Below are 72,089 nucleotides of genomic sequence, written 5' to 3' on the forward strand. Positions count from 1 at the left end.
ATATGGAACCAAAAAAGGCCCCAAATAGCCACAGCCATCTTGAGAAAGAAGAACAAAATTGGAGGGATCACAATACCAGATATCAAACTATATTACAAAGCCACTGTAATCGAAACAGCCTGGTACTGACGCAAAAACAAACATATAGATCAATAGAACAGAACAGAGAACCCAGAAATTGACCCAAGTCATTATGCTCAATTAATGTTTGACAAAGGAGTCAAGAGCATACAATGGAGCAAAGACACTCTCTTCAATAAATGGTGTTGGGAAAATTGGACAGGAACATGCAACAAAATGAAACTAGACCACCAACTTACACCATACAAGAGAATAAACTTGAAATGGATAAAAGACTTAAATGTAAGTCATGAAACCATAAAAATCCTAGAAGAAACCATAGGCAGCAAAATCACAGACATCTCTAGTAGCAATATGCTTGCTGGTACATCTCCTAGGGGAAGAGAAACAAAGGAGAAAATAAACAAATGGGACTGCATCAAAATAAAAAGCTTCAACACAGCAAAAGAAACCATCAATAAAACGAAAAGGGAGCCCACTGTATGGGAGAACATATTTGCCAATGATACATCTGATAAAGGGTTAATATCCAAAATATATGAGGAACCTATAGGGCTTAACAAAAAGAAGACAAAATAGTCCAATTAAAAAATGTGCAAAGGACCTGAATAGACACTTCTCCAAAGAGGACATACAGATGGCCAAGAGACATATGAAAAAATGCTCAAAGTCACTAATCATCGGAGAGATGCAAATTAAAACCACAATGAGGTATCCCCTCACACCTGTTAGAACCGCTGCCATTGACAAATCAACAAATGACAAGTACTGGCGAGGGTGTGGGGAAAGGGGAGCCCTGGTACACTGCTGGTGGGAATGCAAACTGGTGCCACCACTATGGAAAACAGTATGGAGGGTCCTCAAAAATTAAAAATGAAACTGCCATTTGACCCAGTGATCCCACTTCTAGGAATATATCATAAGAAACCCTAAACACTAATCACAAAGAACTTATGCACCCCGATGTTCATAGCAGCACAATCTACAATAGCTAAGGTCTGGAAACAGCCCAAGTGCCCATCAGTAGATGAGTGGATAAAAAGCTGTGGGATATTCACACCATGGAATACTATGCAGCTGTAAACAAGAAGGATCTCTTACCCTTTGGGTCAGCAAGGATGGACCTGGAGAGGATTATGCTGAGTGAAATAAGCCATTCAGATAGCAACAAATATCAATCACATGATCTCACTCATTTGTGGAATCTAATGAACAAAATAAACTGATGAATAAAATAGATACAGAGACATAGAGGCCTGGAACAGACTGACAAATCTCAGAGAGAAGGTGGGGCTGGGGGAGTGAGTGGAAAGAGATTAAACAAAGAACTTGTATGCATATATTTATAACGCATGGACACAGACAATAGTGTGGAGAAGGCCTGGGGAGGGGGGCAGTGGATGCAGGGTGGAGGGAATCAATGGGGGAAAAAGGGAGATATTTGTAATACTTTCAACAATAAAGATAAATTTCAAAAAAAGAAAACTGAGACAACAGTAATAAAAATGATTTTAAACAAAATATATTTAAGATCGTCAGTGATACAATGCTTTTGAGTAAAAATTACCTTAAATAACTTAAACAAAAGCCAGAATCACAAGAGCTACAGCTATGGTTAAAATTAAAAGGGAATAAACTCCACCATACAGAAGAGGACAGCAATAAGGACCTTGCTTCTTTTGAGCTTGTAATCAGGTGAAGAATTTAAATAAATATACTTGACAAGTCTATAGCCACAAGCCAGCCTTTACATATAACAAGTCATCCGCAACTATGTGAACCCATGGTCAATCCTCAGCTCATCAGTGTCACTTGGGCTCTTTCCACGATTCAGTTGTACCATCTTCAAGACTTGTTCTCACATGGCCTCAAGATGGCAGTCAAATTCCACATATCACCGCCATATACGAAGGAGGCATGCATACATATATGTATGTGTGTGTGTTTGTACACACATACATGTACACATAAACAAGTAGGCAGGAAACTCCTAGAAGTCCTCAAGAAGACTTTTCCTTAGCCAAATCTGGGTACCACGACCACATGTGTACCAATCATGGGCAAAAGAGGCTGCTGTCACTATGACTGTGTACTAACGAAAAGTCATCCTTTGGGTTTGGACACTCCTTTCACGAACACATTGCTCACAAGACCTGAACAAAATATGATTCCTTTTCCAAATGCTTCTCAAACTGAGGGTCAGGGAACATAGTCAACAGCATCGTGCGGGAGCTTGTTAAAAAGGCCAGTTCTCAGTCCCAACCAGACCGACTGAGTCAGAAACCCTGGAGGTGGGCCCCTGAACACCGAGTTTTACAAGGTTCAGATGCACACTAAAATGTGAAGACCACTACTTTACCATGTAAAAGCAGATACTGAGTTTTGGATAGGCAAGTAATAGTTTATAGTTGTTTTTTAATTAAAGATGGTACTTTTCTCCATAGGCCATAATAAAATGAAAGTGAAGACAGTTAAAACAGAGCTGTCATTTTATTACATCAGTGACGACAAAAACACAAGGACACATAGTAGGGAGTAGGGCTTCAATGGATTTGAGAAAATGGAAAGCAGCAGCAGCAGATGTGGTAAATGGTCTGGAAAACCATTTAAAATCACAACCTACGGCATTCAAAGAAGGATGTAAGAAAAAAGATACCCAATTCACCGCCACGATCCCCACGGAGGTGAGGGCCTAGTGACGCCAGAAAAAGAGGGTATGAAATTTCTCGTTTTATTTCAAAGATTACCAGTAAATATAAAGAGTGCATGGAGGTCTACACTCAAGAGCTATCACCCACTCTTGTTCACTACCTGAGTGGAGAAAATGTGGCAATGCCGTGTATTACACTAAGCAAGGGGCCAGAGGCTTCTTGTGTAAAACTGAACAGAAAAGTCTCAGGATTTAAAAACACAATATTCATTGAGGGAATAGAGGTTGGAAAATAATTTAAAAAGGAAGCTACCGGATCTCTACAGTTTTCCTACCTCTTCTGCAGCAGAAGATCAACAGTCAGGAAGCAAAAGGCCAAGCAGAAGCTCCTGCAAGCCCTGGAGACCTTGGGCTTCTATTTTGCTGCATAGAAATGTCGTGAACTAAAATGTTTGTGTTCCCCAAATTTTACATGTTAAAGCCTTAAGCCCCAATGTGATGGTATTTGAAGAGGGGCCTTCGGGCGGTATTCAGATTTAGATGAGGTCATGAGGGTGGGGCATTGTGATGATCTTTGAATCCCTGTAAGAAGTGGAAGAGAGACAAGAGTTAGTTCTCTCTGCCAAGTGAGGACACAGTGAGAAGGCTGCTGTCGGCAAGCCTGGAAGAGGGCCCTCGCCAGGAGACAGAGCTGCTGACACCTTGAGCTTGAACTTCCCGGTCTCCAGAACAGTAGGAAATAATGTGTTGTTTAATCCACCCAGTCTGTGAGTTTTGTTATAGCAGCACAAGATAAAGAAAACTGATGTTAAAACCAAAAATAAATTTCAGGGTCCATCAAGAAGAAAAAGCTAATAGAACATCCCCACTAAAATCTGGACTCATAAAAAGTTATCACCTCATAAAATGAGAAAGAAGTAAACACCATTCAGAAAAAAATTGCTCCTATTGATGTGTTGCTGGATGAGAGCACCTATCTATCTTTCTATGTATATGTACTTGTAATATAAGTTTCCCCTGCTATCCACCCGGGAGGAGAGAGTTCCTACGAAACCTTCCATAAGGCGAAATGGCATAAAGCAAACAAATGATTGCCTTAGGACACAACTCAGTAAGTGTGCACAAAACAAATGAGGTGCTCACAGACGCCATTCAAAGCTATGGCAGCTTCATGCTGAGGTGCTGAGTGTGTTTCTGGGGAAGAAACTTGGTGTCACTCTTGCTGCTCCAGGTGCACTTTGCTGCAAAACAAATTCTAAATTCTAACTTTTTGCCTTTTTTATGTAAAAACAAAAATCTTCTTTGGATTTCTTTTGGTTATCAAAACAGGTACTAATGTAGGTCTTTTGTAAAAGTGAAGTGGTAAAAGAAAACTTTCAAAAAGTACATCTTACCACTGCACCTTAGAAAAAAGTTGGGATACCCGTATATGTGTGTATATGACATATGTGTAAATGACACATATGTATACATGACATATATATGTATATATAAATTAGCTAAGCATTAATTTCAGACAAAACAGACAATGTAGGGAAAACACTAGAAAGAGAAACCCTTCATCATAATAAATGTTCAATTCACCAGAAAGATACAACTTTGAAGTTTTGCCTAATCATATAACCTCAAAATACATGAAGGGGAAAAAAATCTCAGCAAGAAGAAATAAATAAATCCATAATTACAGCTGAGGTTTTAATATTCTTCTGAATAAATGATAGAATAAGCAAACAAAATAACTATGCAAATAACAAATTGAGCCAATAGGAAAACGACACTGTACCCACATTTAAAGACTACACCTATTTTTCAAGTAATTGTAACTGATAATATGGAGTTGGAGAGATGCGGAAAATAACCATTCTCATACTTTATTGGCAGAAGAATAGAATGTTTTCTATAGTTTGTACAAAAAGATACGTGCAAGGACAATCACTACAGCATAATTTATAATAGCAAAAAACTGAAGATAAAGTACACCTAGGTTATTAGATCAATGATACAGTTCTGTATTAAAGGCCTAGAGATTTACAAGATGCATCATCACAAAATAGTTTGTATAAAATAATCCTACTTACCAAAAAAAAGACACTATATAGATGCGTATATACATATACATATTGTTAAAATTTAAAAAAAAAAAAAAAAAGTGGAGACCAGCCTTGAATTTTCCCTGAGCAGACAAAACCAGGTTAGTCGTACAAATAAAACTTAATTTAGTTTTGCAAGCCTAACTTCACGTAGGTCGTTTCTCACTTACGCCTCTGGAAATCATCAGCAAACCTTGACCTGTTTCCCAGTCTTGCTGTGAGGCCAGCACGGGGAACCACCGTGTAACGCACCACGCGACAGAGAAACAGCCCAGCCTTCGCGCCGGCGGCTGCTCGTCAGCAGGGCCCAGCCGCATCCCGCGCTGTTCCTAGCGCTCCCAGTTTGCAAACCGTCGTTTTCGCTCCCAGTTTGCAAACCGTCGTTTTCGCTCCCAGTTTGCAAACCGTCGTTTTGGTGTCTGCACAATAAACTTTTAGTAATTACTACTTCAGTGCATCGTTGGTTTTACTTGTTACTTTTGAACTTTTGACAATAACATTTACCGAGTATTTATTCCGTGGCAGGCGCCATTCTAAAAACTTTACATATTTCATCTGCCTTAATCCCCCTAAAAATCCTGATGTGGATACTGTTGCTCCCGCACTGCACCTGCCCAGAGGCCGTCGGGGCTGCACAGGGTCACCGGGCCCCCATGTCCCCCTTTGCCGCCTCGGCTCCCTCCGCCGCGCTCTCCCTCCCGCCCAGCCCTCCAGGCCCACTGCCCTCTCCCGGTGACCCCCAAACCCCTCTGAACCCCATGGCGAACGCGGGAATGGGGAGGAAGGGGTCCCTTTCACTCTTTCTCCACGTGAGGCTTTATTATTTGGAAGATCCTGTGTTACTTTTGTAAATAAAAGAGTTTTAAAGAAAAGTCATTGAACAGTTTAACAAGGTGTATAGAGAGGCAAACATTCTACGCCTCTGGCCCTTCCGTCTGCAGCAAGTTAACCGTCACTCAGCCGAAAGGAGGCGGGACGGGGCGCGCGCGAGCCCGGGGCCCGGGAGGAGCCGGCGCCGCGCTCAGCGCCCAGCCGCGCGCCCCGGGGGCCAGGGGGAGGGGGGAAGGGGGTAGGGGGCGGGGGGCGGGGCCGGCGTGGGGGCGGGGCCGCGGCTCCGCGACCGCCGGGCACCGCCTCCCGGCTCCCGGCGCTCAGTCCCGCGGGTGCGGACGACCGCGCGGCGCCGCCGGGGCCGCGGAGCCCAGAGCGCAAGCGGCAGGGCCGGCGGGGACCCCGCGGCCCCGGGCGGGACCCGAGGCCCCACCCACACCCGGGTCCCGGGGGGAGGGGCGGGCGGGGCATTGTGTCTGCGTCGCGGGGGTCCCAACGGCCGCGGGGAGCCGCCCGGCGGAGGAGCCAGGGCGCAGCCCCGGGCTGGACGGGTGCCCCAGGCCACGGGCGGCGGGACGGGGCTCCCCGCCTGAGCACGGCCGGGGCGCCTCGAGTCGGGGCGAGAGGCTGGGCCCGGGGACCTGCCCGCCCCTGGGGTGAGGGGACGAGGGAACAGTAAATACTAGGGGGTGTGGGGGGACCGTGCCGGCGCCCGGCGACTCCGGCGCTGGCCAGACAGACGCTTAGTGTCGCGTGTCAGGGGAGTCGGGGTCCCCTTCCCCTTGACCTTTGGTAGCAGCAGCAGCTCCTCTCGCTGCCACCCCGGGGTGTATGACAGTCGGGGGAGTGTGAAAGCTGAGCTAACTCAGGGCTGTTTGTAAACCCGGGGCGCCGCCCTGGGTGGAAAGGGGCGCGTGGAGGAGCCGGGTCCTGGGGACCGAGCCCCCGCAGGCCCGCGGGGCTGTCCCCGGACTAAAGGAGTGACGTGGCGGTGCCCCGGCCTGGGGCCAGCCGCCGGCCGGGCAGGCTGCGGGCCTCGGGGCGCAGCTGGGGCACCGCCTGGGCCCCGCCCGCCGCGCGCTCTCCCCGCTGGGCGCCCGCGGACCCGTCGGCTCGGGAAGGAGACGAGCCCGCAGCCTCGGCCCTGCGCGCGGGGAGCTCCGTGGAGAACGCGCGCCCCCCACTCTCCAGATACGCTTCCTCCGCTCTGGGGCCCGTCCTCCTCGGCGCCCCATCTAAGCTAGCGCCCCACAGCTGTCTCACAGCCGTTAGACGTGTTGCAGCACTTAGGGCGTGTCGTGCTGTGTTTACTTTTGCTGGTTTTCCATCTCCCCGCGTGGTCCTAGCGCACGGGGTGGGCCTCGCATGCTGATCGTTTGGAAGCGAAGAGGAGGGACGTAGCTGCTTCTTGAGAAACCGGGATTGAGTTCAGCATATGGAGAGAATAGCTGACGTCCACTTACCACTATGATGACACAGTAAGGAGAGTTAGTAAAGGGCAGTCAAGGCAGGAGAGGGGTAGGACTAATTAATATTAGGGTGTGGGTCCAGGATAAAACGCACAGGGAACGGATGTTTTTTGTCATCTGTTAATTGTAATTAACAAGCATATGGGTGTTAGTGTTAAAGTGGAGAGAGAGGAAAAGTAGTCTTTCCCTCTACAGGAAAGGGTAGGACAGGATCAAGGCACTGGAAGGCAGAAGTACTGAGCACAATGTTTTGTTGGGCTGTTTGTTTGTTTTCTGTAAAAATAAGCAACCCAAAGTTTCCATTGGCTTGTCAGGGGCTACTGCTCCTACAACACCTGAGAGTAGGTTTTCTAGCTAAAATCATGGATGGCCGCACAGAACAGGGGTGGGGTCTACACAAATGTACTGCTCATGCTGGACAGAACACACCCACAGGCCTCGGAGTTTCAGAGAGTTTTGCAGTCGTGCGACCTGATTGCTAACCTTTCTCCTCATGCCGGAGCCCAGCCCTGCGGCTAGGTGCTAGATCACCTAGATCATCTCCGTAGGTTGTGTAAGTTGTGAAGGCTCTAGTTTCTAACTTAGTTACCATCGGGGTCTTATACTCACAGTGTTTCTTCATGGCGTTTTGCCTCATTGAGCCCTCTCCTCCCAGGTTTTTAGAAATTATTCACCATCCTGGGCTGACCAACAACTTCTAAAGTCCTACTAAAAAACATAGCAATGAGAATGGGTTAGCCAAAAGGCTTTAAATGCCAGATATGTATAGATAAGAAGAATAAAGAGAACTATACCATGTGTGGGACTATATAGTTTCAGAGTATCTTGTTTCAGCAGTCATATTTGACCTATACATTTGTAGATAATCTATTAATAGCAGATCTTCTTTTTCAGAACTCTAAATCATGGATGATCAAAGTAAGTAATTTGCTTTGTTTAGTTTCCCCCCATTTGGTAATTCTGTTAACAAGTTATCATATGCTTTATTTAGTTTCTGAAAGGATGTAATTTGCTTTGTATTTGTTTGTGTTCCACAATCCAGTGCCTAGTTCAGTATTTCAGGAGATATACACAAATATCCACTAGAGCTACTTTTCCCTTTAAAAAAAAAAAAATCTAAGGGAAACCTAAGAAATGCCAGCCTTTTTGGGAAATATGTAATTTATATCACATTTCATCCAGATTGGTTTTTCCTCTTCTAGTGCATTTTATATACATAAAGATTATTCAAATCATACTAATTAACAGATAATAAAGTTAATGTGTTATTTCACTGTAATAAAATTCTCAGATCTCCTGATATATTTCATAATATAATTAAGTATATAGATTTAAATAAATACTAATCATTATGCTCTCGATTTTTTCCTATCAAGAAAATTCTAAATAAGATGGATATTAATCAGCATGTAATATAAGATCTCTGTTTTAAAAATTAACATTCTAAAGAGAAAAACAATACAGAGTAGGAAAACAATACAGATTAGGAAAAAATATCAAGAACAAAATCCTGAGAACGGTGTTAAAGAACTGATGCTAACCTAACAAGATGTACTTACACAGTTACAGTAATCAAGACAGTGTGGTATTGGTGACAGAATAGATGAGAAAATCAATGTAATACAGAGAGCCCAAAACGAGACATCATAAATATTGCCTATTGGTATTTGACAAAGGAACAAAGGCAATACAATGGAGCAAAGATAGTCTTTACAACAAATGGTGCTGGAACAGCTAGAAATCCACATGCAAAAAAATGAATCTAGATACAGACTTTACACCCTTAGAATAATTAAGCCTAAATTAATTACAGATCTAAATGTAAACTGTGAAACTAAAACTCTTAGAGATGACATAGCAGAAAGTCTAAATCAGCAGCTTTTAACCTTTTATCACCACCAGGTCCTGGGGGCTCCAGGCCTTCCCTTTGAGTGCCTCTTAAACCTGGCTCTACTGTTCGGGTGGGCAGGCCTTTTCCTCTGATCTGAAAGGCCCTGAGTTTGTTACTTTGCCAGAGCTTCTCTGAAGTGCTCTTACTGTGCCACCAGCCTACTCACCTCCTTTCATCCCTGGGCCCTCAGGGAAGCTGTCCCAACTCCATCCCTTTCCCTCTTCTATCCAAACATCTTCCTATGGCAAATGTAGTCATAGCGCCGGTCCCTCCTTCAAATGACTTATCTACGATTCTACCCATCAGTTAATCACAGTGGTAGTGTATCTCCTTACAGTAAGGGTGAATATCAAGTTCTCTTTCCCACTAGGCAATGAAGGCAGGGGTTTTTATCTGGACTTCTCATTTTCAATCCCAGTGTCCCAGTGCTCAGCACTCCTAAAACGTCTTCAGATATGAATCAGATCAGGAAACTGACTCCCTCTTCTGCTCGAAATCCTCTACTGCCTGTGAGTCACACTTGGAGTAGAATCCAAACTCCTTATTAAGGGCTTCCCTAGATGAACCGCTCCTTTCTTTACTGACAGCCATTTCTAGTCTTTCTCTCCCTGAGGATGGTCCTCTCTCAGACATGCCAAGTGCACCCCTAAGTGGGCATTTTTCAATTTAGTTTCCTTCCTCCTACAACATTTCTCACTGGATCGTCACACAAAGCTTTTCCCTTCTCATCTTTTAGTTCTCAACTTAAACTTTATCTATTTAAAAGTAACTAGTTGATACCTTTCCCTCTCCCCATGTATTTTCTCCACCAGTTCAATCTGAAATTTTATTTTTAAAATTTATTTTCTGAATCCCAGAAATTGCCTGTAAGCCCCATGAGAGCAGGCTGCCTTGTGGATAGCTGTATCCTGTGATTCTAGAACGGCCAGATTATAGACCATCTGTAAATATTTGTTCATTGTAGAAGAAATGAATTATAAAAGCTGTAGTATTTAAAAGACATCAGTGTCAGTGCCCTGGCTGGGTGTCTCTGCTGGTTGTAGCCTTGTCCCATACACCAAAAGGTTGTAGGTTCGATTCCAGTCAGGGCACCTCCCTGGGTTGCAAGCTGATCTCATGTCAGCGCGTGTCTGGGAAGCATCTGGTCAATATTTTTCTCACATCAATATTTCTTTCTCTCTCAAATCAATAAACCTATCCTTGAGTAAGGATAAAAAAATACAACCTTTTTTTTTTTTTTTTTTTTTAAAAAAAAGAAAGACATCAGTATAAGGTTTAAGCTCTCTTCTTATTTGTACTTTTTAATAGTGTATGCATTTTTCATCAGTGTTCCATTAAGGGTTTTTACAAATTGCATATTCTAAGTTAATTTTTGCATAGCCTTTACTTATAAAATATTGTGGAGCACAGTACTTTAAAATTATATTCCATTGCTATGGAATTAGCACTCTGTGCACTCTACAGATAAGTTTATGAGGCTTCATTGTAGTCAAAATTCACATGGAATATGTACACTTGTGAAATTCACATGGAATATAAAGTACATGCTTGTGAAACTCACGTGGAATATGGAGTACACACTTGTGAAATTCACGTGGAATATGGAGTACACATGGTATACACTGTGCTTACTAAGTACTTAATACAGTTTTGCCCTTGATAAGGTTTTGCCTACCTTGGTTCTCAAATTGTATTTCCAGAGAGCTGAGGGTGCTAAATTGTGAAATGTAAATTTGTAATCTTGATATCACAGTGGATTTGTATCATTTAGAGGGTCTCAGGAATGGACTACCCCATGGTTTAAAACTTCCTGCAAATGTTAACTCAGACAAGCATCTGGACAGTACTAGATGGAATGACATACCTTTGCCTCTATACCAGGGTTTCTAAATAGTGGCACTATAATATCTTCTTCAAGATTATGTTTTGGGCATTTTAGGATATTTAGCAGCATTTCTGGTCAGTATCACTTTCCCCTTCCATTGTGACAATGAAAAACATCTCCAAATTTTGCCAAATATCCCTTGAGGGGGCACAGCTGACCCCAATTTTATACATATAGGAGATGCATTTGTTAGAATTCCAAAATACCATTTTTTTGTAGGGTGTTTTGGTCCTGGAAACACTGGCTCAATGTCTCTATCATGGGCCCTCTTCCCAAAGCCAAGTCTCTTTTCCATTAAGGAATTCCAGAATATTTATGTAGGTGATTCTAGATCATTGTTGATTTTCTTTCTTTCCCTTAGGTTTCTAACATTTATATATAATTCTTTACAGTAGTGGTAAGGCTGTAGGCTGACGTGATTCACATTCCACCACCCTCAGAATAGGAGTGTGTATGAAACCACAAGCACTTAATAGAAAATTTGCTGAAAGACAAAAACACAAACCTTAAGCTTTGTCAAAACAGTATTCTTGAGCTAAAATTTCAGTGTGTAGATAACTGGGGCAATTCTGAATGTATTGATGTTTCTACTTTTCTGCCCAAATACAATCTATTTTACTTGTTCAAATTTCAGGATGTCCAGAATATAGTGGCCAACCTGGCCTCCAGGATGCCTGTCCTGGCCTCAAGACTGACTACAAAGTCCTACCATCTGGCTATTCAGGTACTGGTTCAGTGAGATTCCCTGTCCAACACCAGCCAGTGCATAAACAGCCAGGTGGACCTGCAAGGGTACCATGGGTGCCAGCATCACCTCTTCCATCAGACTGTCCACCAGGATTGGAATGTTTAAATCAGGTGATTTCACATACATAAAACTCATTAAAAGAAAACTGTGCTTCCAGTTTACATAATAAGAGTAACAAATTACTAATTCACAAAAGTCTGAAATGATAAAACAACATTTTTTCCTAACAGATTACTCTAATTCTTCTAGGTCAGGCTTACTTTTAAAGCAAACTACAAATGGCTTAAGAAATTGTGTTTTCTATGATCTTCAATATAATCCGTGATTACAGCCAATAGCAAACATTCATTAAGCACCATTTTCCAGGCTTTCTTTCTAAGTATAATACAAGTATTAACTCTTTTCATCCTTTTAGAAATTCTGTAATATATAAGTGCTATAATTATTAGCATTTTACAGAAGAGGAAACTGAGGTCCAGAAAAGTTACATAAAATGCTCAACATCAGAATGCCAAGGAAGCATGAATGGCTTTTTACTTCTGGTACCTTGATTCTGTATCCTGGGCTCCTTAATCCCAACACTAAATAATTTCCTAGGAATAGGAAATAACAAATAAAGCTTAGTGTTGAGTTTCAGTAAAAGAGTTAGAGCCTTAGCCGGCGTGGCTCAGTGGTGAGAGTGTTGGCCTATGGACTGAAGGGCCTCAGGTTCAATTCTAGTCAAGGGTGCGTACCTTGGTTGCAGGCTCCCTGGCCCTGGTAGGAGCGCAGGTGGTAGGCAACCAGTTGATGTGTCTCACATCAGTGTTTCGCTCTCTCTCTTCCTTCCACTCTCTCTGAAAAGCAATGGAAAAAATATCCTCTGGTGAGAATTTAAAAAAAAAGAAAGGAATTAGAATTTTTCGTGTAATATGACTCACTTTTATTGTAATTAATAAACTTACATTTTTATAATGTTTTTGTTCTTCAGAAAACCAATGTTATAGATACTACTGTCAACTGATAGTTGTTAGTGCCAGCTCAGTGCCTACAGGAATCCCCTCTCTAGGGCACAGTGAAGGAGGAAACGCTAACCAGTGCAAACAACTCATTTGAGATGCAGCAGGGCTGTGGGACAGCTCAGTGGTGTTACAGTTAATCACCAACAGCGGGGCTGTGGGTGAGGCGGCCTCAGGCGGCCCGGGAGCCGGCCCTCTCCAGCCAGGTGGCTGTGCTCTGCCCAGGCCACGCTGGGCCGCTGTGCTCCACCTGCTCTGCTCCGCTCCTCCCCAGCCTGCTGCGGTCTCGTCTGGTCAGCCACCTTTGGTGTTGCAGCTCCAGCCAGGGAAACTGTGTTCAGTGTTTGGTGGAAAGGGAGATTATGCCCCCTGAGCCGGGGGAGCTGACTTACCCAGGAGTTAGTCCCTGCCCCTGCTTGCTGACTGAGCTGTCCTCATGTAAATGAGAACTTTGAATCCTCACAGTTTGATTGGCTCTAAAAGCTGTTCTGTTCCAATTGGGCAGAATGCAGCCGCTCTGATTGGTCAGTAAAGATAGTGATAGGACCATAGCTGCACAGTTCTGAATGGACAGGGGAAGTCTCATCCTACTGGCTGAAGTCAGATTCCAGGAACTCTCTTGGACAGGCTGGCTCAAGTGGCAGGAACACAGTGCAAGCAGGCAACTCTGCAGGAGGCAGGAAGCCCAGTGCAGGCTTCTCCCTGAGGTGTAGTTTGCGTAAGATGCCCCTATTTAAAAACAGCTATTAGGCTCTTTTTAAAAATTTGAGCACAGTTAGCCACCAGGATTCATTCTTGATAGGTATCTTTTTTCTCAGGGTCAAGACCACTAATAAAAAAATAAAACCCTGAACTTTAATGTACTGCAAGATAGTTTATCTCAGCAATGTGAGATTTTATATTTGTTTGGTATTAAGAATCTCATAGATAAAGTAGAAATTCAAGTTCTAATGTGTTCAATTTATAAATAAATAAATATTCCTATAATAGGCAATCACTTTTCAATAAGTGAATTTTCTCTTTCATACTCTCTTTACTAATTTAATTTCCCATAATGCACTTGAGCAGCATATTTTATAAGAATGTTAGTAGTTCACATATTCAAGAAACACCTAGGTAGATTTTTTAAAATTAGGGACTCACAAAATATGTAGGGCAAGTTAATGCTTACTACAAATAATGATATCAAGTATACTTAGAAAATAATCTTGAGATTTATAGAAAAAATTCCTTAAATGGATGATAAGGTCTTACTAGTTCCTACACATCTTCTACAAGGAATGATGTTTTCTCATATTTATAAGTATTCCTGTCAGAGTCATTTGCCCGGCTTAATAGTGAGCACACCCAAGATATTTTTTAAATTATAAATTATTTTACTTTATTTTTATACTTTAAATTAATACAAACTATTATTAAATATTGAGACTATTGACAAATATTGATAGTTACATCATTTCTAAAAATATAAAAATGATTCTTAATTTGGTTAACTTAAAAAATATAATGTATACTTACAGCTTAACATTTTTTAATATATTAGGTAAATGAGGTATTGGTTCATCAGCAAATTGATCTTCTGGAAGGTATGTATTCTATTATCATTTTTCTATAAAGAAAAGATTTATGCAGATAAAGGCACATAAACTACCACAAATATAATATTTTTGCTGATATATTGGTTAAGCCTCATTATTTACAAATTTCTCTCCTCCTAACAGTAAAATGATAAAGATTATCATCAGCTCATTTCTTGAAATTAGAGTCAAGTGGTTAAATTATATTTCTTTGGGCACCTGTCCTCATGATACTGAACCTAATTCAGAAGGAGAACAATGAAACCTTATTTTTGTTCTCCCTTCACTCTAGAAATCACTTGTGATTCTATTACTTTACCTTACTTGTATCGCTTCAGCTCTTTTCTCCCCAATTTGTGATAACCTTGAGATTGACACAGAGCCGTATGCAATAGTTTATGTTACCTTAGTACTGTGCATTAAAAGTTACATTAGTATATTTCTAAAGCAAGTAAACTTTTAAAATTTGGATGGATGCCCTGGCTGGTTTAGCTCAGTGGTTGGAGCCTCGGCCAGCAGACAGAAGGGTCCCTGGTTTGATTCCAGCCAAGGGCAGGTACCTCATTTGCAGGCTCTATCCCTGCCCCTGGATGGGGCGAGTTTGGGAGGTAACCAATCCATGTGTCTCTCTCACATCGATGTTTCACTCCCTCTCTCTCTCCTTCCCACTCTCTCTGAAAAAGCAATGGGAAAAATATCCTTGGGTGAGGGTTAAATAAATAAATAAATAAATTTGGATGAGTATGTTATGGAAAATCATATTCCTGCCTACAGTTTCTCTTTGAAGTTGAGATGAACCCTGTAAAACCTTTGTTCCATGGACTGTGAATTACCAGCTTAGATTAAGCAATGCTACAGTGTTGGATTGTGCTGACCAGCAGACCCAGTGGCCTGGCTTCCTAGAAAAGCACTCCTGATCATTCTACATGACACCTTTGACTCTACAAGATGCTTCCCGTGCTCCCCAAATGCAAAAATAAAATTAGGAAGCCACTAGATGTTTCAGGACCACTGACTGTGGGAAAAGAACCTGGGTAGTTTCATTAACTATAGTGACTTCCTTCTAGATAGAAGTTTTGAGAAAACTGCTAAGTTTTAGAATATATCTGTTGAATCAATCTTTATCTTTCTGCAAAGTGCCTTTTTATTTGTAGATTAAAACATGAATTGTACTAGAAGAGTAATGGATTTGATTAAAATATACAATTGCCACCTGTTATATTTAAATTACAGTGGTACCTCAGTTTTTGAACATCTCCATTATTAAATATTTCCGTTTACAAATACCATAAACCCAGAAGTAAATGCTTCAGTTTTCAAACATGCCTGGGAAGTCAAACATGCCATATGGATTCCACTAAGTGCAAGATCCTGAGGCCTAGCTGTTGGCTGTTGAGTCCTGAGCACCCACGCAACATGGAGGTGAAATTTGGGCTTATTTGGTGACTGTGTGCAATCAGTCTGTGCTCATCTCAGGAGCACTCTTGCAACCAATTTGTTTTTGTGACTGTGTGCAATCAATCTGTGTTCATGTCATCTCAGGAGCCCTCTGCCCATCACCCCTTGTAGTGAGAAATGGATAAAAGCTGCAAAACCAAGAGAATAATTAACAGAACGACAGTAGAGGTGAAGGAAGTTATTTCCAAACATGAAAGTGAGGTCCGTGTATGTGATCTGGCAACACAGTTTGGTATGACCAAATCTACAGTTTGTACCATCTTAAAAAATAAAGATGCCAATAAAGGAGCCAATGTTGCAAGATGTGTTAAACACAAGACAAAGAACACAGACAATTGAAGAAGTGGCATAATTGCTTTTCATATGGATAAATGAAAAACAGTTGGCCAGTGACAGCATTTCTGAGAGCATGATTTGTGAAAAAGCTTTACATTTGCATGCTGACCTTATCAAAAACACCCCTGGAATAAGTACTGAGAGTGATATTTTCAAGGCAAGTAGAGGGTGATTTGAAAAATTTAAGAGGAGGAGTGACATGCACAGTATGGTAAGACATGGTGAAGCTGCCAGTGCCAACAAAGAAGATGCTGACCAATTTGTTTTGGAATTTAAAGATTATGTAGAGGCAGAGGGTTTCCTTCCCCAACAAGTTTTCAACTGTGATAAGACAGCCTGCTTTTGGAAGAAAATGCCAAAGAAGACCTACATAACAAAGGAGGAGAAATCACTACCAGGACACAAGCCAATGAAAGACAGGCTAACCCTTTTATTTTGTGGGAATGCAAGTGGGATTTTAAGTTGAAGCCTTTGCTAGTCTACCATTCTGAGAACCCCAGCGTATTTAAGAAAAACAATGTCATAAAAAGCACACTGCATGTGATGTGGAGGGCAAACAGCAAAGCTTGGGTAACCAGGCAATTTTTTTATTGAGTGGGTTCATGAAGTGTTCGGGCCAAGTGTAAAAAAATGCCTTCAAGACAGAACTCTTCCAATGAAGTGCCTGCTTGTTATGGATACTGCTCCACCTCACCCTCCAAGCTTGGAGGATGAGTTGATGGAAGAGTTCAGTTTTATCAATGTAAAGTTTTTGCCCCCCAGCATGACTCCACTCATCCAGCCCATGGACCAGCAGGTGATATCTTATTTTAAGAAGCTTTACACCAAAGCACTGTTCCAAGTTGCTTTGAGGTGACCTCAGACACAGAGCTAACCCTCAGAGAGCTCTGGAAGAATCATTTCAATATCCTACATGTCATAGACAAAGCATGGAGGGATGTGTCTCACAGAACAGTGAAGCCAGAATGGAAGAAATTGTGGCCAGAAACTGTCCCTGAACATGCATTTGAGGGTGTTGAAGAGGATGCTCCTGTTGCTGAGGATACTGTGTCTCTGGAACAGTCCACGGGCTTGGAGGTGAGTAGTGATGATGTGGAGGGGTCAGTGGGGACCACAAGCCTGAACTCACCACAGAAGAACTTCCAGATGTTCTGATGGAGCAGCAACAGGTGGCAACTGAGGAACTGTCTTTGGAGGAGGAGGAGGGGAGAAGGGAAAGTCTTTCTACTGCAGTGATCAAAGACGTGTGCAAAATGGGTTGAAGTGTAAATTTTTCTTGAAAAATACATTAATAAAGGTACTGTAAGTCATGCCATTAACACTTTCAATGATAATGCTATGTCTCACTTTAGACAAATTTTAGAACATAGGAGAAAGCAAATGTCAATTGAAAACTTTTTAGTGAGGAAAAGACCCAGTGAGTCTGAACCAGGTGTCAGTGGTATAAAAAATCAAGGGAAGGAATGGCAGGAGAGGAGTCACCTACAGTGATTCTGGAAGAGGGCTACAGAACACCTGAACAAGTCACCTATTGTGATTATTGAAGGGGACCCCCCCACCCAAACCATGACTATCATCATTGCAGGTAAGAAAAATTATGTTTTCATTTATATCATCTACAGTACTGTTTTTACATTATGTTTATTTATTATTGCTTTTATAGTACAGTATAGTGTGTTTATTGCTTTCATTGTATATCATTTTATGGATCTGTGCTATCATTAGATAATAAAATTCATGTTAAGTTGCTGTTTTAGGGGTTGATTTTAAAGGTCTGGAACAGATTAATCCATTTTGCATTACTTTCTATGGGAAACCATGCCTCGGTTTTCGAATGTTTCATAACTCAAACAGTGTTCTGGAATGGATTACATTAAAAAACTGTGGTACCACTATACTTATAATGGTCCAGTTCAAGATGGTGATGGCAGCAGGCTCCTAAACTCATCTCCTCCCATGGACACACTGAATCTCCAGCTACATATAGAGCAGTGTCCTCTGAAAGAAATCCAGAAACTAGCTGAGTGACTCCTACACACTGGGCAAATGAGAGAAAACTCATATTGAAAGAGAAAGGAAAAGCTGTAACACTATATTATCATGAACTTCACCCCTGGCACAACGACGCACAACCAGGAAGGAATGTGGACCTCCCAGCTTCTCCCTCAGGAGCATAGGGATTGAACATCACATGTGGAGCCCCAGCTTTTAAGATTTCTACATGCACAATGGGCTGCCAAAATATATAGCTTTGAAAGTCAAGGGAGATTATGTCCATGTCCCACAATGCTATAACAAACTCAGACAGTCAATAAAGGTGTCATGTGACCATGGCTAAACCCCAGGGTTCAGCACAGAGACAACAGACTGACACAAGCCAATCTTTCTGTGAAAATAGCATATTTACTTTTTTAAAAACAAAAAACAGCAACATATTTTTTAATTTGGGGTGCAGGCTTCTAATTTAACACATCTAGGGGCCAACTGCAGTAATCTCCATAGACCAGAGAGGCCAATGGAAGCTACCTTCCTGCTTTCTTTCTGTCCCACCACAGTTCACAGATATCCCCAAAAAGGAGCTTGTGTACATATTTAGCATCCTCAGCTTTTGTGGCTGCCACCCAGGAGACACATCCATTGATTGCCTGGCTCTGATAGCAGGGCTTGTGTTCTTGGCTTCAAAGAGAAAGTAGCACACAAAGAAACAGTGCTTAACTGTCCATCCTACCAGAGATCAGTTCAAATGAAAAAGAGACAAACACCCATCTCCCAGTCTTCCCCTTTAAAAAAGTTGTTACCTGAAAGTCTGTCTTCCAATCAGCCTGCATCTAGTCAATGACTGAGACCCTACCCTTCGGGAAACTAAAAGGTCTTGGCATACTCTAAACTACTGGAAGCCACTAAGAATAAGAAGACTGCTGGATAATCCCAAAGGTCTGAGAGACAACTAAGAGCTAGGGCACAGCTGAATGGTTGGTTTTACTTGCTACAAAACCTGCTTCTTTAAGACTGGGAGAGGTAGCTTTTTTATCTAATTTATGGAAACCAACACTAGGAGTCAAGGAACATGAAAAAGAATTATATTCCAAACAAACAAACAAAAAAGATAAAAACTCAGAAAAGACCTTAGTGAAACAGAGATAAGTGATTTACCTGATAAAGAGTTCCAAAGTAGGTCATAGAGATGTTCACTGAAGTCAGGAGAACAATTCATGAACAAGTGAAAGTTTAAACAAGGGGCAGAATGTATAAGAAAGTATAAAACACAAATAGATAGCTGAAGGATATAGGAACTGAACCAAAATGTCAATAGAGGGACTCAACATCAGAAAAAAATGAAGCAGAAAAACAGATCAGAAAATCTTAAGACAGGGCAGTGGAATTTATCCAATCATAGGAACATAAAGAAAAAAGAATGAAAAAGAGTGATGATAGCATAAGGATCTTATGGGATAGCATCAAGTGGGCCCTGTTGGTTAGTAAACTGGCCCCTTACTCAGGGCAAAGAGGAGCCAAAGAGGCAGGTGACAACAGATTGGTAGGTGGCAGGTTTAATAAGCAAGGGAACTTACTTATGAGAATTGTCTTGGTTGCCACAAGATGAGTAGATCTCATTTTCTGATAGAATCTGAAAAATTTATATAGAGGCCTTAACTCAGTTCAGTTATATATACCATCCAAATGGGCTCAATATCGATTCTCTCAATGTTATGTCCTTGAAACAGGCCCCACCAAGGGAATGGTAGGCAGAGGACAAGGGAGGGGTGAGGAACTCGGATTGCCTGGGCCCACCTTGTGAGTCAGCCAGCAGTCTGACTTTTTATTACCTCCACCAACAGACCAATATTTGCATTATAGAGATCAGAGAAAGAGAAGAGAGAGATAGTGAGGCCAAACACTTCTCTGAAGGATAATGGCTGAAAACTTCCATAGCACAGAGGACACAGACATCTAGGTCAAAACTCAGAGATTTCAGTGAGATGAATTCAGAGACACACGAAGACACAGTATCATTAAATTACCAAAAGCTGAAGACAAGGAAAGAATCTAAAAAGCAGCAAGAGAAAAACAATTTGTTATCTTCAAGGGAGACCCCCATATAACCAGGAGCATATTTTTCAACAGAAACTTTGCAGTCCAGAAGGAAGAGGGAAGATATTATTCAGGGTTCTGAGAGAAAAATACAGCCAACCAAGAATACTCCACAAGGCAAAGTTGTCTTTCATAAGTGAGAGATAAAGGGTTTTCTAAACAAGCAAAAGCTGAAGAAGTTCATCACCACTAGTCCTGTCTTACAAGAAATGAAAGAACTGTAATTAGTAACACGAAAACACATGACAGTATCAATCCAACTGGCAAAGGTAAATAAATAAATTGGGAATCATCTAAAGTTACCATGTTGGTAAGTTAATCACTTCTAAATGTAGTATTAAGGTTAAAAAAAATAATGTAGTAAAAAATAACTACAACCACAATGATTTGTTAATAGATACACAAGGTTAAAAGGTGTAAATTGTGGCATCAAAACATAAAACGTGTTTGAGGGGAAAGAAAAACATAGATCTCTAGAATGCATTCAAACTTGTTTTCAACTTAAAATAGACTGTTATGAATATGTTTTATGTAAGACTCATGGTAACCAAAAAGCAAAAACATATAGTAGATGAACAACAACAACAACAAAATGTAAGTATGCCATTACAGACAATTACTGAAGCACAAATGAAGAGAAAAAGCAAAGAAAGAAACAAAAAATTACAAAAGAGCCAAGAAACAAAATGAAAGTAGTAAGTCCTTACCTATTAATAATTACTTTACATTTAAATACTAAATTATGCCCCCAAAATAAACCTAGAGCAGCTAAATGGATAAAAAACAAGATCAAATTGTATGCTGCCCAGAAGAGACTCTCTTCAGCTTTAACAGTACCTCCAACTGAAAGTAGAGGTATGAAAAGAGATATTTTAAGCAAATGGAAACCAAAGAAAGTTGGGTAGCTATATTTATATTTATATCAGACAATATAGAATTTAAGACAACGATCATACTAAGAGACAAAGAAGGTCATTATATAAAGATGAAAGGATCAACCAAACAAGGATAGAATATTTGCAAATATTTGTGTATCCAACATAGGAGCTCCTAAATATATAAAACAAATATTGACAGACCAAAAGAAAGATAGAGATAAATATTCAATAATAGTAAGGGACTTCAATACCCTATTTTCATCAATGGATAGATCCTCTGGACAGAAAAGCAAGAAGGAAACATTGACTTATATGACACTTTACATCAGATGAACTTAAAAAACAGTTACAGAACATTCTATCCTAAAGAAACACAATACACATCCTTCTCAAACACATGGAACATTCTCCAAGAAACATCATGTATTATGAAATAAAATAGATGGTAATAAATTACTAATAAGGACATTGAATTAGAAATCAAAAACCTCTCAGCAAACAAAAGTCCAGGACCAGATAGCTTCACTTGTAAATTCTGCCAAACACTTAAATAAATGCTCATTTTTCTCAAAATAGTCTAAAAATAAAAGGAAAAGAACACTTCCAGTCTCATTTTATGAGGTCAGCATTACTATGATACCAAAACTAAATAAAGACACTCCAAGAAAATAAAATTACAGTACAATATCCCTGAAAAGCATAAGTGCAAAAATCCTCAACAAATAAGAGCAATGGATTCCAACAATAGATTCAAAGAATCATACACTATGATTTAGTGGGATTTATTCCAGTGATGAAGGATGTTTCAACATCTGCAAATCAATTCATGATCAAGAACATGAAAGATAATAATCATAAGATTTCAACAGATGCAAAAAAGTATTTGACAAAACTCAACATCTGTTCATAAAAAAACAAAAAACAAAACAACAAAAAAACTATCACCAAACTGGGTATAGAGGCAATGTACCTCAACATAAGAAAAACTTGTCATATATTAACAAGCCCACAGTCAACATCAACATCATAATGATGAAAAACTAAAATTTTTTTCTTTATGATCAGGAATAGCACAAGTATGCCACACTAGCCACTTTTATTCAACATGTCACTGAAGTCCAAGTCAAAGCAATTATGCAAGAAAAATAAAAGGCATTTAAATCAGAAAGATAAATGTAAAAATGTAGTTGGAAATGGCATGATATATAGAAAGCCTAAAGACTCCTCCAATAAACTATTAGAACTAATAAATTCAGTATACAGTCAAACCTCAGTTCTCGAACATCTCCCATATCAAACAATTCACTTCTCAATCCAACAACCTATTCATGCTTTTATCTGGATGCTCAGTGACACATCTCTTAGGCAACAAACAAAAGAGAGAATGAGCAAGTATGAGTCAGTTTACCACTAAACCTCATGTTGTTAACATCTCAGGAAATTGTGCCGTGAATATTTTTGTGGGTATTTATTTTTGCTTTTGCTGCTGCTTATTATTATTAAATTTTTCATTTCCTTTTAAATTTTTATTTACATTTCATGTTCCTTTTGGTTATAGTGTTTATAGATTCAACAGTACATTAGATACGTACTGTATATAAGTAAAGTTAAAACAGGGAATCATTTGAGGACCTGGAATAGATTAGTTCAATTTACATTATTTCTAATGGAAAGAAATGATATGGTTTTCAAACCTTCCAGAATGAATTAACTTTGAGAACCAAGGTTCCACTGTAGTTACAATATACAAAATTAATATACAGAAATCAATTGTGTTTTTATACACTGCTGATGAACTATCATAAAGAGAAGTTAAGAAAACAATCCTGCCCTGGCTGGGTGACTCAGTTGGTTGAAGCATCATTCCATACACCAAGAGGTTTTGGGTTCAATTCCCTGTCAGGGCACATATCTAAGTTTCAGGTTTGATCCTCAATCAGGGCACCTGGGGGAGGCAACCAATCAATATTTCTTTCTCACATTGATGTCTCTTTCTGTCTGTCTCTCTCTTTCCCATCATCCCTCAAATAAATAAATAAATAAATAAATAAATAAATAAATAAATAAATATTCTTGGGTCAGGATTTAAAAAAAGAAGAAAGAAAGAAAAAAAAAAAATCCCATTTAGAATTGCATCAACAAGAATAAAATAGCTAGCAATTAATTTAATCAAGGAAAGGAAAGACCTATACACTGAAAACTAAGACACTGATAAAAGAAACTGACAAAAACACACACAAAGGAAACATTTTCTCAGTGATTGGAAGAATTAATATTGTTCAAATGTCCATACTACAAAAAGCAGTGCAATCCCTTTTAAAATTCCAATGGCAGTTTTCACTGAAAGAAAAGAACAATCTTCAAATTGTATGGAACCACAAAAGATACCAATAGCCAAAACAATTTTGAGAAAGAACAAAGCTGATTTTAAGCTATATTACAAAGCTACAGTAGCCCAAACAGTATAGTATTGGCATAACAGAAGACACTTAGATTAATGCTACAGAATAGAGTGCCCAGAAGTAAACTCAGAAATAAACTACATATACGGTCACTTTATTTATGACAAAGAGAAAGAATATACAATTGTAAAGGATAAGCTCTTCAATAAAAGGTATTGGGAAAACTGGATTATCACATGCAAAAGAATGAAACTGGACCACTATCTTACATTATATACAAGAATCAACTCAAAATACATTAAATATTTGAGCATACAACCTGAAACCATAAAACTCTTAGAAGAAAACATAGGGGATAAACTCCTTGACATTGGCCTAACCAAAGATTTTTTTGGACACATTACAAAAGCACAGGTAACAAAAACTAAAGCAAGTGGGACTACAGTCAACTAAATATTTTCTTTACAACAAAGGAAACCGTGACCAAAATAAAAAATTAACCTATGAAATGGGGCAAAATATTTGCAAATCATGTATCTCATAAGGAGTTAATACTCAAATTATATAAAGAACTCATATAATTCAGTAGGAAAACAATTTATTTTAAAAGGTCAGAGGATCTAAATAGATGTTTTTCTAAAAAACAATAACATCAAAACCATAATGAAATATCACTTCACATGATATTTAGATAATAGAATGGCTATTATTAAAAAGGCAGGATATAACAAGTGCTGGCAAAATGTGGAAAAAAGAGAACCATTGTGCACTGTTGGTAGGAATGTAAATTAGAGCAGCTACTATGGAAAACAGTATGAAGATTTCTCAAAAACTTAAGAATACACTACCTATAATCCAACAATGCAGTTCTTAATATTTAACAAAATCACTATCTTAATTAGATATCTGCACCTCCATAGTCACTGCAGCATGTTTACAATAACCAAGACATAGAAATCCAACATATATGTTTATGAACAGATGAATGGATATATATATATGAATTTATATATGTGTGTAAAATATATATATTATATTTTATATATTTTTATGGCTGAATTATACATATATAATTATATATAATTATATATATAAGTTTATATATATTATAGATAATATAAATATTATTTTATATATAATTATATATATAAAAAAAGAAGGCAATCTTTCCACTTGTAACAATATGGATGGACCTTGATGGCATTATGCTAAGTGAAATAAGACAGATGGAGAAGGCAAATAATATATGTGGAATTTAAAAATACCAAACGCACAGGTACGAAGAACAGATTGGTGGTTGCCGGATATGAGGATGAAGGTGGCTAACAGATACAGACTTCCAGTGATAGGATAATAAGTTCTGCGGGTGTGATTCACAGCATGGTGAATATAAAAGTATCGTATTGTATATTTGAAAGTTGCTAAGAGAGTAACATTTTTGTTGTTGTTAATCCTCCTCCTAGGATATTTTTTCCATTGACTTTGTTTTTTAGAGACTGGAAGAGAGGGAGGAAAAGGAAGAGAGACAGAGGGAAAGAGAGAAAGAGGGAGAGAGGAACATCGATGTGAAAGAGACACATCAATTGGTTGCCTCCCTCATATGCCAAGACCAAGGCCAGAGATCAAACCTGCAACCCAGGTGCATGCCCTTGACTGGGAATAAAACTTGTGACAACCTTGGGTGCACAGGCCAGTGCTCTAACTTCTTAGCCACACCAACAAGGGCAAGAGTAAATCTTAAATGAAAGGAAATCTTAAAATCAAAGGAACTTTTTATCTATATGTGGCGGTAGATGTTAACTAAACTTATCGTGGTGATTACTTTGCAATATATACATGTATTGAATCATTATGTTGTACACCAAAAAATAATACAATGTTATATGTCAATTACATCTTGATAAAATATAGTAAAAATGTATCATCTTCAAAACAATACTTATTGAATGTCAACTGTAATTGAACAAAATTAAAATTAAAAAATTACAATTACTTATAATATACATTATTATATATTTACAATGTTCTTGCTTTTGTTTAGTTTTCAAAACTATATTTTGTTTGGAAAGGACCTCTTTAATATTTGATAATTTGTCATGTGAGTTTTTAACTGTTATATTCTAAGGCTTTATAAAACCCAAAAGACCAGGTACTCTATATTATATAGCATTTCAATTATAATTTTTAGAATTAAAAACTTTATATATATATATATATATGAAACATATGTATTTATCATGAAATATAATGTAAGTACTAAATTTACTACTTTTTTAAAAATATATCTTTATTGATTTCAGAGAGAGGAAAAGAGAGGGAGAGAGAGATAGAAACATCAATGATGAGAAAGTCATTGATCTGCTGCCTCCTGCACATCCCTGACTGGGGATCGAGCTCGCAACCCGGGCATGTGTCCTGACCAGGAATCGAACCCTGATCGCCTGGATCCTAGGTCAACATTCAACCACTGAGCCACGCTGGGCCAGGCTAAATTTACCACTTCTTAATATTTCAGTTTTTAAAAAGGGATGTCTTTAATATTTTTACTTTCTTCTATCTCTACATGAAAGTCTATATTTTAGCCTTATGACTAGTAGAAAGTGATAAAGATTACTCTTTATCTTTATACTTTATACTCAGTATAAATTGATAAAGGTGGCTTGCTGCCTTCTGGAGGTCAGTGAATAATATGAAGTGATAAAGTTTATTTTTAGCATCTGAGACAATGACAGAGACTTATACCTTTGCCCAGTTCAAAATGTAATAGATCACAAAGTCTCTGGAGGTAATGTCTAGAGAAATGGCAGCATGAGAGGTCACCTTAGTCTCTCCCTTTGAAGTTTCAACAATTTGAACAGCTATAATTCAACAAAGGATTCCCTGCTCAATGTACAAAATGTGTGAGAGATTGGCACAAACACCTGAAGATGGGCAGGTGGGAGAAAACTGGGTATGTGGGAAGGGAAAGTAACTGAGATGCACTGCAGACACAGTCCTGTAGCCTGGTGTTCACAGTCTGGAGCTCACTTTGGGGCTCGGCCAGTGAGGGGAGGTTCAGGTTGCCTCGACACTCCCTCCAGCTGGGAGGAGCAGAGAGATTCAGAGAGCATTCCTATGGGAGTGCGCAGTAGAAGCTGGGGCTGATCCCAGTGACCAAGGCAGGGATGAGGCACAGAGGTACAGCTGCAGTTGTCTGGCAAACAAAGCCATGGAGCTTGGTCACCTCTCATCACCCTCCCAGAGTTTGCTTCCCCTCATCCTCCCAGAGCTAGTAGAAGGCCACAGAAGAAGCTGTAATAGTGAATTTCAGGTTGCAGAGCACATTATCTGCAAAACCAAGAACTGGTATTATGAAAACATTTTTTTCCCTGAGGGACAGGCATTCTCTGCAACTAATCCAGGGGTCAGATGGACACAGAAAGGATTCTGCAGAGGTCTGCCAATCATCATTACAGGAAGAACAAAGTAGCAAAGATGCCAAACTACCCCAGCTCTCCCCAACCTCAAACAACGCAGCTGCACTGCCAGCAGTGGCAGGGTCTGGCTGTAGGGGACAGCATTGGGATTTTACAGATTTGGAACTCCATTACCCACTACATTCCCCAGCAGGGCTGGTCATCTGAGACCAAGACCACCAGAACACAGAGAAGATGCCTACCTTCCCAGGGAACACAAGCTATTTTCCACCCCCACCCTCAGAGATCTGAAAAGCCAGAGCAGTGATAAAAAGCTAAAAATGTGATTCACTGCCACCTACTGGAAAACAATAGAAAGGCTTTTTATAAATCTGTTAGAGAAATACCACTCATACATAGATGCCTAAACAGAGAAGGAACCCGTCAAATACCATAAATTACCAAGGTAGTGAGGCAACTAAAAAAGAAAAATCTCCAAAAAGCAAACTTGAACACATGGAAATATATGATGCAAATAGAGAATTCAAGATTGCAGTCCTGAAAAAAATCAACAAGATACAAGAAAACTCAGGCAGCTTAACAAGCTCAGAAACAAAGTCAAAGAACAAAACAAATACTTTACCAAAGAGATGGAAACTTTAAAAAAAGAACCAAGTAGAAATACTGGAGATGAAGACCTCAATAAAAGACATAAAGAATAAACTAGTAAGCATAGGAAATGGAGCTAATCAGATGGAGGAAAGATTTAGTGACATTAAATATAGGAATCTAGAAATGATGCAGAGGGGAGAAGAAAGAGATTGAGCATAAATAAAAATGAAAGAACTCTATCAGAACTATATGACAATGTCAGAAAGAGCAATATAAGAAAAATAGGCATACCAGAAGAAAAAGAGCTAGAGAAGGGTATAGAGAGCCTATTCAAACAAATACTTGACGAAAACTTCCCAAACCTATGAAAAGAGCTAAATCCTCAAAACCAAGCAGCAAACAGAACAGTTACCTCAATACAAAATGGCCTTCTCTAAGGCACATTGTATTAAATCTGTCAAAAAATACTAAGAAAGAAAGAATTCCCATAGCAGCCAGGGAAAAGAAAGAAGTGACCTACAAAGGAAAACCCATCAAAATTTCATCCAACTTCTCAGAAGAGAAGTGAAGCCAGAAGAGAGTGGAACCAAGTATTCAAACATCTAAAAGAGAGAAATTACCAGCAATGAATAACATATCCAGCAAAATTATCCTTTAAATATGGAGAAATAAAGATGTCCCCAGACATACAGTAGCTGAGAGGATTTATCACCAGAAAACCTCCACTGCAGGAAATACTCAAGGGAGTTATTCTACCTGAAACAAAGAACGTAAGGTCACAACACTATGAGTAAGATCAACAAAAAACTTACAGCATAAACAGGGGTAATTGTGACGACAAAAACATAAAAGGGGAGGGGTAAAGGTCTGAACTGGCAAAGAAGGATGAACATCTGATGCGCGGGAAAGAAAAAGCTATTGTATATATGAAACTTTATCTTTTATAAACCTGATGGTAACCACACACAAAATTTCCCAAACTAGGACACAGCTTAAAAAAAGAGGACCCAGAGGAAAGAAGTATGAAACACCACCAAACACACACAGCAGACAGAAGAACAGAGGAAAAGAACCAGTGGAGGCACAGAGCTACCAGAAAACAAAAAATAAATTATCTACAGGAAATCCTCATACATCAATAATTACCCTAAATGTAAATGGTCTGAATTCGCCAATAAAGAGGCACGGAGTAGCAGAGTGGATCAAAAAACAAAACCCAACTATATGCTGCCTACAAGAGACACATCTAAGCTGCAAAGACAAAGGTAGATTCAAAGTAATAGGGTGGAAAATAATTCTCCAAGCAAACAACATCCATAGAAAAGCAGGTGTAGCCATATTCATATCTGACAAAATAGATTTCAAGACAACAAAGACAACAAGAGACAAAGATGGACACTTTATAATGATAAAGGGGACACTACATCAAGAAAACAACACTTCTTAATATATACCCACCCAACCAGGGAGCACTGAAATGTATAAAGCAACTACTCACAGAACTAAAGGGAGAAACAGGTCAAAACACAATAATAGTTGGGGACCTTAATACACCATTGATGGCAATAGATAGAGCAACCAAACAGAAAATCAATAAAGAAATATCAGCCTTAAATGAAACTCTAGACCAAGTGGACATGGTTGACATTTACAGAGCCTTTCATCCCAGAATATCAGATTATAAACTCTTCTCCAGGGCACATGGAGCATTCTCCAAGATAGACCATGTGTTGGGTCGCAGAACTGGCATCAACAAATTCAAGAAGATTGAAATTATACCAAACATATTCTCTGATCATGATGCCCTGAAATTAGAAACCAACTGCAAAAAAGAAGTAAAGAAACCCACACATATATGGAGATTAAACAACATACTATTAAAAAATGATGAGGTCAAAGAAGAAATAAAAGACTAGATCATAAGATATATAGAGGCGGAGGATTAAAGGTGGCGGCGGACTGAGTGGAGGCTACACTGACACTCTCCCAGGAGCAAACTCAAATGACAACTAAAATATAGAAAAACCACCCTGAGTAATCAACTGAAGACGAGCTGGAGAGACCCTCATAACCAGGGAGGAAAAGTAGAGACCACATAGAGACTGGTAGGAAGTGCAGAGGCATGAGAGGGCCGGCCGGGCTCCCACAGGCAGCAGCTGGAGGTCCAGAGGCATAGCCCAGCTACGGGGGGTTCCCACTGAGGACTCTGGGGCCTAAACCCCAGGCTGGCCTTCCCAGCCAAGAGCAGCAGAACTGAGAAAGGTGCCCACATGATATCTGGCTGTGAAAAGCAGCTGGGTTTCTCTCTGCCAGCGAGAAATGGCTGGAAATGCAGGCACCTTCTTAAAGAGTCAACATGTTACCAGCAAACCCTAGTGGAGTTTGTGCTGCCCGTCACTGTGTCCAACTCAACAGAGTCAGAATTGAGTCATATAAGGCATTTATTGAGAAGACTGGCCAACCAAGAAGACGGGGAGCATACAAGCATCCAAAACCTGTCTCACAGCATGGTGCCAGGAACGGGATTATAAAGGGGAATGGGATGGGGTAAGTTGAGGCTGGGAATGGAATGCAGCAACGTGCAGCCCCGAAGGTCCACAGACATCAACTATTGTTCTTAACCAATCTGGCGATGCAGCATCTGGCGATGGACAAAACGGCATCTGAGTCTTGTGCCTCTAGATTTATGACTTTGTTCTTATTGCCCTGTGGGTTTGCATCCAACCATAAACCAGTCTGCTGAATTCAAAGGGAACACAAAGGGTCTGGGAGGGACAAACTTGTAACAATATATCATACATAATATTATGAAATAAGCACAACTAGTTATACAATCAAACTATAAATCATAATATTCAGGCTATTGCACCCCATCACTTCCCCCTCTGATTATGTAAATAATCTGATATCAGTCTCACTAATCTCTATATATTGTTCTTAAAGCAATCATATTGTTGTAGTGCCAATATTTTCACTTCTGCCATACAGCGATTACTTCTCCTAGGTCTTATGAATTTACATACACTAAAAAAATGAAGGTTTCCTTTATGCCAGCCCAGCTGGGTAGCCAAGAAGAGCAGCAAATTCCTTGGTAAAGAAGCTTTTCCTTTGGGTGACTTTGGAGAGTGTCTCTCACTTTTTGTAGTTTGTCCTCAATGAGTTCTAAATTGTCTGTTAGCCCGGCCGGGCATGGCTCAGCGGTTGAGCATCGACCTAGGATCCAGGAGATCGGGGTTTGATTCCTGGTCAGGGCACATGCCGGGTTGCATTCTAGGCAGCCAATCAATGACTCTCTCATCATTGATGTTTCTATCTCTCTCTATCTCCTTCCTTTCCTCTCTCTGAAATCAATAAAGATATATTTTAAAATAAATAAATAAATAAATAAATAAATAAATAAATAGTCTGTTAAATTAAAGCAGCACATACCTATGAAGTCCTCGCGCTATTGCTTATGTCCCAATAATAAATAATCTGTGGCAGCATGGTTCTCTAATACAGCTTCCCTTACTTGCCCTAATTCCTGGCCCATGGATGCTATAGCTTGAGAAGTGGAATTTAAGGCCTCTACCATAGTACGAGCAAGGTTGGTTACTTCAGCATTTAGCAATCCTACCATTACTGGGATGACAAATATGGTTATAGAAATATATTCAGCTTGGCTAACCAAATGTACTTTACCATCACAGTTTTCATTTAGTAGGAGCTCATGGCACACTCTCTGAGGATGAGGCTTCTGTGGCAACATTACAGTTAAGCGTCCAATTGTGTAAGGGCCTCTGGCACTATTCATAGGTACATAAGAATATGCTGTTAAACCACAGAGCAAGAACCAACCAGGGGGAAGGAGAACTTGCCCATTTCCATAAGATACAGAGGAATTTTCTTTTGAACAGTTCAATTGTTGATGATTTTTCAAAGATAAATAGTTTCCTGGACATCCTGTAAAATATACACACTCTTCCTACGCCTGCTATTTTAATAGAAAACACAGTACAAGGCCTTTCAACAGCAACAGGGCCAAAATTATATGTCATTATAAGTAATTCTTTTCAGTATATTCTGAAACAGTATAATTTCTTAAAGTCTCTAGAAGGGTTCTGACACCTACTAGGCATGAGGCAAAAGCCTGTTCTATGTATTTGCCTCCTGAAATACAGAAACATGACATATACAATATATTCCTGGCAAGTACACCCAAACATTCTCATCCCATTGATTGGAAAGAGATCAGGCCTGCCCTACTAGTAGTTATAAGGCAAAGAAGGAAGCAAATCATTGTTTCCTTAATATAGTCTTTAAGTCTCTGAGCGGTTGTGCAGTCCAAGTCTTCTCTTCTGCTGGAGCTCTCTTCATGAGAGGCAGATGTACCCAAGGTTTAATCCCAGCCAACTTGACAGCTGTCGAGGTCATTAATACTATGTCCCAGGGTCCACACCACTTCTCTATTTGGTGTCCTGGGGATCCTACTTTTCACTTCTTCAGAACTCGATCCCCTGTGAAAAACGGGTGGAGAGAACCTGGAAGGGGAGAGACTCTAGGGGAAGCAAAGTTATGAGCAGCTGTTAAATATTTACTTAAATGTTGCACATATTTCTGAATAAGCACATCTTGGTCTATGTGCATGTTTTCTGTCTTAAGGACTGTCTGAAACCATCAGCAAAAACCAATTTTATAGGGACTTAATGCAATCTCACTTCTGGGAGCCACTTGGACTTGTAACAGGGCAATTGGTGGCATCTGGTTCCAATGTAGATGAATTTCCTGACATAGTTTTGGCTCCCAACCTTTCCTAAGGCCAGATATTATTTCTAGGGAGGAAATGTCAGGGGTCTGCATGACCAGTGATGTGCTAGGACAGGCCATCCTGGTGGGGAAGTCCTTGCTCTGCTCATGTCTAACAGCCTACTGTATGTCCCCTCAAGGATCTTGGCTCTGAATTATTTCAGAGAAGAGGGGCACAGAGTCTCTTCTTATAGCTACTTCCTGCTGAAAGGGAATGATGGTTTTCTTGAGAGCCAAGAGATTCCTTCTCTCTGTCAGAGGAACAATGAGGCCTGGGCACAAAAGGAGGGGGCAGTCGTATCTAGAGGTGGTTTTCCCTGAGTATAAGTAGGGCTTGTAACCTAGTGGAGACAAACTGTGTTATAAATTTTAGTATTATTGGGGTAAAGCTAGAATAACAAGATTTATGACAAATGGTCTGGTGGAAGGAAAAACAAAATAAAACAAAACAAAAAGACATTTCAGTTCTAATATTTCCCTATTGAAACAACTTTTCTCCCTAAAATCACCCTCATTTTATTAAAGAGCCAAATTAATACCAATCTCTTTACTGTATTGTTCAGTTTCAATTTGGCCTGGTTATTTGTATGAACCCAATAAGAGTAACACTTGACCATATAAACGTATTTATTTATTTATTTATTTATTTATTTATATTTATTTTTAAAACATTTATTTTTAATTTTATTTTTGTTTAAAATATTACAGATGTCCCTTTTGCTCCCCAATGACCCATTCCACCCCCTTCCATCCCCCTCCCCAGTCCCTCTCTCCACCATTGTCCATGTCCTTGGGTTGTAAAATCTGCTTTGCTGGAATCTCATGAATGAGCCATCAGGGCAAAGAAGCCAGCTACCTAGTTGCCATCAGGTTTTGCCTGCAATACCTATAGACTCAGGTGAATTCCTCAAGTTCTTGAGGTCCCCCAAATATCTTGAGGTTCTTTCCTTGCCATGTCCCAGGAAAACAACCTTCATCCCTTACCTGGAAAGACTGCCACAAACTATATGACCAAGCAAGGTACCAGGCTTTCTCCAAGGTGCTCTTATTGGCTTCAGATTCAGCCTTTGTTTTCATGAGGTTTCCTGGTGACATCCAGAGTCCAGGCATGTCTCTCTCAGACATGACATTCCAGCCCAAGTCTCAATTAATAAAATGATCATTGAAAACTGATCTTATTGAATTCATGCAAAGAAACATATTGCCATGACTCATTAAGAAATTGCCAAATTCTGGAGGGATCAGAAGAAAGAAAAATATAATTTACCTAATTGCTTTAAGAAAAGAAACAAGTTTTCTTATGTCTTAAAAAAACAGAAAGATTAGAAATCAGAAATATTTTTTTAACAAAAGTTACAAGCACTATAATTATTTTCAGTTCATTAAGTCTCTTAATCAATTTTTGTTTCTCCTGATTTTTCTTGCCAGTACTTCTATAAATCCAGACACTCTATAGAGTTCCAGTAATTCTCATCCAGTTTGAAGGGGATGGTCTGAAAATTTATTCTCAGAGATATGTAATTTAAAATAAGTCAGAATCCTTTCCATGGATAACCTCAGAAGATGTAACATTTTTGCAAATTCATTACAACAAAACAGTGACTGTCTCTATATAACAAGAAGAAATTTAAAATGATGTGGTATGGATTTGATTATAATGCAATTGACATAAAATCCTGTCCTTTCTGAAAAACACAATATTCCAGAACAACATTTAGAGTTATAAATGAAAGTCTGTCAGAATTTATAGACTCCTGGAGATTTTTACATCATTTGGATAACATATATATATAAATAGAATATAGTTATTATTTCTTTACTTGACAAAGCTTCCTATGTACCTTAAGCATAAGCTTTTCCTTCCTTGAAGCATTCCAAGGCTTATACAAATGACCTAACGCTAATTCTAGGTCAAGAAAAAGTTTCCTAAAATTCAAACCCTAGGAAGATTGTCAACTTATGTAACAAAAGTTCATATATCATTATTATTATGAAATAGCATTGGACTATTTATTCATTCAGAGTGACAACAAAAGATATTAAACACAAACATAGGTAGGTTAGCAAAATTTCAGTTCCTACAATTAAGAAGATGACTATTTTAAAGTGATCAAGTACCTGATTGATATAACATAATATATAACCATTTCAATAATTTATAAAACTTTTGTATCCTAGGCAAATACAGGAAAGATTTTTTCCCTTTTAACAGGCTGGAAAATGACTAAATAAATTCTGTATTAGTTTACTTTAGATTCATTTATCTAATTAAATTTATTATTCAGGTCACCTATAATTTCCTTTTAAAATTTCTCTTCACAACCCTTCTACAACTTTCACAAACCTTCTTACCCATTCAGAAATAGAGCAATTCACATTATTTTTTCCTTCAAAATGTATCTCTGTACCTCATACCCTCTTTTACTAAAACTATACAATTTCTTTCCAATTAATTATGATCTTAACTCTTAGAAACCTTAATTTTTAGCTGACAAGTAATTAACATTTCTCGTTAGTAATACATTCACATTTTTTAAAAGATATTTCAAATAAAATGTAAGACATTTATTAACAGATTCAAATCCATCCTCTAGATTCTCTGTAATAAGAAGTCAAAAGTAGGAAAACTCAAACCAATTAATATTTTAGTATCCTGTTATTTCACAAAACCTAGATATTTAATAAATTTTATTATTTAACTCAATAGGACTCCAAAGTTTTAAGTTACTTAAGACTTTGGAACATTATGTTTATATATATAATTGAATCATAAAACTTTATCAAAACTCTTTATTTTAGTTATATTTCTTCATTATGTCTTAACAACTCTATGAGATTTAAAGTCGAATATTACCCAAGGCATTTTCCTGGCAAATTTTGTAACAGGGATAAGGTGACCTTCACAAGTTTTAGGAGGCTGGAGAAAAGGTGGAGGGAGAAACAACCTAACAGGCCTCTCAGCTGTTCCCAAGACTGAGGCAACTCCCAGGTCTCCAGTGGCTTTAGTGTAAAAGTACCATTTTTTTCTTCCCACGGGGAGTGCCCTCTGCCTGAAGGCATTTTGGCATCTCTGGCCCTGCTGGGAGAAAGAACTTGGGGGGGGGAGGGAGATTTATTGCTCATATTTTTCTTTCAGAGTAGAATTATGCAGAGACAAAGGCTTGAACATATGGCACTTCCCCACATTTCCTCAACGCTGACAGAACAATTCAAGCTGTAGAATAGTAAAATAGTTAAGAGATCCAAACAGTGGCCACCATTCATCAGATTATAAAACATACATGGGCTAAACAGTATTGCAATAAAAGATCATTTTCTTTTTAGTTATAGAATCATAAGCATAAGTTGACCAATCAGCCAGAATGTGGACCAGTGGGCTGCCAGGAGAGGTTGCCAATACATTTCCCATGCATTCAAGTTTTCAATACCCACAAATGCCAGAAACAGAAGGTACCTTAAATATGCCACTCTCGGCTTATAATGCCCAGGACTTTCAGACCAGAACAGGTGCTCAATCAGAATGCTGATTTAACCAACAGCAAAGGTGACTGGGAAAGTCTAGGGTGCTAGGGAAAGTTCCTGCGTTAAATGACTCAGCTGTTGCTAAGGAGTTTCCACAGGCACTTTCATGGAGTTCCCCACATCTAGACAGACACTCAGAGTCCTTTGGCACCTCCAAAAGGATCTCAGAGGAGTGTCCCAGCAGAGTTACCAAATTTATGTTAACAGGAGACCCCAGTGGGGTTCGGGCTGCCCATCACTGTGTCTAATTCAACGGAGGCAGTGTTGAATCATATAAGGCAGTTGGTGAGAAGGCCAGCCAACCCAGAAAACAGGGAGCATATGAGCATCCAAAACCTGTCTTACAGCATGGTGCAAGGGACAGGACTATAAATGGGAATGGGATGGGGTAAATTGAGGCTGGGAATGGGAGACAGCTACATGCAACCCCAGAGGTTTGCAGACATCAGCTATTGTTCTTGATCATTCTGGATATGCATGGACAAAACGGTATCTGAGTCTTATGGTCAGCACATGTCTCTGATTGTTCTGTGCCTCTGGATTTATGACTGTTTTCATTGCCCTGTGGGTTTCCATCCAACCTTAAATTGGTCTGCTGAATTCAAAGGGAACACAAAGGGTCTGGAAAGGACAAACTTGTAACAATATATCGTACATAATACTATGAAATAAGTACAACTAGTTATACAAACTATAAATCAATATTCAGGCTATTGCACCCCATCAAATGCACAAAGTTTCATGTGCAGCCATTCACCTTGGGCTCCAGCACAGAGAGGGCAGAGTGGACTGGAGCTGTGTGACAAGAATATAAGGATGTGGGCTCTGGAGATAGAGCTCAGAGGGCACCACTCTGGATTCCTGTGCCAAGTCATTCCTCCAAACTGCAGAGGACATTTTTCTCAGTCAGACATTTACCTTCCAAACAGCTTTTGCTTGAGGGGGAAGCAATTGCCCCACCTTGCATGCAAACCTCTAGGCATACTCCCTGGAGTTTCTACAGCCTGAGACTCATTAAGACAATCAGATTACTCAGCCTGCAGGCAGAGGCAGAATTCAGAGTGTTTGAGTCTTTGCCTCACTTGCTACTGGACCTGGCCTTGGAAAAGCAGACTTTGGTGTGCATCTTGGTGCTGTCCAAATGTACCCAGACCTAACAGAGGGTACTACAAGCCATGGATTGTTGATAGCTCCAAACAGGGTACTCAAGGCCAGTCACAAACAGTGTCTGACATTGGCCTGCACCAGAGACCCTCCAAGAAGACTGAGTCCTAGCAGGCTTACCTAATACATAGAAACAAACTCAAACAGGCAGCCAAAATGGGGAGGCAAAAAAAAAGAAAAAGAGAAAAAAAAAGCCCCACATGAAAGAACAAGAGATGTCCCCAGAAAAAAAGAGGCAAATGAAATGGAGATAAGCAATATATCAGATATAAAATTCAGAATACTGATTGTAAGGATGCTCAACAGCATGAAGGAACATATGGAAACTATGAAGGAAATTAAGAATGACATAGCAGAAATAAAGAATAGATTTAAAGGAATAAAGAGCAGATTAGAGAAAGCTGAGGGTCGGATCAGTGAATGAAAAGACAGGGCAAAAAAAGTCACTCAATCAGAGATCCAAAAAGAAAAAACAATTATAAAACATGAGGACAATCTAAGAGAGCTGTGAGACAACATGAAACATGACAATATTCACATCATAGGAGTGCCAGATGAGGTTGAAAGTAAGCAAGGTTTAGAGAACCTGTTTGAAGAAATAATGGCAGAAAATTTCCCTAATCTGGTCAAGGAAAATGTCATACAAGTTCAGGAGGCACAGAGAGTCCCAAGCAAGAAGAATCCAAAGAGGCCCACACCCAGACACATCATAATTGAAATGCCAAAAATTCAAGACAGAGTATTAAGGGCAGAGAGAGAAAATCAATCTGTTACCTACAAAGGGGTTCCCATAAGGCGCTCATCAGAAATTCTACAGGCCAAAGGGAATGGCATGAAGTATTCAAAGTAATGCAAAAAAAAGATCTGAAACCAAAGCTACTCTATCCAGCAAGTCTATCATTCAAAATAGATGGTGAAATAAAGAGCTTCCCAGACAAAAAAAAAAGGCTAAAGGAGTTTATCACCACCAAACCAGCATTGCAGGAAATGTCAAAGGGAGTGCTGTAATTAGAAGTTAAAATAGAAACATTACAAGAAATGTTAAAGAAACTGCTGTAATAATAAGAAATAGAGAGATATAGGCATAAATAACTAAAATGGCAATAAATAAGAACCTATCAGTAATAACCTTAAGGATTTAAAGGGAGAGATCAGCAGCCATACAGTCATAATCGTGGACTTTTAACACCCCACTGACTTCACTGGATAGATATTTCAGAAAAAAAGTCAACACAGAAACAGTGATTAAATGACACACTAGATCAAATGGATTTAATTGACATTTACAGAACATTTCACCCCAAAGCTGCAGAATATACATTCCTCTCAAGTGCACATGGGTCATGCTCAAAGTTAGAACACATGTTAGGACACAAAACAAGTCTACAAGTTCAAGAAGATTGAAATCATATCAAGCATCTCAGATCACAAGGGCATGAAATTAGAAATCAACTACATTAAAAACACTCAAAAACTTTCAAACACATGGAGGTTAAATAACATGTTATTAAACAATGAATGGGTTACCAATAAGATCAAGAAAGAAATCAAAAACTTCCTGGAAACAAATGAAAATCAACACACAACAACCCAAAATCTATGGAGCACAGTGAAAGCAGTCCTAAAAAGGAAGTTCATAGCACTGCAGACCTACGTCAAAAAAGCAAGACACATTTTTAGTAAAATATCTAACCCTACAACTTAAAGAATTAGAAAGCTCCCCTGTAAAGCCATCCAGACCAGGGCTTTTGTTCACTGGTAGTATTTTTATTACTGCTTTGATTTTATCAGTTGTTATTAGCCTATTCAGGTTTTCTGATTCTTCTGGATTCAGTTTTGCATGATCTCACTCATCTGTGGAATCTAATAAACAAAACAGACTAAGGAACAAAATAGATCAAGAGACATAGAAGCATGGAACAGACTATTGAATCTCAGTGGGAAGGCGGGGGTGGGGAGGAGTGGGTGGGAAGAGATTAATCAAAGAACTTATATACATATATTCATAACCCACGGACACAGATAATAGTGTGGTGAAGGCCTGGGGTGTGGGGGCAGATATGGGGTGGAGGGGATCAATGGGAAAAAAGGGGGATATCTGTAATACTTTCAACAATAAAGATTTAAAAAAAAACAAAAAAACAAACCTACCAAAAAACAAAAGTCCAGTACCAGATGGCTTCACCAGTGAAGCCTACTAAAGGCTCAAAGAAGAGTTAATACCTATCCTCAAACTCTTCCAAAAAGTTGAAGAAGAGGCAACACTTCCTAACACGTTTATGACCAATATACTCCTGATACCAAAACTTGGCAAGGATAACACTTTTTAAAAAAAGAAAACTACAGACCAATATCTCTGATGAATACAGATGCAAAAATACTAAACAAAACACTAGCAAATCAAATACAGCAGTACATCATAAAAATAATACATCATAACCAAGTTGGGTTCATTCCAGGGGCACAAGGATGGTTCAACATATGTAAATCAGTCAATGTAACACACCACACTAACAAAAGAAAGGATAAAAATCATATGATCTTATCAACAGATACACAAAAAGCATGTGATAAGATACAACATCCAATTATGATTAAAATACTCAATGAAATAGAAATAGAAGGAAAGTATCTTAACATAATAATAAAGGCCATATACAATAAGCCCTCAGCCAATATTATATTCAATGGGGAAAAACTGAAAACGTTTCCTCTAAAATCAGGAACAAGACAAGGATGTCCACTCTCACCACTCTTATTCAACATAGTTCTGGAAGTCCCAGCCAGAGCAATAAGGCAAGAGAAAGAAATTAAAGTCATCCAAATAGGGAAGGAAGAAGTAAAACTATCACTTTTTGCAGATGGCTTGATTCTGTATTTAAAAAACCCTAAAGGCTCCACCAAAAAAACTATTAGAAACAATAAACAAATGCATTAAAATTGCAGGATACAAAAATCAATGTTAAAAAATCCATTGCCTTCCTGTATACTAACAACAAAACTTCAGAAGAAGAAATGAGAGAAAAAAATCATTTTGCAATTGCAACCAAAAGAATAAAATACCTAGGAATAAACTTAACAAAGCACATGGAAGACCTATATACTGAAAACTATAAAGCATTATTAAAAGAGATTGAAAAAGACACAACAAAATGGAAACATATCCCATGTTCATGGATTGGAAGAATCAACATGGTTAAAATGGCCATATTACCCAAAGCAATATACAGATTTAATGCATCCCCATCAAAATACCAATGTCATTTTTTAAAGAAATAGAATGAGAAGTCATCAGATTTGTATGAAACCACAAAAACCCCAAATAGCCAAAGCAATCCTGAGATAAAAGAACAAAGCTGGAGGTATCACACTACTTGACTTCAAATTATACTACAGAGCTACAATAATAAAAACAGCATGGGATTGGCACAGAAAGAAACACAGATCAGTAGAACAGAATAGAGAGCCCAGATATAAAAACCACATGCATATGGGCAGCTAATTTTTGAAAAAAGAAGCCAGAAACACAGAATGGAGTAAAGATAATCTTTTCAATAAATGGTGCTGGGAAAACTGGAAAGCCCCATGCAAAAGAATGAAACTGGATTACAGTTTGTCCCCATGTACAAAAATGAACTCAAAATGGATCAAAGACCTAAATGTGACACCCAAAACAATACAATAAGTTACATAGAACAAATCATAGGTACCAGACTTATGGACCTTGGTTGTAGAGAACATTTTATGAACTTGACCCCAAAGGCAAGGGAAGTAAAGGCAAAAATAAATGAATGGGACTATATCAAACTAAAAGGGTTTTGCACAGCAAAAGAACCCAACAACAAAACAAACAGGCAGCCAACCACATGGGAGATGATGTTTGCAAACAGTAGCTCTGACAAAGATTTAGTTTCCAAACTATATAAAGAACTCATGAAACTCAACACCAAACAAACAAACAACCCAATCAAAAAGTGGGCAGAGGACCTGAACAGACACCTTTCCCAAGAAGACATATGAGCAGCCAATAGATATATGAAAAGATGTTCAGCCTCTCTAGCAATTAGAGAAATGCAAATCAAAACTACAATAAGATCCCACCTCTCACCTGTTAGAATGGCTGCTATCAACAAGACAAGCAATAACAAGTGTTGAAGAGGTTGTGGAGAGAAGGGAACCCTCCTTCACTGCTGGTGGGAATGTAGACTGGGACAACCACTATGGAAAGCAGTCTGGCGATTCCTCAAAAAATTAAGAATAGAGCTACCATATGACCCAGCAATCCCTCTCCTGGGTATCTACCTGAAAACTTTGAAAATATTTATTCTCAAAGTCATATGCACCCTTATGTTCAGTGCAGCATTATTCACGGTGGCCAAGACATGGAAGAAGCCAAAGTGTCCTGCAACAGAAGACTAGATAAAGAAGATGTGGGACATGTACACAATGGAATACTACTCAGCCATAAGGAAAGACGAAATACTGCCATTTGCAAAAACATGAATGTCACTCTAAGTGAAATATGTCAGACAGAAATGTAGAGAACCATATGATTTCACTCATATGTGGGATATAAAACTGAAAGCAACAAATGAACAAACAAGAAAAGCAAACAAAGTTGACAGACACAGGCAACAGTACAGTCGTTACCAGAAGAAAGCTGCGTAATAAAGGGTAGAGTGGGTCAAATATATGATGATGGAAGATTATTTGACTTTCAGTGGCAGGCACACAATGCAATATACCAATGATGTATCACAGAAATGTACACTTAAAACCTATATAATCTTATTAACCAAGATCACACCAATTAATTTTATAAAAATGAAAGCATCCAATAAAAATTTAATAGACCTTAGAGATATAGTCATGGAATTCTTTTTTGTTTTTATTTTTTAAGTAACAAGAAATAAATTTAGAGATTGTGTAAGACCACTGATCTCATTTTACAGATAAACAAGCAGATTTTTGAGAGTTACTTACTTAATGAAACACTTGCGTAATACCATCTCATAAACCAGTTTTTTGTGTGTTTTTCATGAAACATTTGACTGGCAGATGTTGAGCCTGAGTGTGGTTCTTATAAAGGCAGAGTCCAGGGCCTATGTGAGTCAGAGGAGAGACACTGAAGGAGGTCCTGGTGCTAGACTTTGTGCAGGACGTCTCTCTCTGAATTAAAGTCCGTCCACACAGATATTAGAGTCGTTTTGTCTCCATATATTTCTTTTAATCACTTGTTATTTGGATGGCTTGCGACATCCTAGGACCCAAGTTAATGGGGGCTCTGGACAAGTGAGACCAGGAACTGCTCCTTCCTGGCACTAAGAAGGAGCAGTTTCCAATGTGGGTTCCCCTGGGGAGACTTCGCTAAGATGCCAGGCGGGTGTCAGTATTTAGCATGTCTCTTTCCCCAGTGAGGAGATCAGCCCCTCCAAGGTATAGAGTTCACTTAGGGTGCCAGTGGTCTAGATATTCTATGAGTTGCAGCCCGGTTGCCAAGCACTTTTCCCCCTTGTCTAATACCACCTCCCACTTCTGGCAACTACTGCTGCATTGAACAGGGCCCGGGACCCAGTGTGGAGTTCTGACCCCCCTTGCACTTTCTCTCCCTGTTCACAGGTGTGCACTGAGAGTAAACGCCTTCATTACCTTCCCTCACTCATGCAAAAAGCAAGCCATGAACATGGTACAAAACATAGTCACAAGCCAGTTTATTTTATATCCTGTTTCCCAGAGCATGGGCATAGCAGTCATCCTCTCCTCCCTCCCTAACTGAATATCTGAAAACTGAACCAACCAAGTGGACATGCTCTGCATACACCTAGCAGGACGGTGGCCATCTGAGCACTGCCCATCCCCCAGCCGCTGAGCCTCCCTTCCCGACAGGAGTCTGTGGAACTAGGAGGATGTGGGTTTTCTTTTCCGAGTCTCACAGAAGACTCTTTGTAGCCCTCTCTACCCTCTCCTGCTTGTCCTCCGTTGCTGTTTTTCCCTGCCTAAATCATCTCTAAACACCTTTCCTTTTCGTTCACACTATGGGGCGTGAAGTATCATCTCAGGTAATATCTGAAAATATTTTAAGTATTTAGATTCATTATATTTTTAAACATAATGGTGGTTAAGATCTCCTCTTCTTTATTTTCAGTCATCATACATATTGAAACAAATAACAAATACGAAATTAAAAACCGCCTTGGACAGAAGATTTACTTTGTCATGGAAGATACTGGTTGCTGTACCCGAAATTGCTGTGGGGGTTATAGGCCTTTTAGCATGAGGATTCTTGATCTGATGGGCCGAGAGGTCATAACTATGGAGAAACCACTGAAATGTGACTGCTGTTGTTGCTCCTGCTGCCTTCACCAGGTCCGTCAGAAATTACCAGCGTAATATTTAAAGCAGTTCAACAAAAATTTTCACCCTTTCATTGAATCTATATAATCAAATGAGATTTTCTAAAGATTTCCCATGAGATATTATTTTATGCTTGAAAGGATTGTGGACAAGAAGGATGGCAGGGGTAAAATAGTGAGTAGTGAGCCCCCTCGCCCTGAGAAAGTCTCTCATGGGAATGAGCATCGCTCAGAGTCTGAATTTGGGGAGAGCTGAGAAGATAAGGCACCTTGGTCAAGTCCTTTACTTGAAATGACCAGGAGAGGCCTGCCTGAAGCTGGAGGAGGGCACCCCAGAGAATACCCTAGAATACAATTCCAGGAGCAAGTATACAGAGAACGTGGAAGAGAACAGACATGTTCACCCAACAATTTGGGCCACCCTATTAAGGAAGAAACCCAGGGGAGACTGCCTCTGAGAAATCTCCACTCCTGTGTGTTTAAGTTCCCCATTTTTAAAAATTAATATATTTGAGTCTCCTATAATAGGAATATGCTAGGTGTGGGTACCTTCAGCTCTCTAAAGACCAAGTGTCTGTTTCATATTACTTGCCAGCTCACTGATTCAGAGTGTGGATCTCGGGGGAGACAGCAGGGCACAGAGGGCCTACAGGATAGTTGGCCTTTGCTGTCTTCCACTGCCTGAGACCAGCCCTGCCTGGTCAGTGATTCCAACAAGTAGCTGTGGGACCGGGGAACAGACTGAGGCACAGCCACATAGATATTTGAAGCCTAAGACTGCATTAATTTTCAAAAGATAACAAGTTATTCCTGCTGAATTATTTTGTGTGTTAAGTCATTTAGGTAAGGTATAACAGTATCTGTCCATAGGAATATCTGAGGGAAAGTGGAGAGTTTGATGGAATATGCTCCAAATGTAAAGAGCACATTAACAAACATGGATCTTAGAAAACAGTCTAGGACGACATCACTTACAAATGAGCGCACTGAGGAACTCTCAAGGCCACCCAGCTAATAGCAGAGCCAAGATTCCAGGCCCCAGTTCCTTTCCATTGTAGAACCATCGCCACGCATATCTGAAAGTTGCACCAGTGATCATCAGGGTTCTGTTCATGCATCTAATTCACTGTTTTTAAAGGAGTTTGAGAACAGAGTTCCTTAGTAATTTAGACATGTTTCATAAGTATGGAAATTTTAAAATGTACAAGGTCAGCAGAGCAGTGCTTAAGAGTGGAGTCTATGCAGGCAGTGGCGGAGTTTGTGACTCATCTCGTCCACTTCGTAGCTGGGGAATCTGATACAGTTAGTTAGCTCTCTGTTCTTCAGTTACCTCCTCTATAAATAGGAATAGTACCAGCCTGGTAGCTGTTTGCTATCAATTAAGTATTGCATAGAACATATCTTTTACTTAGAAGTAGGAAAAGGAGCTGAGTAGACATTTTTCCAAAGAACTCATGCAAATGGTCCATAGGTATATGAAAAAGTGATCAAGAGAACTAATCATTAGAGAAATTTAAATCAAAACCACAATGAGATGTTACACCTATTAGAATGGCTGTTATCAAAAAACAAGGCATAATTTATCAAGGTTGTGGGAATATTAATTGTTACAGCCATTATGAAAAACAGCATATGATCCAGCAATCCCACTTCTGGGTATATATGCAAAGGAAATGAGATCAGGTTTTCAAAGAGATATCTACATTCTCATATTACTTTCAGGTTATTTACAATAACCAAAATATGGAAACAACCTAAGTGTTGGTTGATAGATGAATGGATAAGAAAACATGATATATAGGTATATAGATATATAGATGTATACAATGGGATATTATTCAGCCAAATAGAAGAAAACCCTGCCTTTGAGACAACATAGCTGCACAGAGAGACCATTATGCTGAGTGAAATAAGTTAGACAGAAACAGACAAATGCAATATGGTATCACTTACATATGGAATCTAAAAAATGTAACTCATATAAACAAAGATTTGAATAGTGGTTGCCAGGGACTGGGCAGAGGAGGATAGGGAAATGCTGGAGAAACTGCACCAAGTTTTGGTTATAAGATGAATAGTCCTGAAGATAAAATGTACAGCACGGTGACTATAGTTAATAATACTGTGCTGTATGCTTGAAATCTGCTAAAAGAGTAGATCTCAAGCACTACAATATGAAGTAACAGATGTGTTAACTAACTTGATTATGGTGATCATTTCACAATATGTATGTATATCAAATCATCACATTGTACACTTTAAATATATTACAATTAAACTTGTCAATTGTACCTCAATAAAGCTGGAAAAGAAGATTATTGCCCATTACCAAAAAAGCACTCAATAAATGAGAGTTCTTATTATACATGGTGATGATGACGATGACGATGGCAATGATTACATTTTTTTTTTCTTTTACAGGTAGAAATTTATGCTCCTCCTGGTACACCAATAGGTTATGTTATTCAGACCAGGCACCCATATCTGCCTAAGTTTACAATTCAAAATGAGAATAAAAAGGATATTCTAAGAATTATTGGTCCATTTTTTGCATGCAAGTGTTGTGGAGATGTTGATTTTGAGGTAAGAGATGTGATAATTTTATAGGTTTTGGTTTCCAAATATAAGGAAAATATAATTGTGTAAGATGTTACAAATATATTAAATAAATATGTGTGTCCTATTATCTCAAGAGGGAGACAATGTGCTCATATACTTAACTTTGGTCAGAAAGGAAGTTAATCTCCTTGAGCTTCAGAGTTCATTATGCTAAAGGGAAAAAAGAAAAGCAGAGCCTTGCACTCGAATAAATATAAGCAAAACAACTACCATTTAAACGTGGTGGTTTCTATGTATTATTCATTTTGAATAGAAGGTTAACCTTGTCACCTACATGTGACTGCCAAAGCCTGTGGATCCTTTCTCAGTCTGAAACACGGGCTCCTGGTGCTCTTGGCCCTTTCAGAAGGTCTGACATCTTTGAGTTCCTACAAAAATTGTGCAGAGAGAGTTTTCAGGAAGATAGTGTAAGATGTGCTACCTAGTTATGCTTCTCCATGGTCTCTCCTTTATCTTTATCTTTGTATTAAATTTGATTGTTAGAAACCACAATTATCTGTGTACTTTCTACTTGGAGCAATTTCATTACAGCCATTTTCCAATAGGGGGCCTGGCAGTAAGCCCAAATTATTTATTAGCAAATGTTTAAAAATCAGGAAATTTTATAAGCTAATCTTGATATTATGATTCTCCTGGTAAATTATAAAATCTGTTAAACTGGGCCCACATTTTCACAGAGGGGGCAAAAATCTCCTTATAATAAGCAAGGATGCCCCCTTATAATAAGATGTGGGAATTCTTTCACTTTCCCAGCTTCCTCAGGTTTTGTGCTATCCCTTCACTTTTATGTTACCTATCTGACTTTTCTCATTATATGATTTTCAATCCCTCTATTAGACTCTGGTTATATAAAGATGAATTATTTCCTTCATGGATATAATAGACTTATGACAGAAATGGACAGTTCTAAGAAGACACACATATGTAAAGAACCTTTATAAAGACTCTTTTAAAGGAATTTGTATAATGTGTATGTGTGTGTGTAAATGTATGTGTAAGAACTTTATATAGAGGCATGTATAATAGTTCCTTATGTAGAGTATGGCATACTTATCAAAGAACAGAGGAGTGGAAAGATAATTATTCATTCAAGGAACAATATTAACAGAAGTTTAGCTGGCATGTATTTATTTTGGAGAATTGGTGAAAATACTAAAAATACATTGTGAAATTATTATATTTAATGCTAAGGAATTTATATTTCATCCAGAAAACCTTTCAATAGAAAAATTAGAGTGTTCATTATATGTAATAAGTTAACTTTTCTTCTATGCATCTAAAATGATGCTAGCTAGGTACCTTCTTTCAGAGATTTGAGAAATGGTCATTTGAATCAATTTCTTTGTTTTATATCAGACAAAATACTTAATTTTTTTATGTTTTATTTTTAACTTTATTTTTATTGTTAACACTATTACAGATGTGCCCATCCCCACTTTCCCCTCCTTTGTCCACCTTTACACAGCCCATGGCTTCCCTCCCTCTGACCACCACACTCTTGTCTGTATCTATGGGTTATACACACACACACACACATATATATATATATGTATATATATATTCTTTAGCTAAAGCCTTCACCTTCTTTCATCCAGTCCCCTCTTCCCCTTCCCCTTGACAACTTAAATCAGGAATTTTGAGTATGAGGGACCACAATGGAATATGGACTACATCATGGTGTCAGTGGTTATGGAAACTTGGAGTAGAAAAGAGATAAAGTCTGAACACAGCAGGAGTCATTCTGTAGGAAGAATAAATCAGGGATATTTCATAAATATACTGAGTGGAACTGTCCTAGGAATTTGATGTCAGTTGAGAATGAAAGAAAACCTGGAGATGAATCTGATGTCCGAGAATTAAGAAGCTGAAATATTGTATTTGGCAAAGATAACAATCTTGAAGGAGAAACAGTTGATTTGTGGGAAGTTAGTGATTTGTATTTGAGTTATCTTGAATTTTAGATATGTAGAGGAAAATATTGGAAAGTTTTCAGCATACACATAGTAGTTGAAGCCATAAGAAGATTATCCCAAGGGTGAGGAGAAGACAAGTAGACTTTCTTCTATATCTTATGGAGATAATAAGGGAATATTATCTCCTTCCAGGACTCTTGGTAGGGAGAAAATATGTATACATTAAACTGATATCCCAATCCAGGCCCTTCTATGAGTTTGAAATCTGAATTTATACCACCATTATGGTATGTTCACGAATCTCAAAACTTAGAAATAGATCCTGAGTGGTGTTACAGATGGCAGGAGCAAATGTGAAAGAACATTAGAAGGAGATTAATCACCAAGGGCACCCTCTATTCCTACAGAAAAAAAACACACCTATCTTTACATAAGAAGATTCAAAACTTACATAATTCTCTAGGTACCAATCCAAGAACAAACTGCATGTAATAGCATAGTCTGCAATCATACAAGAAACACCAAAATAAACAGTAAAGAGACTAAACAAAAAAGGGAAGAATGAGACTAATAACAAAGGACAGGAGGATTTGAAGACAAGCCAAATATAACCTCTGGAAATGAGGAATAGTCGTTAATAAAACCTCATTGGAAAGGGTAAGCTACAAATTAGATACAGATGAAGAGAAAATTAGTGAACTGGATTACCCATATGTGGAAAACAAACAGTAGTGGAAAATATTATAAATTTGAAGGGACAAAAAAATTGAAGGGACATGGAAAAATAAACTACTCTTTGCCAAAGAGTAGTCAAAGAGGAGCTACAGTGAAAGAGAAGACAGAGAATGCGCTGAGATGTTACTCAGAGAGACAAATGATAGAATGTTGCTGACTTGATGCTATGGACCCTCATATTCAGAAAGTACAAGGAGTTCTGGGTGGGGGAAAAACTGACACCAAAATATAGTTTAGGTAAACTGGAAACTTCAAATTAAAAAAGAAAATCTAAAATACGCAAGTTGGGGTTCCAATCAAGATGACAGCATAAGTAAATTTGTGACTTGGCTCCTCCCACAACCATACCAAAATTACAACTAACCTGGAGGAAAACCACCATTCAGAACCACCTGAAATGTAGCTGAACAGAAGTCCTACAACTAAAGATTAAAGAAGAAGCCTCATAGAGCCTGGTAGGAGGGGCAGAGAATCAGAACAGGCTGGTCCCACACCCATGTGTAGTGGATAAAAATATGGAGGAATATCTTGGATGTAGAGATCCCCCCTGAGGAGTGAGGGGTCCAGTCCCATACAGACCCCCCAGCCCAGGGTTCCAGTGCCAGGAAGAGAAGTCCCCATAACTTCTGTCTGTGAAAAACAGTGGGGATTATGGCTGAGTGAGACAGAAGGCTACTGGAGTCCTAGTGTTTCTCTTAAAGGGCCCACACGTAGACTTACTCAGAGTAAGCTCCAGTGCTAGGACACCAGGGACATAGGGGGAGGAACTGAGTTGTCTGGCATCAGGACGAGAGCTAGAGGGGTAACTTCCTCCCAGACAGAGTGCTGACAGAAGCCATTGTTCCTTTACTGTGCCCTACCCCCACAGAACCAACAAGCAGGCACCATATCTGAGTCTCCATCAACCTGGTTACCATTGTTCGCCCTGCCCTGGTGATTTTTTGAGACCCCATCCCACCCAATTTGCATGCCCAAACCAAGCTATTTCCAGTGGTTTTTTCATACAAGTAGCCTGTCTTGGCTCATGCTTTGGGCTTTACTAAAATCTCTCAAACAGGCAGCATTTGGCCTTGGCATGCCCTGTAACTTTCATTAAGTGGCTACAGGTGTGGTATTAGCAGCAGCCAGCCTTGGTTTGACCCAGCACAAGTGGCACCATCTGCAGATCACTTTGTAGTTTGCTCCAGGTAGCCCTGGGCAGGGCACAGGTAGCAGCTAAACTTGGCTTTCACCTTCTAGGAGACGCCTAGTGGACAGCCTTAGACGACATTGAAGCACCACCCAAACACCTCCAAAAGTGACACACTCAAGAGGCAGACTCAGCAGGCACCAGAGCCCTACTGAACTAAGTCCTGCTCTTGAGTTGGGCCTCTGCATGGCTGATCCTCCACAGTGCTCACAGCCAGTCCTTGCAGCTGATCAGCTTGGGGATAAACCCCTCCCACTGATGCACCAACAGCAACAAGGCTCAACCACAAGAGGGCGTACACAGCCTCACAGGGAGCACACCTCGAGTGCCTGACTTGGGTGATCAGGGAGGCTCTGCCACTGGACCCTACAGAACACATGCTACGTAAGGCCACTCTACCAAGCCCAAGAAACATAGCAGCTGTACCTAATAACATAGAAACAAACATAAGGAGGCAGACAAAATGAGGAAACAAAAAAATATGTCCCAAATGAAAGAGCATAACAGAATTCCAGAAAAAAAACTAAAAATAGAGACAGCAATCTGTGAAATGCAGAGTTCAAAACACTGGTCATAAGGGTGCTCAACAAACTTAGGGGAAGAGCAGATGAAGTTAGTGAGAACTTCAGCAGAGAGATGAGAAACATAAAAATGGTGATAGAAAACATGGAAGATAACCAGTCAGAGATGAAAAATGCACTGGCTGAAATGACTGCATCACAGGGACTCAACAGTGGAGTAGAGGATGTTGAGAATCAACTTATTTCTCAACAGAAACTTTGCAGGCCAGAAGGGAGTGGAAAGAAATATTAAAAATGATGCAAAGCAAGAACTTATAATCAGAATTACCCAGCAAAGGTATCATTTATAATCGAAGAACAGATAAAGAGCTTCCCTGACAAGAAAAAGCTAAAGGAGTTTATTACCATAAAACCAGTATTACAAGAAGTGTTAAAGGGTCTTCTTTAGGAAGAAGAAAAAAGATAAAAATATGAATAATAAAATGGCAATAAATACATATCTATCAACAATTATTTTAAATGTAAATAGATTAAATGTTCCAATCAGAAGACATATAATGGCTGAATAGATAACAAAGCAAGACCCTTACATATGCTGTTTACTAGAGACTCATTTCAGATCAAAAGACACACACACTGAATGTAAAGGGATAGAGAAAGATATTTCATGAAAATGGAAATAAACAAAATCTGGGGTAGCAATAGTTACACCAGACAAAATAGATCTAAAAAACAAAGTAAATGAATAAATAGATTAGAAACAGACTCATAGATACAGAGAACATTTTGATAGTTGCCAGATGGGAGGATTATTGGGAGTGTGGGTGAAAAAGGTGAAGGGATTAAGAAGTACAAGTTAATAGTTACAGAATGTCACGGGGATGTAAAGTACAGCACAGGGAATATAGTAATATTGTAATAGCTGTGTATAGTGCCAGATAAGTACTAGATTTATTGGGGTGATCACTTAGTAAGTTATATAATATCTAATCACTGGCTCACACACCTGAAACTAATATATTGTATTTCATCTGTAATTTTAAAAAGTTATAAAAAAAGAAATTATTTAAAAAGGAATAAGACTGGGCAATGTGGACAGCAGCTCTAGTCACAACAGCCAAAAGTAGAAACAATCCAAAAGTCCATTAACAACAAATAAATAAACAAAGTGTAGTATATAAATAAAATATGTAAGTGGGAAGGGGGAATCTTATCTTACTTTAATATGTAATTTCCTGACCATTAGGGATTTTGAGCATTTTACTCTAGGTTTAATGGCTACTTGTTTTTCCTCTTTTTTGCATTGTCTATTAATATCCATTTATCTATTGGGTTTACATTTTTCTTGTAAATGTATAAAAATTATTTATTTATTGTAAACAATCTTGCATCTATCCTCTGATTTACAGTTTCCACAAATCTAACTTTTGTTTTTAGACTATATATATATATCTTTATACTTATATTTATCTTTTCGCCATACAAAAATTTCATTGCTCCTGGTTTTCTTAATTATGAAGTCCCTCCCCAAATCTTCTATTTTATTTATTCTTTTTATATTTATAATTAAATCTTTATCTCACCAGGAAATTTATTAGTACAAGATAGAGACAAACTTTATTTTCTTTAAATGAATAGACAGTGTCCAGCCGGGCGTGGCTCAGCGGTTAAGTGTCGACCTGGGATCCAGGCGATCGGGGTTCGATTCCCGGTCAGGGCACATCCCCGGGTTGCGGGCTCGATCAATGCCTCTCTCATCATTGATGTTTCTGTCTCTCTCTCTCCGTCTCCTTTCCTCTCTCTGAAATCAATAAAGATATATTTTTTTAAAAAATTTAAAAAAAAAGAATAGACAGTTCATCATCAGAATTTATTAAGTAGACTATTTATTCCTTGCTAAATTGAAATACTATGCTTGCCATGCATTAAATTCCACAAGTAATGGGGTGTGTTTCTAAATTCTCTCCTCTGTTGCAATAACCTAACTATATGGTTTTCAGTGATGCCTTATGGTATGATTATGGTGGCTTAATATGTCCTCTGTCATAGCAAAATGACCACTCATTCTTCTTTATCATATTTTCTTGCTATTATCTTAATGTTTCCTTTTATGTGAGCAGTAAGATCATTTCATTCAATTTTTCAGAAGTTAGAATCTAATCAGAATTGTGTTAAATCTATTATTTTTAAATTAACACATTTATGATACTAAACCTGTGCCATCTCAGAGTGTTATGTCTTTTAATTCATTTTTATCTAATTCTATTCTTCATAACACCATATAGGTTCATCATATAGAACTTCTGCCTTGTTTTGTTAAGTTTAATCCTAAGTAATTTATAGTGATTATTACCAATAGGGAAGAATACTTATATTTTTAGAAGCTGATAACTAATACTAAGAAAAGCTATTTATTTCTATTTACCTTTTATTTAGTCATATAACAGTATTCTAGTATTAAAATTGGGTGTTTATGCTTCATTTATGTGGTTTATCTAGGTATAAAATCACAGTGCAAATGAGACTATGGTAGCTCTTGTAATCTTTATATACCAATAGGCTCATTTTTTTCCCAGCCTACTTATAATACAGCAAATTATAATGATTACAACAGTGAGAATACCTACCATGTTGATGATTTCAATTGAAATAGTAGCAAATATCCCATAATTTAGAAAAATATTGCTTTTAAAATATTTCATAATTTTAAAAGACATCTCTATTGTTTTTCATGTCATTTTTCTATTCCTACCTTGCCTAGAGCAAGAATCAGCATATTGTTTGTTTGTTTGTTTGTTTGTTTGTTTGTTTTGGTAGAGGGTCATGTAGAGAATATTTAAGGTTTTGTAAGACAGATGGTTATTGTAACAATTACTCAGTTCTACCATTGTAGACAATTGTAGACAATACATGAATGAATGGACATATTTGTATGCTCATAAAAATTTATTTAAAAGACAGAAGGCAGGCAGATTTGTGCTACTGAACATCATTTGCTGACTTTCAACTGAGATTTTTATTAGGAATTGATATCTAACTTTTTTAAAGGGAGAATATCATAGTGGTCAAGAGTTCAGACTTTGGAGATAGAATGCCTGAGTTTGAAACCCATCTCCATAATTTCTTATTTGTGTAATGTTATACAAAGTACTTAACCTTCCTTTGCTTCAATTTTTCTTCCAAAAATTGCATATAATAATAGTAAATATTTTGCAAGATTATTATGAGCATTAAATTACCTATCAATCATAAAGTCTTTGCATGCCATGTGTATGCTAAATGTTATATAAATGCCTAATTAGTAAATAATAAAATATCTTTTCAGCAGCCATTGATATGAGCACTTGTTTAGAATTGCATCAATTTTCTAGTATTTTATGCTTTGTTACAGTATATTGTCTTGATACTTACCTAGGTATATGTACTAGTGTCCTTTGGGGGGGGAGGTTGCATTATATTTCCATTATAGGTGAGACTATAGTTTTCTTTTTAAAATACCTTTAACAATTATTGGTATTAAATTTATGTATTTGTAAATTTAATTCAAATATAATATACCATAATGGTATCCACACTTCTGACACAAAATGTATGGGGGGACTAGTTCCCATACCAAACAATTCTCCAACTCCCTGGACACTAACTGGCTGCACTACACTTAATTCAACTTTGACATTAAATATTCAGAGTTGATGCAGACCCCACAGGTTGCGGATTCAGTCCCACTAACTGCCCTCATTTCAGATGTTAACCACAAGTCCTAGACATTCTGCACTCCTGACTGACTGCTATAAATCTAGGGGTCCCATGATGCCCTCCTTGGGGTCAATAATTTGCTAGAATGGATTGCAGAGCTCAGAAACACACTTTACTCATGTTTACAGGTTTTTATAAATGATATTATAAGGATGCAAATGAACAGCAAGATGAAAAAATATATAGGGTAAGGCCTGGAAGGGTCCTGAGTTCAGGAGCTTCTGTCCCATGGAGATGGGGGTGCACCACCCTCCCAGAACATAGATGCACTCAGCAATCTGGAAGCTCTCCAAACCCCATCATCTGGAGTTTTTACATAGATTTCATTAAATAGGCATGGATGATTAAATCATTGGCCATTGTTGATTAAGTCAATCTCTTGCCCCTGTTTCTTCCCAGGAGTCAAGGAAGAAGTAAAAGTGCCAAGTCTCTAATCATTGTTTGGACTACCTGGTGACCAGCCCCCATCCTGAAGCTATCAGGGACCCACAGCCACCAGTCATTTCATTACCCTACAAAAGATTTATCACTCAGGAGAATACAATGATTTTAAGATCTATGTGCTAATAACCTGAGGCAAAGACCAAATATTATAACAAAAGACCCTCCTATAATTCCTATCACTCAAAAAGATAAGGAGTTTTAAAGCTCTATGTCAGGAACCAAAGACAAAAACTAAAGATATAGTTCTTATTGTGTCACAAATAGAATTTATTATTTCAAAGAGGAAAGAACTTTATTATATGGATTTTCTGTTTTTAAAAGGTTACCTAGAATTTAGTTAAAAATTACCTAGTCCTGATAACTTTTCAATTGTCATTATTCATATTTCTGATCCTTTCCATTAAAAAGCTGTTTTTTACTTTTTTGCATGAATATTGATGAAGTATATGATTTCTTGCTACAGGAATAAAAAAGGGAAAATATTAATATCTGTTAAACCTAGTGTGGTATTATTGTGGCTCAAAATTTATCCTCTATATTATTCATTTTCAAAAATTTTCAAACTTAAAAATAAATTTAAAAAGCAAAATAAGATTACTTTACAAACTACAAATGCTTAGATGACAGCTATTAAGAGGTAAAACACTAAAAGGATGCAAAAGATTTGTTAGTCTCTTTTCCCAGAACAGTGTGTATACAGCCCCTAAAGCTCAGTGGCTTAAAACAGCAGGCATTTATTCCCATGCTCATGGGTCTGCAGGTCAGCTGAGTCAGTGGGTACACATAGGCTCCACTAGGTGGCTCTGATTTAGGTTATAAGTTGGCCTCAGGCCTGCTCCAGGGATGCTCATTCTAGAGCTGTAGCAAGAACGACATGAATTTCTAGTGGCTGATCACTGGAGAGCAAGAGCGAGGCCAAACCACTTAGCCATGTTCAAGGTCTCCGCTCACTCTCACTATCACATATACTAACTAACGTTCCATAGGTCAAACAGGTCGCATGGCCAAGCCTAAGTATCAATGTTCAGGGAAGAATACTGGGCCTACAGTGGGAGGGGTGATGAATATTGGGGAGCAGTAAGGCATGCTATCGCCCACACCAGAATAAAATGAGTCAACTGTGCTTAGTTTCCCCACATTTATTTAGCAGCTCCCAACCTGAGCCAGGGCTCCAAAGGGTGTTGCTGGACATGGGCTACCTTGTGTACATTTTGAACAGGACATTTCTCTTCCTGGGCCGACTCAACCCTACATGTACACACCATGGTGAGTGTGCCTACCCTCAGCCCCCACATGCCCACTTGGTGAGCTGCGATTGTGCAGCTACGATCTTTTCAACACTACGGTGGCCCTGGAGTTTCCTCAGGAAGAATTGTAAAATTAGAAAAATTTTACTTCAGAGCTTTTTTCTTTTGCTGTTCCTCCTCCTCTCTCCTGTTGTCCAGTCTTATCCCAGCCCTGGACCTGTGGCATCCCCTCAAGTTACTTATTGGATACTTTCTCCACTCAGAACTGCTAGTCTCCTTTCCCAGGCCCTTAGCACTTCCTGTGTGCCTGCTGAGAGCAAGTGGTAGTGTCCCTCCCATCACATTTAGTCACTCAGCCTTTGGAAACTCTGTGCTCATCTTACTGCAGATGTGTCACATGGGGGTTTAGTTTGCTACCTTCCTGATGGCTTCTAGAAATTGCATCAAAGAAACATTTCATGTTTGTATCTTTTCCTGATTAAATTTTGTTTTAGATCAGTTCAAAGATTTAGTACTGTGTCTTAATCTACAATATAAGATGTTAAATACTTCAGTAAAACTACTTTCATATAAGTTTTCTGTAGCAAAGACTTTTTTTCATGTATCTATAGATACAGGAATTTATATGCCTCTGACGAGTGATCTAATGGTCATGCTTATGTATTGCATGTAAGTTTAGTAACATATTCATTTCTTTTTATTCCAGATTTGAAAGTAGTTTTATTATTAGTTTTCTAGAATTCTTTAAGACTGTCACTTTTTTTCAATTTAGATTAAATCCCTTGATGAAGAAAATGTGGTTGGCAAGATTTCCAAGCAGTGGACTGGTTTTGTGAGAGAGGCATTTACAGATTACAGTGATTTTGACATTCAGTTCCCTGTAGACCTTGATGTGAAAATGAAAGCTGTGATGCTTGGCGCCTGTTTCCTCATTGTAAGTCTATTCTTGCTAACCTTGGGTATTTCTTTAGTATCATCCCAAAAACGTTGAGTAAATCGCACCTTTTTAAGTGACCTGCTTAAATTTATAAGTTTTTTCAAAGGGGTCCCATTTAATCTTAGCTCTGAAATTCCATTTTCTCCTGATAGTCTGGATTCACAGGTGACTAGTTTCTCTGGAAATTCTACTCAGTTTCACATGGTAATAAAAGGACTTTGTGTGTTATGGAGAAGCCTTGGTCTTTGGGGCTCCTATTTAAAAAATCTAAATAGGTGCATTGAAATATGGGCTAACATGGAGTAGAACCCAGTGAAACGGGGATTTCGTCCTGATTCATTAAGTTAAATGCTCTACTAAGGAGTGTGAACTGCAATAAAAGTGCTTCCAATCCAGCCACCAGATGGAACTGCCATCAGAACGCATGGGATGGAGCAGTGATTCTAAACTTGTCTTCCATTAAATTATTTAGGGAGATTTCAAAAACCAAGTACCAAGTCATAGCCCAGCTCAGTTAAGTCAGAAGCTCACAATGAGAAGATTGTTTAGCTCCCCAGGTGATTCAGTGTGCAGCCAAAGTCAAGGATCCCTGGGAGAGAGCAACAGTTCTCAACCTTAGCTGCACAGTAGAAACACCGGGGTAGCTTTTTAAACTCCCTGTGTCAGGACTGCACCCAGATAGTGAATCAAAATCTCTGGAGATGGGACCAAGCCTTCAAGCTGTTTAGATCACTCCCAGGTGATTCCAATCTGCAAGCAAGGTTTAGAACTGCTAAATGAATATCTTAAACATTTATTTGGGGATGCACTCAGAAAAAAATAAAACTTGAGAGAATATACAGCAAAAAGACCCTGCTCCTTCAACAAATAAATGTCAGGAAAGTAAAAAGATAAAAATAAAATGAAAAAGGGAGACACATCAACCTAGTACATTTGTTGATCATGTTCGCTTATTGTTTTGAGTAAATCAGTTTAAAAAATATTTACAAGGCATTTAGGGAAATTTGAACATTGGCTATTTGATGATAATGAATTAAGTTTGGATTTTTTGTTTTTGATTTTTAACTTTAAAAAAAATTTAATTTATTTTTTAAATATAGTTGACATACAATTATATTGGCTTCAGGTGTGCAATATACCGATTAGACATTTATATACCTATGATGTGACTTACAGGATAAGTGTAGTACCCATCTGGCACCATCCGTACTTATTACAATATTATTGACTGCATTACCTATGCTGTACTCTACATCTCCATGACTATTTTTATAACTAGCAATTTGTACTTCTTAATCTCTTTCATGTTTATCTCCCATCCTTCCAACCCCCATTAAAAAATTAAGGTGTTTTTTAAGCTGTGGTGATGAAATTGTGGTTCTGTAAAAGCAAAACACCATCCATATCTTTTAAGGGTACTTACTGAAGTATATTAGTATAAAATGGAATGACGTAGGGTTTTGCTTTAAATAATGGAGTGAGGGTTGGGGGAAATAGGAAATGGAGTAATTGTTGAACCAAAATTGGTCATGTTAATAATCATTCAAGCTGGGTGAGGGGTTGTTGGGACTTTATTATGCTATTCTACCTAATTTGGGATATGCTTCATATTTTCTGTAATAAGTTTTAATATACACAAGGTTCTTTATAAAATTTTTTCCACTAAGTGTTCATTTCACATTAAAAATAAAATCTAACCTTAACCTTGTGGGAACAGTTCAACGGACAGCAGGGTAATGTGAAATATATGCTGTGTTTGGGGAAGAGAGCGTAGCCTAAGGTGTTTAGATTGACAGGAAATGGGGCTGGGGTGGTGGTGAGCTTATTTATTAGTAAATGACTAAGGGCTTCTTTTAAAGGACCTTCAAAGATCAGGTAACGTTTTATAGAGAATTGTAGTTCATTGGAAATGTTTCATTCAATGTTAATTTTAAACTAGGTGTAAATGTGATAGTATAAATCAAAGATAAATCCTGGTGTCTATTTGAGACATGAACTGGAGAGGTGAAGGTGCAATAGTACGATTGCTGGTGACTGGCAATATGGATAAAATTATTTCTGCTGGAGCATAAAGGAAATGATGGGTGTGAGAGCTACGAATTCCACAGGATGTGGCTGAAGTTGTAGGGTGGCGTCTGTGTAGACACTGATGCAATGAAACAGGCTGGGAATGCAGTGGATAAAACTGGAGGACAAATGAAACTAACACAAGAAACTCTACCTCTTAGGAGAGCTGTCATTCTTATGAAATTTTTTTTTTTTTTAATTTTACATGGAACTAGACTAGTCACAGAAAAAGTTATATTACTAGAGAGGGACTAAAAAAGTTGAGTAAAAAGGATTGAAAGAGGAAGATTTCTAGGGGACTAGAAAAATGTAAATATATTGAAATTACCAGAAGATAATTAAATTAATGTAGCTATCAACAAATGAATAGAATTGCAGGATATAATTGCTAATAAAATGGAAAGCTGAAGGTAGAGCTTATATAGCTATAGACTTTTCCCAGATTTATTACAGTTAAATTTTCTTGTTTAACAGATATATTACTGTTTTCCTCAGAACATTTTGCGTTTCTACATCAGAGAATTATCTGTTTTGCTGCTGAAAACTCATTTCTGTATTTTTGTTTTTATCTAGGATTTTAAGTTTTATGAAAATAATGCATGCCCTCAAATGTTGTGTTCATTGCTGAGAGCAAGATTCTGTTAGTGTATTAATGACTATCTCAAAATTTGAAGTGTCTATACTAACTGGACCTGTCTAAAAGAAAAATAAGTGATTTTTTAAAAGTTATTATACCATGTGTGAATTACTCTGTGATTCCTGTAGTCCAGGTATGTGATTTCACTTTTAAGTTATGTAGTTTATTTTCTGTAGCATTGCTTATAAATGTTTCTATATATTTTCTTTGAATGTCCATTGTGTATTTGGGAGAAATGACATAAGACATTTTACTTTTATATTTTAATCCTTTGTGTGAGTGTACCATTTATTTATCTAAAATATTTTAAAATCTTTATTGTTGAGTGTATTGCAGATGTCCCTTCCTTTTTCCCCCCATTGCCCCCTTCCACGAAGATCCTGCCCTGCCCTAGGCCATCACCACCCTGTGTCCGTGGATAATGCATGTATGCATATAAGTTCTTTGGTTAATATCTTCCCGCCCCACCTCTCCCCCTTCCCTCTGAGATCCATCAGTCTGTTCCCTGTTTCCATGCCTCAAGTTCTTTTTTTTTTTTTTTTTTTTTTACTAGATAACCATGCACTTTATTAATTTTCAAATTATCAAGCCCAAAACCATGTCCAGAAAAGTTTTTAGAATTTTAACAATTTGAGCCAGGTCCCTGGCTCAAAATAATAGTCAACTGATAACAAAATAATATGTCAACCAAATCCTATAAACATGACAGATTTTAAAAATACCATCCAGCCCGGCCAGGCGTGGCTCAGCGGCTGAGCATCGGCCTAGGATCCAGGCGATCGGGGTTCGATTCCCGGTCAGGGCACAGGCCCAGGTTGCGGGCTCGATCAATGACTCTCTCATCATTGATGTTTCTATCTCTCTCTCCCTCTCCCTTCCTGTCTCTGAAATCAATAAAGATATTTTTAAAAAATAAAAAATTTTAAAAAATAAAAATACCATCCAAAATGTCAGACAATGAAAAAGTACTAGAAACAAACCTACCCAAAGATGTACCTAAAACTTCGATGATTAAAATAATAACACTTCGTGAAGACTCTTTGTAAACAACCAAATGAAGGAATAAATAATACACTTAGTTTGCAAAGCACAGTAGTGTATAAAGATGTCAATTACCACCTGAAACATTTACGGATTTAATGCAGTTCAAATCAAATGGCCCACGAGGTTGCTCTAGGTCCTTTGGAAAGTTCACAGGCACCACTGAAATGGAACATCCACTCCGAGCAGCAGAAATGTCACATGGGCCTCAAATAACCCAGCAGGGACATCAGAACAGCTCAAGTGGTGGCCACACAGTGAACATAGCAAACGCCACCTCCCTAAGTTAGATAAACGGAGGTGTGTTCACGCTTCACCGAGCTGGCTGGACACCCTAGTCGCCTCTGGAACCGCGGGATCTGCAGGGCTTTGCGGGGACACAATCCTTTATAGAGCCAGTAACATCCAGGGGTCGGAGCCCTTCTCATCCACCAAGGTCTGCTTCTTGGTACCCAGGTGGAGGAGGAGGAGGGTCCCTCTAAGGGGTCTTAGGGTGAGTGCAGCTCTGTGAAGTCAGCTATCACATGGGGGTCTGGTGAGAAATTTGAGGCTTAGGAGCCCTGAAGCCAGACTAGGGCCATGGCTGGAGCTGGTGCAGCCAGGGCCATATCTTGGGCACCCTGCTCAGGGTCCCACCACGCCTCGCTGTGGCTGGAGACACTGGGTTCTGCTGCTAGGAAGACTGTGAAGGGGCTGGGCTGAGGGGGCTGCAGAAACCTGGGCCCTATGTGAGGAATACAGGATCCTCCTGGCACCCTGGGCCCCAGGGTGAAAACAGGCTTCTGGGGCACATAGGCCCGCAGGCACAGGCGCGCAGGCTCCCAGGCCCTGCAGCCTGGACAGTCCCAGCAGTCTAGTTTCTTTGGCCTGGCGATTCTTGGACCACACCTGGACTTGGTGCTCCTCAAGGTTCAGCCTGGCAGCCAAGGTCTCACGGTCCTGGTAGGTCAATTAACAGTTGCCTGCACAGAATTTCTCCAGCTGCTGCAGCTCTTGTGTACTGTACACCGTGCGCGCCTGCTTCCGCTGCCTCTGGCAGGTTGGGGACCACTAGGAGCCCATGGGAAACCCTGGTTCTTGCATCATGGATGCTGCTGGGCCCTCTCCATTTGGCTCTGGTTTTATTTTATTTATAAGCTTATTTTGTTTATTAGATTCCTTGTTCATTTATTGTGATTTTTAGATTCAATTGTTAATAGATATGTATTTATTCACATTTTATTATTCATGTTTTATCTTTTTTTTCCTCCTACTTAAAGAAGACTCTTTGACATTTCATGTAATACTGGTTCGGTGGTGATAAACTCCTTTAGCTTTTTCTTGTCTGTGAAGCTCTTTATCTGACCTTCAGTTCTAAATGATAGCTTTGCTGGGTAGAGTCATTTTGGCTATAGGTCCTTGCTTTTCATCATTTTGAAAATTCTTGCCACTCCCTTCTGGCCTGCAAGGTGTCTGCTGAGAAATCAGCTGACAGTCTTATGGGTGCTGCCTTGTATGTAACTAACTGCTTTTCTCTTGTTGCTTTTAAGATTCTCTCCTTGTCTTTAACCTTTGGTATTTTAATTATGATGTGTCTTTGTGTGGGTCTCTTTGGGTTCATCTTGTTTGGGACACTCTATGCTTCCTGGACTTCTAAGTCTATTTCTTTCACCATGTAAGTGAAGTTTTCTGTCATCACTTTTTCAAATGGGTTTTCAATTTCTTGCTCCCTCTCTTCTCCTTCTTTAACCCCCATGACAACTTGAGGTTGTCCCAGAGGCTCCTTACACTATATTCATATTTTTGGATTCTTTTCTTTTTGCTCTTCTGATTGGGTGTTTTTTTGCTTCCTCATGTTCCAAATCACTGATTTGATTCTTGGTGTTCTCTACTTTACTGTTGATTCCCTGTAAATTATTCTTTATTTCAGTTAGTGTTTGCTTTATTTCTGACGGGTCCTTTTTATGTCACTGATGTTCTCACTAAGTTCCCACTATTTCTTGAAGTTCTCATTAAGTTTCTCAAGCATCCTTATAACCATTGTTTTGAACTCTGTACCTTGTAGTTTGCTTGCATTTCATTTAGTTCTTTTTCTAGAGATTTCTTCTATTCTTTCATTTGTGACACATTTCTTTGTCTCTGCATTTTGGCTGCTTCCCTGTGTTTATTTCTATGTATTAGGTAGAGCTGCTGTGTCACCTGGAATTGGTAGATTGGCCTTGTGTAGTAGGTGTCCTGTAGGGTCCAGTGCCTCAGCCTACCCACTCCCCTGAGCTGGGCACTCCAGGTGCACCCCTCTGTGGTCTGTGTGCACTGCCTTGTTTCCGTGGAGCCTTGACTGCTGTTGGCATCACTGGGTGGGACTGACCCTCAGACAATCAGCTGTGTGGAACCCTGTAACTACAGCAAAAGAGATGCTGTGCCAGAGACACCCCTCTGGAGCAGGACTTGCTTCAGTGCGGCTTTGCTGCTCACCAAGTCGGCCCTCGAATGTGTCACTTGTGGGTGTGGTAGGGCTGTAATCTGGTGTGGACTGTAGGTGAGCACTGGGTGCCCTGGATCTGGGGCCTCCCAGGAGGAACAATGTCAGCTACTGCCTATGCCCTGCCTAGGGCCACTGGGCGTTAGCTACAGAGCTATCTGCAGATGGGTGGGCTTGTGTCAGGCTTAGAGGTGGCCAGGATAGGCCACGCTGTAAAACAAGGCAGGCTGCTGTTAGTCGCCAGGGTGGGGTGAACAGCATGGGCCAGGTTGATGGAGACTCAGATATGGCACCTGCCAATCATCTGTGTTGGAGGTGATCTCAGCAGAGTAACAATGACCTCTGCCAGCATTCCAGTCTTGGGGAAAGCTGATCCCCAGTTCTTGCCCTGATGCCAAACAATTTAGTGCTTCCCTGTACATCCCTGGATCCTTTCAAGCCGCTGCCCCAGCGCTGGAGCTCAGAAGGAGTGAGCCTGAGTAAGCCTGTGCACTGGCCCTTTAAGAGGAACTTCCTGGGTCTCCAGCAGCCCTACATGTCACTCATTCACAATCCCCACTGGCTTTTACAGCCCAAAGTTACAAGGACTTCTCTTCCCAGCACCGGATCCCTGGGCAAAAGGGTCTGATGTGGGGCGGGGACCTCTTGCTCCTGATGGGAGACCTCAGCAGCCAGGATATCCCTTCAATTAAAATAATGCCACACGTGGGTGTGGGACCAGCCTGTTCTGTGCCTCCACCCCTCCTACCAGCCTCGATATAGCTTCTTCTTTAATTCCCTAGTTGCAGGACTTCCATTCAGCCAGATTTCAGGTGGTTCTGAGTGATGGTTGTTCTGTATTTTAGTTGTAATTTTAATGTTGTTGTGGGAGGACGGGAGTACCATGTTTACTTCTGCCGCCATCTTGACCTTCCCTTGACATTTTACCTTTAGACATGAAACTTCTTATGCAAAACTGTTTTGATTTATAGTCTAATTTATTTTACATTTTTATAACAAAAAATAGACTATCAATATAAGTATAATATAAAATTATACTTTATTAAATCTAAAATTTACTTCATTTGTAACAACTGTTATTTTGCAAATAATGTATATTCAAGAGTTAAATATTACCATAATTTCAGTCTCCTTTACAATTATGTTCAAATAATACATAATGTGCATATTATCAAGAAAAAGTAAAATTCAGGAATTTCCACTGTATTTAACTTCTCCTATAATCTAATCTGGTACTCTAAATAAGATTTTCATGCTGACAAGACAATAAGTTACCACTTTTTGTGGTTTTTAGTGGACAAAGAAAGAAGTTCTGTTCCAAAGAAGGATACATTTTAAAGACTCACTCTATCCTTGTTAATAGATATACATATTCCTTCCTTCACAGAGTAAAAACTTCAATAGCCTATTATTATTTATACCAATAATCAAGTAACTGAAATAAAAAAATGTTGACATATTTCTTAATATATTTGATTTTTTTTCTTTTTTTAATTGAATGTATTGGGGTGACACTGGTTAACAAAAGTATACAGGTTTCAGGTGCACAATTCCACAACACATTATCTGTATACTGTATTGTGTGTTCAGCACCCCAAGTCAAGTCTCCTTCTATCACCATTTATACCCCCATCTTCCTACACCTTCCCCACTTCCCCTCCCCAGCAATCACCAGACTTGTACATGTCCAAGAGTTTTTTCTTTTTCTTTTTTTCCTTTTTTGCTCAACACCCCCAACACCCCTACCTAACTTCCCAATCCCTACTCAACAGCTGTCTGCCTTCTCTCTATCTCTGAGTCTGTCTCTGTTTTGCTTGTTAGTTTATTTTATTCATTAGAATCCACATATGAGTGAAATCATATGGTACCAGTTTTTCTCTAACTGGCTTATTTCACTTAGCATAATGTCCTCCAGATCCATGCATGGTGTTGCAAAGGGTCAGATTTCCTTTCCATTATGTAAATATACTACAGAGGGTTTTTAAAAATGTTTTTATTCATTTTAGAGAGAGAAGAAGGGAGAGGGAGAAACAAAGAAACATCAATGTGAGAGAGAAACCTCAATAGGTTGCCTCTTGCACACATCCAGGGATCAAACTGGCAACATGGGTATGTGCCCTAACTGGGAATTAAACCAGTGACCCTTTGGTGCATAGGACAATGCTCAACCAACTGAGTGACACTAGCCAAAGCCATAGCTTTTATAAACACTCATCTACTGATGGACACTTGGGCTGCTGCTAAATCTTGGGGTGCATATATTTTTTTTGAATTAATGTTTAGGGTTTCTTCAGATATATTCCCAGAAGTGGAATCACTGGGTCATAAGGCATTCCACTTTTAATTTTTTGAGGAAACTCCATGCTGCTTTCCACAATGGCTGCACCAGTCTGCATTCCCACCAACAGTGCACAAGGGTTCCCTTTTCTCCACACCCTCGCCAGCACTTGTTTGTTGATTTATTGATGGCCCCCATTCTGACAGATGTGAGGTGACATCTCATTATGGTTTTAACTTGCATTTCTCTGGTGATTAGTGGCATTCAGCATCTACTCTTAAGTCTCTTGGCCATCTGTATGTCCTCTTTAAAGAAGTATCTATTCATGTCCTTTGCCCCTTTTTTATAAGGTTTATTTTTATTGATTTTTGAGAGAGAGAAAAAGAGAGGGAAAGATAGATAAAAACATGGATGTCGATCTGCTGCCTCCTGCATGCCCTCTACTGGGGATAGAGCCCATATCTCAAAGGCATGTTCCCTGACCAGGAATCAAACTAGTGACCTCTTGTTGCATAGGTGGACACTTAACCAACAGAGCCACACTGGCCAGGCATAATCCTATTTGTTTACTTTTTATTTTGTTTTCCTTACTTGAGATATATCAGAAAAAACAATTCTATGAGAAATGCCTGAGATTTTATGGCCTATGTTTTCTTCTTGGATTTTTATGGTTTTGATTCTAACATTTAAGTCTTTAACCCATTTAGAGTTTATTCTTGTGTATGGTGTAAGACAGTGGTCTAGTTTCATTTTTTTTTTTGCCTGTATCTGTCCAATTTTCGCAACAGCATTTATTGAATAGATTATCTTTACCTCGTTGTACATTTTTGCCTCTTTTGTTAAATATTAATGGACCATAGAGGCATAGTTTATTTCTGGGCTCTCTGTTCTTTTCCATTGATATATATGTCTGTTTTTATGCCAATACCACTCTGTTTTGATTACTTAGGCTTTGTAGTATTATTTGATATCAGGTAGTATGATTCCTCCAACTTTGTTCTTCTTTCTCAAGATCACTGTAGCTATTCGGGGTCTTTCGTGGTTCCATATAAATGTTTAGAATATTTGTTCTAGTTCTGTGAAATAGGCTATTATTGTCTTGATAGGAATTGTGTTGAATCTGTTGTGTTGAATCTATAGGTTTCTTTGGTTAGTAGTGACATTTTAATGATGTTAATTCTTCCTGTCCATGAACATGGTATATGTTTCCACTTATTTGTATCATCTTCAGTTTCTTTCTTCTGTGTCTTATAATTTTCCAAGTACAGGTCTTCTACATCCTTGGTTAAATTTACTCCTAGGTATTTTATTATTTTTGAAGCAATTGTGAATGGGATCATTTATCTTAGTTTCCATTTCTGATAGTTCATTCTTGTTGTATAAAAATGCAATTGAGCCTGGCTGGGTATGGCTCAGCAGTTGAGCATCAACCTAGGATCCAGGGGGTAGTAGTTTGATTCCCGGTCAGGGCACATGCCCAGGATGTGGGCTCGATCTCCAGTTGGGGGCATGCAGGAGGCAGCTGATCAATGACAACTCTCTCATCATTGGTGTTTCTCTCTCTCACCCTCTCCCTTCCTCTCTCTGAAATCAATAAAGACATATATATATATTTTAATGCAACTGATTTTTGGATATTTATTTTGTATTCCACTGCTTTACTGAATTCATTCATCAGTTCTAGTAGTTTTTTGGTAGAATCTTTAAGGTACTCTAAATACAGTATCATGTCATCTGCAAATTATAACTGTTTTATTTCTTTCTTTTTTTTTCCGATTTGGATGATTTTATTTCTTCTTTTCTGATTGCTGTGGGTAGGACTTCCAGTACTATGTTGAATAAGAGTGATGATAGCAAATAATATAGTGAATACCTGGGGTGGGCCAGGAGCTGGAATGAGAGGGTCCTAAGAGGGGAAATTGGGGGACATCTGTAATACTGTGAGCAATAAAAAATATTAGAATACTTACTGAAGTTAGAAAAAAAGAGTGGTGAAAGCAGACATCGCTGTCTTGTTCTTGGTCTTGTAGTTTTTTGCTTGAAAGAAACTGAACAATCAGTTCAGGTGGTGTTCTGAACCCTGCACATTTACCTCCTTTTCCCCTTCAAACCTTCTTTAAAGGAGGAAAACATGTGATACCATTTAGTAAAACCAATACCAGCACTGGAAACTAGGGCTTCTGCCAGTCAGAAAATTAAAGGAAGTTTTGTAATCTATTTTGCGTGGAAGATTGGATTGAGAGAGATGTCCAACCCACAGTTTCCCTTGCACAAAAGAAAAGTGTGCTTAGAAAATGAGAGGCTAGGGGAGAGACTCTCTTTCATCTTTAGCAGAACTCCAGAAACAGGCACCACTCCTCATGGTCAATGTCAGCAACAACAACATGCAACCAACACCACTAGCTCCTAATGTTGAGAACACTGGGATGTCAGGGGAGCTACAGGACAAGCTAAGCCTAGACCCTTATTCATTAGTCAAATAATTTGCCAGACACCAGACTCCAATGATGAGCAGGAACCGTGGCACTCACATTGTGTTTGTAGTTGGTACTGACAGCATGCCAGGTAAAGTGAACTCCTGGCAGAGCTGATCCCAGTGGCATTAGAGATGCCAGCTGCAGAAGGGGAGGGCTTCCCAGGTTAGCTCTCGGGGTCCACAGCCTGCTCAAAACGAGGCCAGAGGCACTGGAACCACCTCTGTGACAGCTACATCTTGCTTCATTCTGCCCTCCCTCTCCTCCTTTTTTGTGTGGGATTCAGGGTCTCTGGCTCAGCAAGACAAAACTGCAGCTCCATGAACAGGCCCATCCTCCTTCCACCGTGCAAGAAGACTTGAGCCACATAGTTTCTGCAGAACCCATTTAAGTTCAAATATTCGACAAATCTCATTAAACATTTACAAAGAGAAAAATCCTCACACATACAGTATTTGCCTTTCTCTCTCTCTCATTTCACTTAGCATAATGCCCTCAAGTTTTATCCATGTTGTTGCAAATGGTAGGATTGCCTTGTTTTTTATGGCTGAATAATTATACACACACACACGATGAAGCAAAAGTAGGGTTACAGTGGTTCATATGGAAAATAATACAATAATAAATAACAATAAAAGAATAAACTGTTCAGTGTACTCACAGCTGTAAACCTATGTTTGCCCCACCCTGTATACATATAACATTTATACTCACTCATTTGTCCATGGATACTTAAGCTGCTTTCATGTCTTAGCTACCATAAATAACACTGCAATAAACATGGGTGTGCCCATATCTTTTCAAGATAATGATTTTTGTTCCCTCAGATAAATACTCAGAACTGTTCTGTGGTTGTATAAACATACACATTATCTAAAAATATGGTTAGTGCCCTGGCTGGTTTTGCTCAGTGGTTAGAGCATGAGGTCTGGGCACTGAAGGGTTCAATTCCTGGTCAAGGGCATGTATCTGGGTTGCAGGTTTGATCCCTGGCTCTGGTTGGCGACAGGTGCGGGAGGCAACCAATGGATGTGTCTCTTTCACATTGATGTTTCTCTCTCTCTCTCTCTCTCTCTCTCTCTCTCTCTCTCTCTCTGTCTTTCTCTCCCCCCTTCCTCTCTTTCTTCCACTCTCTCTAAAAATCAATGGAGAAAATATATTTGGGTAAGGATTAACAAAAAATTAAATAAATAAAAATCTGGCTAATAGGTGCACTTACCTTGGGAGGAGACTGAGACTGGGGTTTTCTAAAAGGGAACTCCAGGTTGATTAGTGTACTTGGAATTTTTAAACAATGTATTCTTGTATCATTTGTTAAATTTAAAATAAGCTAAATTTAAAATATATGATGATAACAAATTTTGATTTAAAAAGAAAAAAAAAAACACCCAAAACTGGAATTTCTAGATCATGTGGTTAGTTCTATTTTTTTGAGCAATCTCCTTAATGTTTTTCAAAGTGGCTGCACCAATTAACATTCCCAGTAACAGTGCATAAGGGTTTCCCTTTTTCCATGTCCTTGCCAACACTTGTTATTTCTTATCTTTTTGAAATAACCATTCTAATAGGTGTGAGGTGATATCTCATTGTGGTTTTGACGTGCATTTACTTGATGTTTAGTGATGCTGAGTACATTTTCATATACCTGTTGACCTTTTGTATGTGTTATTTGGAAAAATGTTTACACAAATCCTCTGCACATTTTTTAATTGATTGTTTCCTACTGAATTGCATGGGTCCTTTATATATTTTGGGTATTAACCCCTTATCAGATATATGATTTGCAAATATTTTTTCCCATTTCATACATTGTATTTTCATTTTACTGATGGTTTCCTTTGCTGTACAGAAACTCCTAGTTAAATAAAGTACCACTTAATATATTTTTTCTTTTGGTGTCAAATCCAAAAATGTATTGCCAATACCTGTGTAAAGGAGCTTACCCCCTGAGATTTCTTCTAGAGGTTTTATGGTTTCAGGTCTTACATTCAAGTCTTTCATCCATTTTGAGTTGATTTTGGTATATGGAATAAGATAGTGGTCCAGTTTCATTCTTTTGAAAGTGGTAATCCAGTCTTCCAAGCACCATTTATTAAAGAGAAAGTTCTTACTCCGTTGTGTATTCTTTGCTCTATTTGCTATAAATCAAATGAACATATATGCATGGGTCTACTTCTGAGATCTTTATTCTGTTCCATTAATCTATGTGTTTTTTTATATCATACACTTTTAATTACTATAGCTTTGTAATATAGTTTGAAATTTAGAAGTGTCATGCCTCCAGCTTTGTTCTTCTTTCTCTAGATTGCTTTGGCTATTGGTATCCTCTGTGGCTCCATACAAATTTTAGGATAGTTTTTTTTTTCTTTCAGTGAAAACGGCCATTGGAATTTTGATAGGAATTGCATTGCTTTGTGTAGTATGGATATTTGACTAATATTAATTCTTCCAATTAATAAGAAAATTTTTCCATTTTTTTGTGTTTTCTTCAATTTCTTTCTTCAATGTATTAGTTTTCAGTGTTCAGTTCTTTCACCTCCTTGGTTAAAGTTAATTCTAGGTATTTTTTTTATTCAGTTGTTAATGGGGTTGGTTCTTTTTAACTTCTCTTTCTGACAGCTTGTTATTAGTATATAGAAATGCAAGTGGTTTTTGTGTACTGATTTTGTGTCCTGCAATTTAACCAATTTGTTAAATAGTTATGACATTTAAGTTGTGGAGTGTTAGGGTTTTCTTATTATGGCATGTCATCTGCAAAGAGAGGCTGTTTTACTTCTTTTTTTGATGTAGGTGCCTTTCATTTTATCTTGCCTAATTGTTCTAGCTCATTTCCAATCTATTTTGAATAAAAGTAGCAAGAGTGGACATCCTTGTCTTGTTTCTGATATTAAAGGAAATGCTTTCAGGTTTTCGCCGTTGAATGTGATATTAGAAGGGGGCTTGTCATAAATGGCCTTTGTTATATTGAGGTACATTTCCTCTATGCCCAGTATTTGAGAGTTTTCACCAGGAATGGATATTGAATTTTGTCAAATGCTCTTTACATCTATTGAGGTGATTATAAGGTTTTCACCCTTTATTTTGTTAATGTGTGTATCATATGGATTGATTTGCAAATTTTGAATCATCCTTGCATCCCTAGAATAAATCCCACTTGATCATGGTGTACAATATTTAATGGATTGTTGAATTTGGTTTGCTAATGTTTTGTGGGGGACTGTTTTATCGATGCTCATTAGATATATTGGCCTGTAATTTTCTTTTCTTATAGTATTTTTGTCTGGTTTTTGTATCATGGTAGTGTTTCCCATGTAAAATGAGCTTGTATGTATTACATATCTTCCGGGGGGATTTTGTTATTGATTGTGGTTGTTTTCATTTTGTTTTGTTTTTTTGAGAAGTATGCATATTTATTCTTTTTTGTATGTTCGGTAGAATTCACCAGTGAAACCATTTGGTCCTAGACTTTTGTTTGTTGGGAGGTTGTTGGTAACTGATTCAATCTCCTTACTAGAAATTAGTCTGCTCAGATTTTCTATTTCTTCACGATTTAGTCTTGGTTGTTTGCATGTTTTTAGAAATTTATCCACCTCTTCAAGGCTGTCCAACTTGCTGGCATATAGTAGTTCACTGCAGTCTCATTATTCCTTGTATTTCTGTGGATTCAGTAATGACATCTCCCCTTTCATTTCTGATTTTGAGTATTCTCTTTTTCTTGGAGAGTCTGCTAAAGGTTTGCCTATTTATCTTTAAAAAAAAAAAAAGCTCTTAGTTCCATTGATATTTTATATTGTTTTTACTCTATTTCGTTATTTCTGCTCTGATCTTTGTTATTTTCTTCTTTCTACTAACTTTGGGCTCAATTTGTTCTTCTTTTTCTAGACCTTGGAATGTAAAGCTAGGTTATTTAATTGAAAGCTTTCTTTTTAAAAAAAATACTTTTATTGATTTTTAGAGAGAGAGGAAGGGAGAGGGAGAGAGAGAAAAACATTGGTGTGAGAGGAAACATCATTCGGCTGGCTGCCTCCTACACGCTCCCTACTGGGCATTAAGCCTGAGATCCTGGCATGTGCCCTGACCCAACCAGCAACCTTTTGGTGCTGGGACGACATTCAACCAACTGAGCCACACTGGCCAGGGCAGACCTTTCTTGTTTTTAATGTGCCATTTATTGGTATGAAAGTCCCTCCAAGAACTGCTTTTACTGCATCTCATAATATTGGTATGTTGTATTTTAATTTTCACTTGTCTCAGATATTTTTCAGTTGTCTTTCAATTTCTTCTTTTACCCTTTGCTTGTTTAGTGGCATGTTGTTTAATTTTACTATTTGTTCATTTTCAGTTTTCTCCTTGTAATTGATTTCTTGTTTCATACCATTGTGTTTGAAAAGATGCTTAGTATTATTTCAATCTTCTTAAATTTATTAAGACTTGTTTTGTGGCCTACCATATGATCTATCCTGGAGAAAGTTTTGTGTACATTTGAGAATTCTACTGCTGTATTCTGCTGCTTTTGGACAGAATGTTTTGTAAATATCTGTTAAGTCTATCTG

The 72,089-nt window shown here is 38.7% G+C and overlaps 1 protein-coding gene across 1 annotated transcript; it reads left to right on the plus strand.

Annotated features, from left to right (window-relative positions):
• Positions 1 to 6,882: 6,882 nt before the first annotated feature.
• On the plus strand, positions 6,883 to 43,254 carry LOC308557519 (phospholipid scramblase 2-like; the record flags this gene model as incomplete). Its single annotated transcript, XM_081138034.1, has 5 exons — positions 6,883 to 7,130; positions 8,016 to 8,039; positions 11,532 to 11,621; positions 14,187 to 14,229; positions 43,010 to 43,254. Exons 2-5 carry the CDS (start codon positions 8,031 to 8,033, stop codon positions 43,252 to 43,254), a joined length of 387 nt encoding a protein of 128 aa, XP_080994160.1. The 5' UTR covers positions 6,883 to 7,130; positions 8,016 to 8,030.
• Between the last annotated feature and the right edge of the window lie 28,835 nt (positions 43,255 to 72,089).

The sequence above is a fragment of the Miniopterus schreibersii genome (genome assembly GCF_964146895.1).
Source record: "Miniopterus schreibersii genome assembly, chromosome: 5".
NCBI classification, from domain to species: domain Eukaryota; kingdom Metazoa; phylum Chordata; class Mammalia; order Chiroptera; family Miniopteridae; genus Miniopterus; species Miniopterus schreibersii.